Source organism: Molossus molossus, unplaced genomic scaffold, assembly GCF_014108415.1.
Source record: "Molossus molossus isolate mMolMol1 unplaced genomic scaffold, mMolMol1.p scaffold_m16_p_3, whole genome shotgun sequence".
Taxonomy (NCBI): Eukaryota; Metazoa; Chordata; class Mammalia; order Chiroptera; family Molossidae; genus Molossus; species Molossus molossus.
Window position 1 is genome coordinate 101,642,227 of NW_023425366.1, and position 72,089 is coordinate 101,714,315.

Here is a 72,089-nt window from a genome sequence, read left to right on the forward strand (position 1 = left end):
GGTGCCATTTCCTGAGATGAAATGACAGAAGCCCCAGCACTTGCCTTGCTCTACTTCTTCTGTCATTTCTCACAAAGCACTTTGTATCCGACAGCAACCTGCACAGATACCCTGGGCAGAGACGAACCACACGATGTCTGCAGGTGGGTGACCTGTTCCACATCCCTTCAGACCTAGGCAGAGGCTCTTGACCCAAGTCCCTTTCTAGTGGGAATTTAAGGATCCCTCAAGACCACTGGGCCCCCGGGACAGACAAATTTCCTTATATGTACATCTATGCATTTATCCTGTGAGTTCAAAGATTTCTTTGGCTTTTCCAAGAAGCCCAATATCTTTTTTTAAAATGTGACAACCACTGGCCTAAAGGAAAAGCATCTATTTATCAAGAGTTTTGTTTTTGTTGTTGTTTTTTTTTTCATTCTTTGCATAGACTTGGGAAAGACAATCTAATAGCAAAAGAAAAACGGCTGGAGGTGAAGCAGGTTGAGATTGAAATGAGAAGAGTCAACAATCAAGGGATCGGGGCATTAAAAGCAAGAGGCCAGAACACAAACGATTTGCTCTGTTACTAAAGTTAATTTAGTTCAACCCACTTAGCTCTTGCCGGGCTTGTTACCTCTTGGTTTAAATTCTTACTATTTGTCCAACATCAACAAAGCCTTTCATTTCTTGCCTGGGCTACCGTTAATGCCCTAACTGGTCTACCCACATCCATGTTTCTCATTTATTAAATTTCCAAACACAGAGAGAGTTGAAAGACGGTGCCTTGCACAGTCATGCGTGTACCCACCGCTTGGATTTGACACGAACCTCAGACTGCACCCGTTTTCCCACATCTCTTATCCATGTCTCCAGCCTCTGGTGTCCATCGCACCCACTTTCACTTTCTTGGTTCGGGGCCCCGTTGCTCTCCTGCCTCCTTCTATTTTATTCCCCGTGCAGAAGTCGCTAATCTTTTGCAAACAAAATCTGATCATATTCCCCAACCTGTACTTCTCACGTGTCCACAGATGTGGTTTGTAAGGCTTCACTGGGCTCAAGCTAGGACAACTGATACAATGACAGAAATGATTCAGTTCAGTGGTGAGTACACGCTACACAGAAATGTGTCTGTATTGGTTGTATATTGGTGTATTGGTCATGCCATATTAAATTGAAGTGTGTAAAATGGGTTTAAAAAAGTTAAATACACAATACACACCAAAGCCACAGAGAGAGATTCTGTTCAATTAAAACTTTCACTGATTAAAAGTCAATGTTTTGGCATAAACCAGAGTTGCCGTGTTGCCCTACAGCTGCATGTGAAAATTCTTCTACAACATCTAGAATTGCACATGCTTCCGATTTGATGAGGAAAGAAACAACCTCTGCCTTGTCGTCGTTTTTAACGTGCGTGGAGTTTGGCTCATGCATCTTGGCAGAGCAGTGTCGCACGAGGGAGAACGAGAGGGAGAACTCCCACGCCCTTACCCAGTGCAGACCAGAACTCACACCTGCGCCAGAGGTTTCGATGAGGGTCAGGGACTCATGTCTCACGGACAGCACTTCGTGCATCAGTCCCATGCTGATGTCCAGAACGCGATGTGATCCGAGTTTTGTTTGGAGACACATCCATAGATAAGAGCATCTTTCGGGACTTTGTTGGTGTATTATTTTCGTATTTTTATTACTAGGAGGACATAGGGAAAATAGGTCCTTCCAGCAGCTTACTGTATGCACTGCTGCGAATTCAGTCCTGCCTCTCTCCCAAAACTTCTCTGACTGAGTGTGGGTGTGTCCAATCCAATGGGGCCCCCGTCCATACCTCAGGTGTACCCAGGGGAGGGGTAGATTGTGTCCAGTAGCCATGGAGAAGGTAGACGGCAAGTGAATTTGACTTGAATGCCCAGAATTGCTTCTACCAATGGCTGTGTGGGACCAGTCACACTCTGGGGGCACCCGCCCATCCACAGCCCACACAGTTGCTTTGTGTTCCACATATTCCTGCTTCCGCGTGCCCTGGGCAAAATGAAAGCCTTGGGAAGCCTGGGGTAGTTGCCTCCCTAAAGGCATCCACTCTTCGTTTAAAAAAACTTTTTTTTCCAGTTACAGTTGACATTTGATATCATTAGTTTCGGGTGTACTGTATAGTGGTTAGACATTTGTTTATTATGAAGTGATCCTACCGATGTCACCTGGCACCATGGAGTTATTACAGCATTATTGACTATAATCTGTACACTGCACTTTATATCCCCGTGACTATTTTGTAAGTGCCCATTTGTGCTTCTTAATCCCTTCGCGTTTTTCGCCCAGCCCCAAACTCCCTCCCATCTGGCAGCCGTCAGTTTGTTCTACGTACCTATGAGTGTGTTTCTGTTTTGTTTCTGTTTTTTAGATTCCACATATAAGTGGACTCAAAGAATATTTGTTTTTCTCTTTCTGACTTATTTCACTTAACATAATACCTTCTAGGTCCATCCATGTTGCCGCAAATGGTATGGCTTCATTCTTTCTTATGGCCGTGTACTATTCCATTGTATAGATGTACCATATCTTCTTTTCCATTTGTCTACTAATGGACATTGTGTGCACCCCTATGTCCACGGCCGCATTATTTCCACGAGCCAACATATGGAAGCACTCTTCCTTCCTTGTTGCTAGAACTCTTAACTTGACATGCAGGGCATGGTGGCTCCCAGGGTGACTTGTGATTGGTCTAGGGCAAGAAAGGCTATCTTTTGTTTGTTTGGTTTGGGCGCCTATATGATTTCCAAGAGTGGCCTTGAGACCTGGTACTGGCCAGTAAAACATAAGTGGAGCATGAGAAGTGAGGCTCCCAGGACAGGCTATCCTCTCGGTAAAAGGAGACCCTTTGCTTTTGCACCTGCCCCTTCATCTTGCACTGAGCACGCTGAGTGAGCACCTGATGCTTGGAGCTGCAGCATCTTTCTTCAGCTCATAAAAGCACCACCCTGAGAAGGAAAAGTGACCACGCACCCTTGATGGCATGGTGGAGCTGCTGCGTCCACCCTGAAGCTGCCCCTTCTTATTCTGTGGGAACATGAACTGCCTTTGCAGCGGGGTCTGCCGCTGGCGAGGTTCTCCGGTACTCGCAGCCCAAAGCGTGTCTGACCGGTGAGGATCGCTGAGCTTCAGTACACGACACTGCAGGTGCCGTGCCAGCATTTTGCGGTCGTCTTCTGGTGCTCCCCTCTCTCTGCCTCTCCTTGACCTTCCTGCTGCCTCGGAGTTAGGTGATGTCATGTGACTCTACTACCCCATGAGTGTGTGTGAAATGGACATGTGCCACTTCTGAGCTGAGCGTGTCACTGCACGCGTGTTATCCTCCAGTGTTCCCTTCCCCCGCAGTGACAACCAAGGAGGCCCCTTGTTGCAGCATCAGCCTCTCTCCCCCAGAGACTGTGGCGCAGAACCCTTTGTCCATCTATGTGGGAACGTAGTACGAGGTAGAAACCACTGAGACCACTGAGATTTGGGGATCGTTTGTTACCTTGTCATAAGCTAGCTATTCGGAATAACGCATACAGTCGTCTGTCCTTCTAAACAGCCAATCAGATGTGATTTACAATGGATTTTTCCTAAAAGTGCATCAGGCTGTGGCGAACACGCTGATACGTCAGTTATAGGCATAATCCTTTCTTTATTGCCAATAGGCCGAGGTTCTCTTCAGGGTAACGATCTTTCCAGTCCCAGGAGACGTCTAACCCCAGAGGTATCCGACTCCATCGCATGGCTGTCTCGTTCCTTTTTCATAGACACGCACTTGCCCAGATTCCTCTGTAAGTTTTCATCTAATGGAACTTAATGGAAAATCTGCACCCTAGGGGTAGGTATTCGTTCGCTAATGCCGCTACAACAAAGTCCCACAGACTTAATCGCTGAAACAACAGAAATGGGCTGTCTCACAGTTTTGGGGGCTGGAGCCCAAAATTGAGGAGTCAGTGGTTGACTCCCTCAGAGGGCTTCTCTTCCAGGCCTCGCTTCTTGGCTCGGAGATTCTCTCTTCAAATTACCTTTCCTCTGTGCGTGTCTGTCTTTGTGTCCAAATTTCCCCTTGTGTAAGGACACCAGTCATATTGGATTAGGGTCCACCCTAATGACCTCCTTTTAACTTGATTACGTAGGTAATGACCCTATCTCCAAGTAAGGTCACACTGTCAGTTACTGGGGGTTAACATTACAACATTTTTATTTTTGCGGTGACTCAATTCAACTCATAATGGATATGCTGTTGTTTTGTTTTGTTTTATTTATCTCTTGTATTACTCATCCTGTTCTTTAGGCCTGGGATGCTGGTGTGAGATATTACGTATGAAGCTAACGCAGTCATCTTGCCACCGTGAGGGAGACACTAAAAATCACAGTGATGCCCAGAGAGCAACTTACAACACTCTGAAACCACAAACCTTCAAACTCCTTAAGTAAATTGTAATTGTTCCTAATTTAAGCCACTATAAGATGACGGTTCTATTAATTGCGTCTGTGTGTATACTCATATAGAAATAAAGACCCAAAGTCCTAAAACAGACTCAGTTCTGCCTCTAGAAGGCACGGAGGTGGGGAGTGGATTGGGGAGGTCAATGGGGGAGAAAAGGGGACATCTGTAATACTTTCAAAAATAAAAATACATTTAAAATAATAACAACAACAACAATAATAATAGATAAGTAATTAAGTACTACAGGATACAGGTTACAGTTTCAACATTTGGTAAACAAAACTGACACAACTGACCCTTAACTGACTTAACAATGTAGACAAAGAATCAAATGAAACAATGTTTAACCTTCTTAAAAAATTGAACACCCAATAGAAAGTTATTTGTTTATGAAGTATGCAGTTAAATATCAAGTGTTTCCTATTGACCAGCACTGTGCTAGCTCTAGAAATTGTGTTCAAAATCTAGATGCGGTCCCTACTTTCTTCGAGCTCCTCGTCCAGCAAGAGGATTTATCAAAGAAGAACACAAATAACTGCCAAACTGGAAAGTGGAAAATGAACATTGATCCAATGATACAGACACATACGGAGCTGATGGGCACTTGGCTGATTCCATATCTTGGCTGTTGTAAATAACGCTGCAGTGATCATAGGGTGTATGTATTCTTTCCAATTAGTGTTTTGGGTGTCTTTGAATATATTCCCAGAAGTGGATCTTCTGGGTTATAAAGCAGTTCCATTTTTAATTTGGGAGGGTAACTTCATGCTGCTTTCCACAGTGGCTGCACCAGTCTGCATTCCCACCAACAGTGCACGAGGGTACCCTTTTTTTCCACATCCTCACCAACACTTGTTTGTTGATTTATTAAAGACAGTCTTTTTGACAGGTGTGAGGTGATATCTCATTGTGGTTTTCATTTGCATTTCTCTGATGATTAGTTACTTTGAGCATTCTTTCATATGTGTTTTGGCCATCTGTGTGTCCTCTTTGGAGACAGCATGGATGGACCTGGAAAGTATTATACTAAGTGAAATAAGCCAGTCAGAGAAAGACCAGTAGCATATGATTTCACTTATATATAAAATCTGGTCAACAAAATAAACTAACAAAGTGGAGACAGACTCATGGATACAGAGAACAGACTGACAGCTGCCAGAGGGGAGGGGGTTGGGGGCTGGGTGAGAAGGACAAAGGGATTCAACAAAGAAATAAAAAGAAAGACTCGTGGTTACAGACAACAGTATGGTGATCGCCAGAGGGAGAGGTGTGGGGGGAAGTAGAAGAAGGTAAAGGGGGGATAATAGTGATTGAAGGAGACTTGACTTCGGGTGGTGAACACACAATACAATATACAGATGATGTGCTGTAAAATTGTATTCCTGAAACCTGTATAGTTTTATTAACCAATATCACCCCAATAAATTCAATTAAAAAATAAACAAACTCATAAGGAGCTGATGAAGTGCATTCCACATAGTCTGTGGCTTTTCCCTAGAATGCCATCAATGTGATTGTGAAGCATGAGTCTCTCGGGGCGTCTTCTTTTAAAGAAGAAAAGTTATTCTCATTATAATCAACTGTTTATATAATTTATCAGCAAAATATACATATTTGAGAGTTAGAGGGGACAGTGTTAATAATTATTCCCAGGAAAAAGGTATAAAGCAAAGATGCCCCCAGGAAGCCAGGACTTGGGGACACCTGGCTGTGATGGTGATTAAACAGTCTGAAATTAGGCTAGTACACTTCATGAGACACAGAGTCCGGAGTCTGAACTTGAACTCCACAGAATAGCATGCGGTGGGAGATGAGAGAGTAAGATAAACTGGGAAGTAATTTACTTTGGATGTGGCTGAGATTTAGATCTACACATTAAAGATGATTTATTTTTAATTTTCCCATCACTTAAGTATTTAGACAAAAACCTGCATTTCTGGCATCCTAAAGTTTGTTGCAAGAAAAAGAAATGACTGACATGGCCGGTTTGGTGTGCAAGAATGGGGCGCCGTGACCCAGGCTGATTGTGCTGAGCTGGGCTGGGAGGAGGCCTCCATTCAGCTGCGGCTTGTGCAAGAAATGTAAAGGCTGTTCCAGTATATTAAGTGAGGCTGAAACCTTTAATCAATAATTTCTTTTTCACAATAAAACAAAACAGGATGAAAATGATCAGAAATTGATTCTGAATGTTTAATGCCCATCAACAGCTGTCAGAAATACTTTGCAAGCAATATTTTGAAAGTTGCCGGAGAATTGGTCCAAATCGTGAGAGGGTATTTTTTTTTTAAAAAAATGTGTTTCATTCTATTCTGTATGCATCTCTAAAACTGAGACCTGTCAGGGATGCTAATATGTGTATAAAGAAACATGGCTTGCCCTGGCCGGTTTTGCTCAGTGGTTAGAGCATCGGCCTGCAGTCCAGAGAGACCTGGGTTCGGTTCCCGCTAAGGGCACTCACTTACCTCGGTTGCAGTTTGTCCCGGCCCTGGTTGGATCGTGTGGGTGGCAGCCACTCGATGTGTCCCTTTCATGTTGATGTTTCTCTCTCTCTCTCTCTCTTCCTCCTACTCTATCTGAACAAAAAAAAAAAAAAAAAAAGGAAAAATGTCCTGGAGTGAGAATAAAAAAAAAAAAAACAGCTTAGCAGCTCTTTTTGTGCAGATGGGTTGGAGACATTGTGATAAAACAAGAGTTTTTATAAAGAATCTTTGAAAGATACACTGTTTCAAGTTTGCATGCCCTTTATTTACCTGAGCATCCCATTAAACTGAATCCAACAGCAGCCATTTTTGTGATTTACAGCCCAGGGATGCTGCCCCCCAACTCACACCTAAAAGTCTCTACTCCCTTTTCCTCCCGCATCAAAACAGCTGCAGATCCTGGAAAACCACAATATTGTCTACTTTGGAGCTTCTTCCGGGACTGCTTCTTACCATGTGAATAATCAAGGCAAGTTATTTAATTCCTCAATATTTCAGTTCCCACCTGTGAAATGGGCGTGATACTAGCTGCCTTAGTAAGTGACAGAATGGCATGAAGTAGACCAAGCACAGTTCCTGGCACTCAGTAATCCTCAACAAAAATGACATCTTTATCCTGAGTCCCCTGCCTCCCTCTTTGCTCTCAAAAATTCAACTGACATCTGGAAGGGGTTAAATATAAGGCTTCATTTTTTATTTAATAAACATTTTTTTTGGCATATACATAAAGTACACACATCATTCAGTAACATATCGAACATTTAGAAAGAAAATGCACCCATATCACCATCAAGAAATTAATACCTCTAGTCCCCCAGAAACCTCCTTTTTAGGCTTCCTCATCAAAGGTCACCAACATACCGATTTTTATCACTACAGAGTCTGTTCTGCCCGTTTTGTACCTCATAGAGCATCTAGTCTTTTGCATCTGTTCCTTTTATTCAATATTGTATGTGTGAGATTAATCAATTTTATGGATGTGGCAATGGTTCATTTTCACTGGTGTAAGTATTTTATTGTATCCATATATTATGATTGATTTCTCTATTCTTCTTGTGAAGATGTAGGCTGTTTCCAATTTTAACTCTTTTTTTAAAATGCTATTTTAAACCATCTTGTCTTCTGGGGCGCAGAGTATACATTTCTGTTGAATATGTACTTAGAACTGGAGTTTCTGGGTCACATGGTTACTGTATGTTTAGCTTTAATAGTTTCAGTTAAGAGTTTCTAATGGATTTAACAATTTACACTTCTACCAGCAATGTACAGGAGTTCCAGTTCTTCTGCTCTCTACATTACCAATGCTTGGGGTTGTTGATTTGTTTTTATGTTGTTGTTTTTTGTTTTAATATGTTTTAGGCATTCTGGTGGATGTATGGTAGCATCCAATTTTAGTTTCAATTTGCATTTTTTCTGATGACTAATGAGGCTGAGCATTTTTTATATGGTTTATGATTTCTAAATACCTTTTCCCAATAGAAAGAACTAGAGTTGTTTATGTATGTATTTATTTATTTATTTTTAATGGATAATTCTACAGCTGGCATAGGGAAAGTATAAATGTTCCTGGAATACTGTGTGTGTGTGTGTGTGTGTGTGTGTGTGTGTGTGTACCAGAAAGTAATTTATTACCCCCCACCAAAATGATGTAGCATATCAAAAGGATATAGGAGCTAACATATCAAAATAAATCATGGGAATAATATATGATAATAACAATAAGTAAAAAAGAATCCATGATCTATATTGAGACTAAAAATATAAATAAATAGGTGAATGAATGAATAATTGAATGAATAAAGAGAGAGAATGGAAAGTGTTTCTTTATATTAGAATGCTAACAAATAAATGTATAAAGGATGAAAGTTTGAATGTCGCCATTTTGCAACCAGCAATGTAATAACAGATCCAGGCAAAAATCATTTATGGCTTCAATTCGTTGGATGACAGTATGTTAAGGGAGAAGGCATTTACAGAGTCTCAAGTTATCTTCTCAGTACCAAAGGGGGAAAAAGGTACTTTTACCACAGGGAAGTCTGGTGAACACCACCACAGCTTGGTGTAAAAGTTGTACCATCAATAGGCACATTCTGTGCCTCCTGATGTGATGAGAGGGGAAAAACACACATCAACGGTTGAGTATTCCCACCAAAACTTCATGAGGAAATGCTCAGCTGAACTCAAATTGAAGAACACTCTGCAATGCAACACAGCTGTGTCATCAGAATGGTAAATGCCATGAAGACAAGGGAAAGCTGAAACATGTCCCAGGTCAAAGGAAACTACAGAGAATGACAGCTAAATGCAACTCATGATCCTGGACTGATCCTTGCTGGGGCAAAACTTGCTACAAAGGACATTAGCAGAATTACTGAAACTTGAACATGGTCTATATGTCAGATAATAATATTGAATCAGCACTAAATTTTCTGAATTTTATAATAGTTATGTGAAAGAATGGCCTTATTCTTAAGGAATGACTCCTAAATTATTTAGGAGTAAAATATGATATCTTCAACCCACTTTTAATTATTTCAGCAAAATTAATAATTATAACAACAGATAAAAGAGATGTAGTCTATTAATCAGGGTTTCCCAGAGAAACAGAACCAATACAATGTGTATAATATATAAAAATAAAATATAAAACATGTTGTTATAAAAAATTGGCTCACAAAATTATGGAGGCTGGCAAGTCCAAAATCTGCTGCTGCCTGAGCCAACAAGCTGGAAACCCAGGACAGCCGATGGCGCAGGTGAAGTCCAAGGCAGCCTGCTGGAGAGGTCCCTCTTGCTCACGGAAGTTGATCTTTTTGTTCCATTCAGACCTTCAACTAGTTAGATGAGGCCCACCACATTATGGAGAGCAATCTACTTTATTCAGAGTTCACCATTTTGACTGTTAATCTCATCCCAAAACATCCTCCAAATTGACACATAAAATTAACCATGTAGCAAAATCCTAACAATCGGTTAATCTAGCTGAAGGATAAGTTAAAACATATTGTACTCTGCCCTGGCCGGTTTGGCTCAGCAGTTGGAGTGTCGGCCTGCGGTCCAGAGAGACCAGGTTCCCAGGTTCGGTTCCCGCTAAGGGCATGTACCTCGGTTGCAGTTTGCCCTGGTTGGATCTGTGGGTGGCGGCCACTCGATGTGTCCCTTTCACGTCGCTGTTTCTCTCTCTCTCTCTCTCTCTCTCTCTCTCTCTCTCTCTCTCTCTCTCTCCCCCTCCCCCTCCCACTCTATCTGAACAAAAAGTGAGAAAAAAATGTCCTCGGGTGAGGATAAAAAAAAAAAAAAAACATATTGTACTCGTCTAGCAACTTTTCTCTAGGTTTGATTTTTTTTTTTTTTCCAAAAATAAAAAATTGTTAATACTTTCGAATTCTCACTTGTATTTCTTCTTGGGTGATTTAGAAATTATATTGCTAATTTTCCAAACATGAAATGTATTTGTCTTTTTGTGACCGATTTCTAGCCACCGAGACATGGGCAGATCCCTCAAGGAGAGAAACGGCAGGGAATGGGTGGCGGCCTGGTTGTGTCTGCTTCCCTCTGGGTCCTGGCTTCCTCCGTTCTCTCCAGTGCCGTCACACAGCTTTTTGGGCCCTTGTTTGGTTGTTTGTCTGGTTGGTATCTTGTCATCTGTCAGTTATTCTTGGCGGGATGGGCGGTCTGAGGCGGGCTCCGTCACAGGCCAGTGTGCGTGTGGAGCAGGGCCTCCTGCGAGCACCAGCTGCTCCAGTGAGCCGAGCCGCAGACAGCAAGTCCTCGAGAGAAGGAATGTGTCCCCAAGTGTGACCTTGGGTCCTCTTGAAATAAAAAGATTCTTCGTATTTCTCTCTCAGCCCCCAGGGACTAGCATCTCGCAGGCTTTCAATACGTGTTTGCCGAGTTTATGAATAAAGGAAAGATTCATGTCCGTCAGACATGCCACACCAAGGGGGCGTGTGTGTCCTGTGGCCATGAAGTCCTTCCAGTCTGAAAATCACCAGGAGTCAACTGCAGGCTCACATCTGGACAAGAAGCACCTGCCATCAGGAATGATAGATTTTCTGAGGGCGATGGCGCCTGGGATCAGAACATTGTCTAATCAGCCTGAAGGCAACATGAGTTCCTTTAACTCACTGCACTGGAATCAAACAGCTCTTTCCAACAGTGTGGCTACCACGAGTCTACAGTTCAGTTTGGAAGAAAGAAGCCGAGCATTGTTCTTTTATTCTGGAGCAAAGAGTGAAACACTAGAAACAACCTAAATATTTTTCAACAAAGGACCAGCCCGATGATTAAGGGAAAACCAAGCAACAAATCACTATTCACTTACTTTAAATGATAATGAGGAAGAATATTTAATAACGTGAAAAAGCATCCACAATATACCAGTAAGTGAAATAAACCAGCTACAGATTAATATAGAATGGCTGAATTTACGTTTTCTTTAAAAAGACATATGCATAGATAAGGGTTCTGAATAGAAATCAAAATATTTATATGGTTATCTTTAGATCATGAGATTATAGCTAATAAAAGTTTTCTTCTTTGGCTTGTTTACAGTTTTATAAAAAGATTTCTACTTATGAATAGCAACTTTTAAAAGTTATTTCTTAAAAAGCACCATTCTGCGCTTGTTTCCTGGAAGGAAGAAAAACATCTATTTTGCAGCTTTCTGAGGACAAAGTCCTCTGCCTGTTGTTTGGGAATAAGATGGGGAAGCTGGCGTAGCCTAGAGAGGAGGGTTTTATGAGGGCCCCTGCCAGCCCGGCTGATGATGGATGATGCCACCTTTGCTACCCACATTTCACCTTAATGAACAGGAATTACAGGAAGCAAGTAAGAACCAGTGTTGGCGAGGTGGCCGAGCAAAAGGAACCCTCGTTCACTGCTGGTGGGAACGTACGCTGGTACAGTCACTATTTTATGGGGGTTCCTCAAAAAATCAAGAATGGAGTTTACCATATGACCCAGCAACCATTCTGAGTATCTCCCTGAAAACTTTGAAAACATATATTCATGAAGATATGTGCACCCCTGTGTTCACTGCAGCACTATTCATGGTGGCCAAGACGTGGAGACACTGAAGTGCCCGTCACTAGATGAGGGAGAGAGACGACGTGGTACCTACATGCAACGGAACACTACTCAGCCATCAGAAAAGATGAAACACTGTCATTTGCAACAACATGGATGGATCTTGAGAGTATCAGGCTAAGCAAAATAGGTCAGACGGAAAAAGTCAAGAACTATGTGAGATATACAACTGAAATCAACAAATGAACAATTGAACAAAAACTCATAGACGCAGACAACAGTACGATGGTTACCAGAGGAAAGTGGGGGGAGGGGCGGTAAAGGGTCAAATATATGGTGACAAACGATTTGAATTTGGGTGGCAAACACACAAAGCAATATACAGATGATGTATTACAGAATTATTCACCAGAAACCTACATACTTTTACTAACCAATGTCACCCCAATACACTTAATTTAAATTTTTTTTAAAAAAGGAATGAGGGGTGGGACCCCAGACCAAGCAGCCTGCCCCGCTGGCCCAGCCCAGAGGGCAGAACCGGCAGTGCTGTGGGGAGAGCCTGGGAGGACAGCCCTCTTGAGCTGTGGGCTGCTAATGGCCTGCAGCACCCTCAGCAATCACTCGACCCAGCACCGAGCAGGCGGCAGGGCCCAGCTTGTGGACAGCTGCACTTTGCTCCTTGTCACAAGTGCTTAATGAGCTGTCCTGTGGAAATGGCTTTCCCGGCCTCTCTGCAGACATGGTGTGTGATCGTGGTGACCACAGAGACACGTGGCCCTGCATCAGTTATCCCACCCCGCACGAGCTTTCTGCGGAGGGGATCTGCTCTGCAGGGACCCCGGAGCAGCCCTGTGTGATGGCGGGCGGTCTCCACGGATCTGCAGAGAGCCTGGAGTGCCCGTCTCGTGCCGACATTCCCCTCCTGCAGCCCGCCCCCCGGGCCCCGAAGACGTCCTTCAGCAGGTTGAGCAGCCAGCCTTTAGCCAGCTGCGCTGGGCTGAGTTCTGCCTCCTACGAGCTGTGTGACCTTGGGGAAGTCAGATAGCTTCTCTGAGTTTCACCTTTGCCGTCACAAGATGTGGAGGATAATAACGGACGTGGGTAGCTAATACCAACATTCTTAATGTGCTTAATCCTCACTGCAGCCCCATGAAGCTGTTGGCAGATCATTTCATCAACACGTGAGTGATGAAGGGGAAGCACAGATGGTTATGGGATCCCCAGCCCATACCCACTCGTGTGCTCAAAACCAGATGGCCTTATGCCAACACCTGCCCTCTTAACACTACGCCAAACTATCTTTCTTAGTAAAAGTAATGCTTCCCTCTTACCGTTGTTGTGAAGATCCAATGGGTAGTGTTTGAAGAATTATCTGAAAGGGCCTTTGTAAAAAATAATTGCTCAATAAGTGCTTGTTAACATTCTTGTTAGTTCATTCAAAGGTAGTCCCCTATGCGACAGGACAAAAAGATTCATAACCATCCAGAAAACAACTTCTCAAGTTGTCAGATGCTGCTAGGAACCGGTCCCTAGCAGCATCTTTGGGACTGCGCTCTCCCCAGGGCCCCTTGTCATAGCACCGACTTTGTGACTAGCCGTTCTCAACCCTCCATCGGACATCCTGCCAAGCACTATTTTTATTATATTGGTTGTGGTAAGGGGAAAAAAATAAAGCGAATTTAAAATGATTTTTTGTGGTTTACAAATAAGGAAGCAGGACAGCTCAAATGGCCCAAGGCTGTGTCCACTAGCTGGTGCGAGTGTTTGCTAGTGACTCCGGGCGAGCTGTCGGGCGGAGCACGACCTGCCTCCTCCCAGCCTCCGCCAGCCCAGAGCTGCGGTGCGGCAGGCGGCAGCCGTGGAGAATCGCAGTGCGGGTCCCTGGCGGCGCGGCCGGTGGGAAGGAGTGCGCCCTAAGCCTTCCCTACTGGACGGGGGTGGGTCGCTGGTGGAAATGCTCCTTGTTTTAGGTGCTCACTGCCAGTGGTCACAGAAGGATAATCTAAGCAGCAGCAGCAACAGAAATAAGCACAGTATATGTAAGTAGACTTGGGCACTGAGGGAGCTAATGCTTCGTAACTGTGACAAAACCCTACATTTCAACTAGATATGTCCTCGTCCCTCTGGCGGTACACATCCCAGTGGTTAGGAGCTGCTGCCTGTGGCTGTGCCTGTGGGTGGTGCCTAATCGAGGCGAGCACAGTCACAGGCCAGCAAGTTAGAGCTATTTGTGGCTCCGTCCCGAGCACCTTGCCGCAGGCCTCCACAGTGCGTTGCCGTCCTGTTGATTTGTCCTCCATGCAATGCAGTGCAGGCTTGGAGGGGAGGAGACTGTTATTTCTCTTCCATCCCTTCCCTCTCCCATGGCAATGACTCAACAGCAACGACAAATGGAAAGCCCAGTTCCTTTCATAAGAGCGAGGGTGACTCCAGAAGGGCCCACTATTCAGAAAAACTCCATGACCGGATAAGAGACCAGATTGCATCACGCTGGTTGATTACCTGGAGCAGCTGGAAGTACCCCAAAGACAAGAACAGGGAGAGAAACATATCCGAAACCCAACAGAACACATGTAGCATTCGGAACAGAATGATTATAAAACCCACCCCTTGCTGAATACTTACCACGTGGCAGGCTCTATGTAAAGTACTTGACTTATGCCATCGCATTACACTTTGCAATAATTTCTACAAGAGAGTTATCACCCCATTTTACAGGTGAGTAAACTGAGACCCAGAGAGCTGAAGTAACTTGTGGAATCTCACAGAGCTCAAAGTACAGGGTTGGAATGAAAGTTCTCCAAACACAGTGATTAGTGTGTTAGATACAGAGCAAATTCTCGTGAAATGAACATGCCACTTCCAGTGCATGCCTCCTCCATGAAGCCATGCAGCCCCGAGAGGACCGTCACTCTGCACCTTGCTGCCTTGCTCCAGGGCCAGGCCAGGCTCAAAGCAGAAGATGAAGGAAGAGCTGGGAAGCAGGAGAACGCAGGGAGAAGTTAGAACGCTGCCGGCAAAGCGGGCAGTGGCCACGGTCAGACCTTCAGTCTAAGTGATGACACGGCCAAGCAAATGCTGCTGTTAGTACCGTCCACAGGCTGAGGGTGAGCGCCCAGAAGCACAGATGCGGACTCAGGGAGGATCACTCTGTCGTGATGAGTACATTCCAGTGGTCTCTGTTCTCCTCCTGTTTGTCTCAACCTGAATTCGGGGACAGTGCAGAGAAGGGTCGGGTCTAATAAATTAAAATGGCAACGATCAATTGGAAGCTAACCCAAAGCCAATACTTTAAATAGTCACATTAGTTGTATTATGCAGTGGTATTAATCAGAATCCTCTATGTGACAATAACAGGTAACCCAGTGAATGCCCATATCTGTGTGCAGTCCGTTCAAAGAGACACAGTTCAGTAGCCAAAGATATTCAGTAAATTTCAGCCTCTACAGGCTTCTCTTGAGGAAACTTGAAGAATTCATAAGGCATAACTCACTGTAATACTTAAAAAACAAAAACCTTTATTCTCATTTCCAATTCCCTCATACCTTTCAACTGCTCAAGAGCTTCACCCTGAGAAAACAAAACAAAAACAAAAAAGTTTTTCCAAAGCCCAGAGAGGATAATGTTAGTGCCTGCCCCTCACGCCTTGGCTACTGTCTGTTCTGGTCACCTTCTTTTGCCCTGCCCCTCTGACGCTTCCTTGGCACCCTAGGGGACATTCAGTCCCCTGTGCCACCTACATCAGACTTGGATCCAGTGGACCCAGGGAGACCACAGAGAAGGGAGTTGTCTCCAGGACAGATGGAGTCCAAGAAGGTCCCCAAACTCTCCAGTGGAAGAGGATTGCATGGACTCCCAGGATGGTTTCCTTCTTCTCTCACTGTTGTGTGTGTGTGTGCATGCGTGTGTGTGCATTCGTGTGTGCGTGCATGCATGTGCACGTGCGTGCGTGTGTGTGCATGCATGTGTGTGTGTATGAGTGTGTGTGCATGCGTGTGTGTGGAATTCTCTGGGTAATGTTCCAGTGAATAAAATGTGCCATCTTCTTAATGATGAAAACCAACTTAAACTGGCTTGAGCAGAAAGAAACGATTGCATTGACATACTTACCAAAACCACGCACAGGCCAGAGTGACGCTGGCTTAGAGTGGGCCAGTTCCAAAGAGCATCAGAAATCAATCAATCTCTAGCTCTTTCTGTCTCTGTCTCTGTCTCTGTCTCTCTATCTCTGTCGCTCCCCTCTCCCATCTCTCCTTACTACATAAGATACTTGTGGCCCCAGTAACTCTGCACCACATCATTTGTGCTCTGGAGGATAGGGGCTCAAGTGCAAGGTATTTTCCTTCCCCAGGGAAGGCTCTAGAATGTCCTGGTTTGGCTCATCTGCTCACTGCCTGGACTAATGACTGTGACCATGGGGTTAAAATATTATGATTGACCCAGCTTGGGTTACATACGCACCCCTGTCACAAGAGAGAGGGTGCGTGATCAGCACCCCCCACACACTGAAACATAGGCGTGCACTCCAGAAGAAGAAGGGTGTTGTCTGGTTGACCAAACAAAAGCGCTCACCACCAGGATGAATGGTGAAACTATTACTTTTCAATCCTGGGCTCATTTATTAGGCTGTCTAGGAGGGAAAGGTATAAATTCCTAGTAGAGAAACGATCTCAAAATCTCACTTAGATCCTGCTATTTCTTTACTTAAAAGTGTCCTGGACTATAACAAAAATGAATCTGTTTTGCTGGAAATTAAACCATCCTCTATAATCTGAACCAGCCCTCCCACCTTCTTGCCTGAACCATGCAGTCCAAATAAACTGGCTGGTGGTCCATTCCACAAACACCCTTGTGCCTTTCCATCTGAGCTTTCCATTGTGTGGTTTCCTCTTCATTCTCTAACATGCCCATCTCCTACTTGTCACTGTCTTCCTTCCCTAACCAATAGGGTAGGGCAGCAGGCTACCTGAGGCCCGTTTTAGATGACAGGTCACCTCTTGCAGAGATCAGCCCCAACTCTAGCCCTGGCTGCTCCCTGGTCCCCACTCCTCTTTCCATCTTGCTGCTGAACTTTCAATGTGCCTGACAGCCTCGCCGCCCGGAGACAGGAGGATCTGTCTCTCAAAGCTGGTCCTTGCCACACTGGCCAATGACCTGTCTCTCTCCCGAAGTCCCAGAACACCACTTTATGCCACATGCTGATTTGTTGATTAAAAATGAGATGATGCATTTAAAGCACCCGCACAGGACCTCTTTCATTTTCAGGAATCATAAATAATAGTCACCATTATTGTAACTGTAACAGATCTCAAGTCCCCTGCTGAGCTGAACAAATATCTGTTGAACGAACAAGTGGTTGGCTGACTAGATAGGAACAGGAACAGGAACGGTGAATGTGTTGTTCTCGTATTGAAAATCTTAAGAGGGACGTGTATACTTTTCATGTGTAAATTTGGACGTAGTTTTAAAATGGGAATCCTCAAGCCTTTGAGAGGACTGTCGGAGGCCCTACCAAGTCCTCGATTTGCCAATGTCACAATTTGCCAGTTTATCAATGGCATACTGTTTGTACCATAAAAATGGTAACATATTTTTTTAGGTCCATTTTTTTCACAAAGTTACAAAATGTTTCAGGTTTCAAACAACCTAGAAACTCACTCACAGATGCGGAGAATAAACTGATGGTTTCCAGAGGGGAGGGCTATTGGAGGACTGGGTGAAAAAGGCGACGAGATTAAGAAGCACAAATTGGTAGTCATAACGTCGTCCCAGGGATGTAAAGTACAGCATAGGGGACACAGTCAATAACATTGCAACCGCTATGTACAGTGCCAGGTGGGTACCTGAAATACCGGGGGATCACTCTGTAGAGTATGATTGTCTAACTAGTTTGTTGTTGAGTATACGATTGTCTAACTGGTTTGTTGTTCAACTGAATCGAATAAATATATATATATATATAGAATGTAAACTGTAATTGAAGAATAAACTTTTTTTAAATGTTGAAAAAATGTTTCAGGTTTCATGATAGTTACCAGCACAAGGTAAAGGGAGGAGAGAACAAAGTTGGTGATGCCGGTGCTGCTGGTGCTGGTACTGCCAGTGCTGGTGCCGCTGGTGCTGGTGCTGGTGCTGGTGGTGATGCTGGTACCACTGGTACTGCTGGTGCTGATGGGCCTTGGCATCATGAAGCCTCAGGTTCAGGGGAAAGTATTTAACATTACAAATGTCACAGTCCTCAAATGCCAAGGGTCTAGTATAACTGTAACTAGCATGCCTGGCACAGGACCATGGACCTAGGAGACATCCAAAACATATTAAATGATTGTCTTATCCACACTCTGCTATAAAAGGGACAATGCCTTGTTTATATCTTGAGAGTACTATATATATAATTTAAATGGGGTTTCTAACATGGAATTTGTTTAAAAACCTTTCCCTGTACTGGATTAAAGATGTGATCATCTTTTGCTCGCATTCATAACTTCGCCCAAGAACAGATGAAAAGTAATGACGCGTTGTGGAGTGTACACTGAAGAGTTTCAGCTGCCACAGGATAGCATGAGATATTTATTCCAGCGTCCACATGTCCACTCTGCGTGGCTGAGAATGGGTTGTCGGCCTCCTCGGGCGGTGAGCAGCCGTCGGCCCGGAGGGTCGGGCGGCTGGCTTTGACGACAGCCCGCTGGGGAGCGGGCTCAGCCGGGACGGGTTCATGCCAGCTGCCGGAGCTAAGGCTTGACAAACGGCTTCCCTGGTAATAACAGGGAGAGCAGACACAGACTTGAAATTCTGGGCAGTAAATGAGCTTTCACCTATGACTCACTTTTTTCCCCTAAACGTAGAAATGGGGTAGGGGAACGCAACCCAAAATAATGCAGAGCCCCTCAACAGGAAACATATAGACAGTGTTCGGCTCGCATGTCGGCAGCCCCACCTCCGTGTGGTACTCCAGAGCAGGGATCCTGGCCCACGACAGCACCGTCACGCTCACAGATGGCTGTCGTGCCGGCTGTAATGAACGGCAGTCACTGTCCCCATCGACAAGCACTCTGAGTGAGTCAGGGTAACAATATCCCTTATTATAAGGAAGTGAAATGGTGATGGAACCAGATAAGCGAGAATGCCCATCATTAGTCAGAGCCACCTGGGAGACAAATAAGCTCCCCTCCAACCATCTCATTTTCTGCATCCGAGTCATTCTAATTTAGCAACTCAAGCACATAAGCAGCGCATCGGAAAACCGGCCGCGTGTGGTGGGTATGTCATTTGTGGCTGGATTTTTAGTCATTACTAGATAAGAAGAGAAGGCTCATGGGTTACAGGTTAGGCCCCAGCTGACATGCCATCTCGGGCCTGTGTCTTAATCTCTTTGAGCCTCCGTGTCCTTACCTGTGCAATGGAGATAATGACAACGACATGCCAGTGATGTCAAGATTAACATTCGTAACGCTGTGAAAACATTTCTCAGAGTCTGACACAAAGGTGGTGCTTAAATACCAGCTTAGAATCCTACTGAAGTTACTATTTCCAAACCATTTGGCATGAAAACTCATTCTAGGTTATAACTAATAAACTACATGGCACCGAAAGTTCTAGCTGGAAAGCCAAAAATTCTGACAAATGGGTGATTTGGCATCTTACAGGCGGGAAGGAGCAGCCAACCCACCTGCTCAGTTGGTGGAATCCGAGGCAGCCTCGGTCACACTGGCTTCCCCACCGGTGAGACCAAAGCATCAGTCATGCTGAGTCGTGTTCACCAGTGCTCTGGGGAAGTGGCGTCTACTTCTCTGATGGAAATTCAGATGAAGAGTTTTGTTTCGGTGAGCACACTGATCTACAAAGGGTGAGCTTGGAAGTTTTATAAAATAAGCTCCTTAAGCTTTTCTTTATTTTGCTATTTTCTGGAACTCAAAACAAGTCTCATAGGGAAGCCTCATTACCCTTCTTCCTGGGTTTTTAGCTGGCAGGGTTGCTTTTTGCTTCTCCTTTCACACACACACACACACACACACACACACACACACACAGAGGAACTCACCCCTACAAGACCACACAAAACTTCCAAATTTTTAAATAGAGGGTGCTCATCAACACTAATCATCAGGGAAATGCAAATCAATACTACATTGAAATAGATCGAAACTCAACGGGCCGACACCCCCCTCCCCCTGCACATCCTATCCATGATCACTAGAATGCCATTCCCACACGTTAGAAATGTATCTTCAACTCTGGCACATCTCTCTTTGTTCAGTCTGTGGCCACGACTGTTATCTGCTCAGCAAAATCCATAGTTCCTCCTCCCCTCTCTGGCCACAACGCTAGACTACATTTCCCAGGCTCCCTTGAAGTTAAGGACAGTTGTGTGAAGAAGCTCTCGCTGAGGAAATGTGAATGGCAGTGATGGGTGCCACTCCTTGGCCTGAAAACTTCCCGCCCCATGTCCTCCATCTGGTTTTACCTTCAGGCTCCCTGGAATTGAAGCGATCCTCGGATCAGTCTTGGAAGCTATATGTTGAAAATTGTAGAGTGTCTGTTAGTGGGTATCTGCAAATGCTACCATGAAAAAAGGCAACCTCTCCAACCTGTTCATCCACCCAGTACTGTCACATAGGCAGGAAATAATATTCTATTGTGTTGGAACCACGGGCTAGTTCTGAAGTCTACTTGTCATATCGATTAACCTGTGTAACTAATACACCCCCAAATGTCAAGCACTGTTGATTCCACTTACGCAGCATCTTTTCCATCAACTCTTCCTTCTCAGACTCACTATGGCCACTGCCAGGTTCGGTTTCAACCTTCTCCCTCACATGGTCTATTACAGTGGCCTCTGATTGGCCTCTCTGCCTTCAATGCCTAGCCTCTAACATCAAGCCTATTATTAATAATAAAGTTCTTAAAACAAGTCAGATACTATATCATGTACCTCTTGATGATCACAGAATAAATATCATAATGCTTAGCATGACACTCGAGTTTGCACTTGGACTTGTTTTATAATATCTTCACGCATACCCTTACTTTGGGGCCAAAGGAAATGGAATGTCCTTCATTTTTGCCTCTACTTATGCTATTCATTCATTCACTCTAGATTTCCACCATGACGAAATCCTTCTTACCTTTAAATTTCCAAATATTTCTCACGTATGAACTATTACCAGATCCTTCATTTAGAATGAATCATTTCTGCCCTGGCCAGTTTTGCTCAGTGGTTAGAACATTGGCCTGAGGTGCAGAGAGACCTGGGTTCAGTTCCTGCTAAGGGCACGTACCTCGGTTGCAGTTTATCCCCGGCCCTGGTTGGGTCTTGCAGGAGGCAGCCACTCGATGTGTTCCTTTCATGTAGATGTTTCTCTCTTTCTCTCTCTTCTTCTGTCTCCCTCCCACTCTATCTAAACAAAAAATGGAAAAATGTCCTTGGGTAAGGATAAAAAATAAAAGAATGAATCGTTTCTTCCTCCACCATCTATATGAACTAGTATTTAGTAGCTATCTCCTCAAAGTAAATTGTTTATGCATCCATCTTTCTTACCAAAATAAATAGTCTTTAAATGTGGAGCATCGTTATATTAATCTTTATATTCTCTCTGCTGTTAAAACACGCTTAACAATTTTTTCACCCAATTACAATTTGTGGGTTTTCCCCCAACCACCAAGCAATTTTCTGGCACCAACTGGACACCTCAATTCAACTCAGTTCTGACACCCTCTACCTGGAGGTGGCATCGGATCCCACAGGTGAAGGGCTCAGTACTACCGCTGCCCTCCCCACCCCCCATATGTATACACACACAGTTCAGATGTCAATCTCAAGTCCAGGTTGTCACCCTGCTTGACTGACCAGATATAGAGAGGAGGTTCCCAAGACCCCGTCCTTGGGTTCGATTAATCTGCTAAAGTGGCTCATAGAACTCAAACATTTTACTTAGTAAATTACTGGTTTATTATAAAGGATACAACTCAGGAATGGTCAGATGGGACAGACCTATCAGGCTCGGTATGGGGGGAAAGGTATGAACTTCCATGTCTCTGGGCATACCACTCTCCCCACATCCCCATGTTCTCACCAACCCAGACGCTCCCCAGCTCCATCTTTTTGGGGTTTCATGGAGATTTCATTACATAGTCATGGTTGACTCAGTCACTGGCCATTGGCAACTGATGCGACCTCCAGCCCCTCCCCCCTCCCCAAGGTCAGAGGTTGGGAGGGACTGAAAAGTCCAGCCCTGAAATCACGTGGCCATCAGCTCCCATCTTTAGGTGCCTTCCAAAAGTCGCCTGTTAACAACAACAAAATTATGTATGTGCCTTTATGCGCTCATCACTTAGCAAATGCCAAGGTTTTCGGAGCTCTGTGCCAGAAACAGGCAAAGACCAACATTATAAATCACAGTATCATAATTCTTAACCCATAATTGTTGGAGAAGGAAAACACCAAGTCCCAGGAAGGAGAAAGTAGAAGGAGGAACAAGAGGAGGAGGAAGGCAAGAAGAAGAAGAAGAAAAGGAAGGCAAGAAGAAGAAATATGTAGTTACACCGTTTGAAGGACATCCCTTCTTAACCCTAGAGGCCTGACATTTCCTACACTGAAGAAGTGCCAGGCAGAGTGTATAGCCCATCAGGGTGTAAGTCTCAGCTCCTCTACTTAGCAAGTAAGTCAAATCGCCCTTCTAAACCTCAGTCACATCACCTAATAAAATGAAGATGGTATGAAAATCAATGAAAGACACTTCAACCAAGATTGGAGTCAGGAGGGCCTGTAGGGGGAGCTCTCACCCCCTACCACTCATTCTCTGTTGCCCCAAACAAGAAGTGGCTAGCATCTCCAACAGGAAGATGTTTTCTACTGTACTACCCCAACAGGGAGAAGGAATATTTTCTCCTCCCCCAGCAATGACCCCGCCAATGAGAGACGGTCACAACCCAGCCAACGAAAAGCCACTACACTTCGAACTCCCAGTTTCCTCCCAGGTGCTCTTTGATGCTAGCAGCCCTTCCCCACTTCCCCTCTTCTCTAGAAAAGAACATTCCTCTCCTTTGATCTCGGGACTTGCCTATGGTTCGCAATGGATTGCATGTCCTGAACTGTAATCCTCTGCTACCCCTGAATACACACATTTTTTGGCCAGCAAAACGAGTTTTATTTTTTAAGATCAACAATAGTAATAACTACTTCATAGAGTTGTTGTGAGCCTTAAAGAAAACTGTAACTATGTCTATAAAGGGCTTGGTCTAGAGCCCAGGGCATAGCAAACGCTCAATAAGTAGCCAGCACTGATAATAACCCTCCAGTTCCATGTGGAAATAGGGACTAAAATTTAAATGTGCCACCTCTACTATGCAATCTTGCAAGCCTTCCCTGGTGATTATTTTCAAGGAAGTCTGCATTTGCTGGCATACCCATGTTTCCTGCATATCTCCTCCACTCCTGCCATCCATTCCCACTGTCCCAGGAATACCTTAAATATAGGGCATGTGGAAGCTATATTTCCTAAGCAACCAGAATCCTAAATTATGGTTGTCCTTGACTTCACACAGAGGGGCTGAAGGTGTTCTTGGATCCCAGCTCTTACCTACCTCAGCTGTGGGCCTCAGCTCGGTCCTACTTCAGACAGCTTTGTCATCTCAGGATATCCTCAGGAGGTATGCCTGGGTCTCCGGGCTACTCTGAAATCTGTCTTTCTTCCTAGCCTTAACTGTAAGAAAGGGGAGAATTTTCATTTGTGCATCACTTGTTTTTTTCTCTCTCTCTCACCTGTGGTTGCGTGCTTGTTCTAGGAGGGGACTGAGAGCTATCATCCCTTTTCAATAGGTGTTTGCTACTTAGAGATTGGCTTCCAACCTCTCACTTCTGATGAGGTGCATGCTGCCCCGTTCCTGCTGGGGGTAGCAGATGGGTGGTGGGGGATGGCTCAAGGTCATGGCCACCCGAGATCTGGCTCCTCGTTAACCACTCATCTGCACAATGCAAAGCACTTGTCTCCCAATGCTTCATTTTCTCCCTGCAACTGGCAACTATCCATTTTCTCCTTTGAAAGACAGTGCCAAAAGAGAAACAATTAAGTTAAGAGCAAGAGGACAGAATTTATAAAAGTCTTTCCTTGTGTATTTCTTGTTCCTTCTACTTAAGCTATGGTTACCCATGATTTGTGCCTTGATGCCCTCTGGGTATAGGAAAACTCTGTATATAGGAATGAAATAGACACTTTGATGGATGTCTTTTTATTTTTCTGTCATTCACTTAATAACATATCTTATTCCAAACCATAATAGCAAGTAGTTTTTAGATTGCATCTTGCAGGGGAGAAAATATGTTAGAAATGGCCTTGATTTGCATAATCTTTTCTTTGGTACCATTTAGGAGGAAAGATATTCACTGGTTTATCTGGGATCCAGGGAGAAGGATGTCCTTGGATAGAATGTGAGGGTGGGAAGACTAATTTGACTGTGGTTTATTTGATTGAAATGCAAATATGGTCATTTCCTAGGAAATTAGTTGACCCTGCAAATTCCATCCAGGTGCAACATTTTGTACTGACCGCAAAGATCTTTGATGTTTTCCTTATTTATAGTTTTCCACTGTGAAGAACCCTAAATTATTTAGAAGGTACAAAAAATCATAGTGAAATGTCAGTGGTCTGGCCTTCTGGTTTTCGCTTTCCTCCTTTCATTCATGGGGTCGTCATGCATCACTGAGCAGATCAGGTGCAGGGTACCAGGTATATTAAAGTGCACTGGGACACAGTCTCTGCATTCAAATAGCTACACATCACAAGGAAGGTGAATGCAGACAGACTTAATGGTAGACACAGAAATAGGGGGACAGAGCAGGGGTATCAGAATACGAGGCCATAGGAACACAAGGGTCGGGGCATTAACTCTGAGATGTGTCCTGAGGATTTGGGGGCAAACAGGGTAGGCAAAGGACAGTCCAAGCGAGGAAAGACAATGTATAGAGGGACATGTCATACCAGAGGTGGCCATGCCAGGGGAAATGCCCATGTTTATGTGAATTCAAAGCAATGGAAATAGCACTGGAAAAGAAGCAATATTTTAATTAAAAAAAAAAGACAGAAACTTCCATTCTGAAAACAATACAGGTAGTAAGCACTTAGTGAGCACCTATTGTACATCCTACCTTGTACACAAGGCATCCTACTGATACAACTTTGCTGAGTCGTCCAGAGGTGATTTTGAAGGCATGTATGGACCCTGGACAGCAAACCCCAGTTCAGAAGTGAGTCTTGGGCTCCTTTACTAGATACATACGTCCCCAGCACCTACACAAGACACTGTGATGGGGGCTATGTTGAGGCTGCGGAACATAATGGTGAAGAATGCAGTTCTAGTTGAGTAGGTCAAATTCCAACACTCCCGGTTAGGAGTCATGTGACTTTGCACTTAATTTCTCTCCGGCTCAGTTTCCTTGTGTATGATTCAGAGATCATAACAGCAACTCCCTCGTCGGGTTATTATGAGGGGTAACTAAGCTAATTTATTAAGCACCTACAAAATCCCCTGGCATGTAGGAAATCACTGTCTATTTTCTGTCTGTATTAGTTAATGAAATAAAATAGATTTTATTGGAAAGCGTATTAAGAAATGACCTGTGCCTTCAGGAGCTGAGACTAAGAGTTATAACCAGATTCTAAGAGAGAGTAGCTCTTCACAAATCATAGCAATAAAAACTGAGCTCCATCTCCAAATAAAATAAACCTGCTAGAATTACAGCTGCTGTTGAAAACGGTTAATTTGGGAAACCTGGTAAAAGGTGGTCCTCTCCCGACTAATCTTTGTTCACAGCAGAGAGTGGCAATTCTGAGATTTGCTTTCAGTAGGACAGAAATGATTAATAGAGGGAGTTAAATTTCATCTCGAGTCAAACACTATTTTCTGAATAGGGATAAAAGCAATTTTAAATATCCTTGATTTCAAATTCCTCCTCTCTTTCTCTTCTCCCTCCTCACTCTTCAGGTATTTATGACAAACTTTAAAGTTTTTCAGTTTAAGGTAAAAGTGTTTATGTGAAGTAAAAATCTGTTGATATTCAGAGTTGCTAATTGTTAGTTAGGATGTTAAGTAATTTTACAGAAATTAAATTATATATATTTTTTCTTTATTGATTTTAGAGAAAGCAGAAGGGAGTGGGAGAGAGTGATAGAAACATCGATGAGAGAGAACGTCAATTGGCTGCCTCCTGCATGCCCCCCACTGGGGATCGGGCCCACAACCTGGGCATGTGCCCTGATCAGGAATCGAACTGGCAACCTCTTGATGCATGGGTCGACCCTCAACCACCTGAGCTACACGGGCCAGGCAGTAATTTTATAGAAATTAAAAAGCTCCTTTTTTTCTCTGACTTCTTGGGCCAGGTACAAGCAAGGACCAAAAAAATAAAAAAAAAGAAAGAAAGAAAAGTTCACCAATCCCCAATACTGGCTCTAACAAATCTGAAGATTTGCTGATGTCACCTTTAAGGGCCATGTGGAGGCCTTGAATGATTCCACTTAAACAGCAGGAGAAGGGCAGGGTATTAACTTCCCTGAACAAATACGGTTGGTCAGCAATCCTAAAATGAGGTTCCAGGACACTCCAACCTCCTGTTGTCCCTGAAAGAGTTCCATCCAGCCTCAACCAGCACTGTTCCCAACGGTCTGCAGGAGACCTTGCTGGGTGCGCCTGACCTGTGGAGAAAGGGCATTCCAGAGTCTCCCCTTCATCCCACTGGTTTTGGGTGGACAGAGCTGTTTTTTCTTTATGTCCCATCAGCAGTGGGAAGAGGTAGGGATAATAATGTCAAGAATAAAAGACACATTCCAATCACAGCTTCTCTCTCAGATTGGTCCTGATTATGTCTACCTTAAAAAACAAACAAACAAAGAAAAACAAGTTTTCACTTTAGTGGCCAAAGACCCCAATAGGTGGGATGTAAATATATAATCTAACCATCTTCTGTTTTAGCTCATTACATTAAAAATAAACTACATGCACTCTTTAACCCAAATTAATAGATTCCTTGGAGTTATAGCAAATAAACTTTGAACTCAGCCTTCATACAAATTAGAGATTGTTACCTCCCTCTTGCCAAGAGTTGTGTTTAAACATCCCTGCCTCTTTCCTACAAGCCCACAACTGTGCCTTCTCGCACTCCCTTCAGTAATGAGCTCTGCCAAGCCACCCTTTCAGAGGGCAATCCCTTACAAAACACAGAGGGACCCAGCCTACACTAAAGGACACTGTTAAATATGATTTTGATTTAGTGGCTCTGATTTTATCTGTGCAAAGAAAAAAAAAAAAGGCAGTAATGTTTTATCAGCAGCTACATGGGAAGCATAGTGTACACTTCCAATTAGATTCTCTTTATCTAGCGTGTCCTCCCGCCTTAAGTGACCTGCTGCCTCGTGCTTCTTCCCTCCCCAGGCAGGTACACACGGCCCATGTTGAGGGTTCCAGGATGCTTTATTAATAAAATTAATATAATGCTATTGTATGAGCCGGCAGCTTCTTAAGAGTTAAAGACTTCGTAATATTTTATTATTAGAACCAAATTTCAGCTTCTGGAAACTGGCAGTCGGAGACTTTGCATGCTTCCCCAGGGGAAAACCGCATAAGCCCCCATGGGAAGCTTTGGCTGCAAGCACTTGATGTTGAAATAAGTGGTTGTATGAACTGAGCCACACACCTGACTCTTCCCTGGGCAGGAATCAAACTGGCATTTAATGTGGTATATAAGCTGATGGGATTTGGGGATTTGGGAAATCCATTTATTTACTCAGTAAATGTTTAAGTGAGCCCCTTCTGTGCCAGGCACTGGAAGTCCCGGGAGCGGGGAAGGAGCCGTGCACTGGCCTTCAAGGAGCTCACTGTCTAGTAAGGAGAAAAACGGGCAACAAAGGAATTGTAATACCACATGTGGCCAATGCTGTTATTTATCCAATAATCAACCCCTTCCCCTGTTTTTCTTGCTAACAGATGCCAGTTGTGTTTAAGATGATGATGTGTCCAACTCTATATTGATTTTATCAGCTTCCTTTGCAGCTAAAAGTAGGTTAGTGACAGAATTCTGAACAATAAAATATAAGCAGAATTTTACTGGGAGATTCAGGGATAGCTTTTGCTCTCTTGAATAAAGAGAACAAACACGTCCAGTGCTGCCCTAACTTCTGCCTTTTTCATTAAACATAGAGGTGATGCCTTGTGCAGGAGCAGCCATTTTGCAATTATGAGGTAATGAGCATGGGAATGAGAGCTGACATGGCAAAACACGGAAACAGAAAAGGACCAGCTTCTTGATGACAATGATGAAAAGCTGAGTTGATGCCAATTACCCTTAATGCCCAGATGTATTAAACAAGGAAAAATATCCTTTTTTTTGTTTAAGCAATCATTCATCTAGCTTTCTGCTCATTGTATAGCCATACATAATCCCAACGGATATGACATAAGACCTAAAGATGCGTATATGTTACAAAGGAAGGTATAACTGTTATTGGAGTGGGTAAGGCCAAAGAAAGTCATGTTCTTTCTTGAGAGGATATACTTTTTCCATGGAATGGCATTTAGATCACGTTCTGGTGGAAGCACAGGAGTTCTGTGGGAAGGGGTGGGGGTGGGGGGTTTAAGTGGTGAAACGCAGACTAGACTGAGGGCCAGCACATGTGAAGACTGGGTAGAGTGAAAAAGCAAGGCATGCTGGGGGAATCAGAGTGGTTCAACATGAAGGAAGCATGGGTTTGGGGGAAGGGAAGGTGTGGAAGTGATGGTGTGTGAGGATGGGATCATAAGCAGATGCTGCACTACAAAGGGTTTTGGAAATCAGAGTAGGGAACATATGAGGGTTTTAAGCACGTGAGTGAGTGATGAGTTAGAAGGAGAACTGGCTGTGACAAAAACATGCAGGAGAAGAGGGAGGGAAGTAGGGAAAGTGGCTCTAGGAAGTTTGCTTTGGACAAAATTTTATAATTACCCAGAACTATTTAAACCCTGGAGCAGTTTTTACTGTATGTGGGGGAGAAATGATACTTGCGTTTTAAGCCTGGTGCCTAGGCTACCTTATTTAACCTTTGTACAACTTTCCAGGCAGGGCATTCGCGGTCAGGAGCTCAGGCCGCCGTCCAGGTTCGCACGGCTACGGAGAGGAGGTCTAGTTCCTAAGATCACGTCGGCCTGGTGCACCGGACTGCAGGATAGCCCCCCTCCTGTATGAAAAGGGTTCATTTGCCTCCAACTGGATGGGGTGGGGAGCTACTTGAAGACTTTGCAAATCTGGATACTAACACCAGGGACCCAGAGATCACTAATATAGCCACCAGCAAAACGGTGTCCTGGCCCTGAGAAACATCCCGGAGAAGGCGCCAGACTGGTCCTGCTGGTGCGGCAGAGGCGTGCATAGGATCCTCGAAAAATAGGTCTGCAGGCCAATTGCTCTTGATAAGAATTCCTCAGATCCATGGGAACCAAGCCTTTGTCATCCGTGTCCCCAAGATAGATTGCTTAGAGGCCTTTTTTAAATAAGCCCTTTTTGAGTCATTTTCCCCAATTGCCAGGTACTGTTCTAACTACCTTACATGCATTAGCTCATTTAATCAACAACATCTCATGGGAAAGCCTCCAAAGCAGGGTTTTTATGTTTCACATTAAACCATGTAGAAGCTGCCAGTGTGGAGTGGTATCCACCAGGGGGGAAGGGAGGGAGCCTGCCACCACCTGCTCCCTGCTATTTAAAGCCACTGCAACAGGGGCCGAAATATGTATTCCTTCAGGGCTGGGCCTCTGGAGAGAGGAGCACAGCAGCTGAGACAAGCTGAGGGGAAGCTGGGAGGAGAGGAAAACAACCAACATTCATCAGGACACATTATATGCCTGAGACGGAGCTGGGTCCTTTGAAAGCCCATACAAAATTGATTGCACATTAACAACCCCTGAGCTAATGCTATCCGGAGGGCTGTTTAATGGCGTTACCAGGAAGAATCATGGCAGTTTTGTTCCTGCCCAGCAAGGAAATCCATTTTCATTTAGGATATCAACCAGGAAGTTCCACAGCCAGCCGAATGGAATAAAGCACGGACCCCCTGGCTTCATCTGGGCAGAACACAGGTAGGTGATAATTCTGATAACTAACAATACAGGATGATCAGATCAATTCAAAAAGAGGCGGAGCTAATAAACCGAAGGGTCCATTCCTGGAGTGGTTAATAGGAATCAGATCCAGAACATCGGATCCCCAGGATGACCGAGGCACCAGCCGTTTGGGCTGGAGGATGGCCGTGAGTGCCCACCGTGGTGGGTGGGTGTTGACCAGCTGAATGTCTGCCCAGGTGACGAGCAGGCAGCGGCACCAGACTGGGCATCTTTACCTGGCCCTATTTCACTTCACGGTGCTCATTAGTTTATCTGTGCAACTGCAAGCCTTTGTTGAGGATCTCCCCCGTACACCAGGCACGGCTGTAGGTGCCTGGACTACAACTGTGAATGACAGCAGACCGAGATCCAGGCCCTCCTGAGTTTACATTCTAGTAAGGAGAAAGGGACCTCCGCCCAGGAAAGCAATGACTCAGTAAACTGTATTGGAAGGGGATGCGTGTTACACAAAATGAAACAGGGACAGGTGGGCTGGGAATGCTGGGGGCAGGGCCCGGGCCCCAGGGAAAAGGTGCAGATTTGTGGAAGAGCTTCTGTTCCAGGCGTCGGAAACAGCCATTTCACAGGCCCTGTGGTGGAGGCAGCGTTTCGGCTGCATGGGGAAGAGAGGAGCACCCAGCAAAGCCAGTGAGATGGGGTGGGGAAGGAAGCCCCAGAGCACGGAGCCCTGGAATCTACAGTGCTGAGCTCACACCCCAGATTGCTAGATTCTGAGCAAGCTCGTAATCTTTCTGAATCTCGATTTACTCATCTGTCAAATGGAAATACAGTAGCGCCCCCCCCAACCCTTATCCAAGGGGGATATGTCCCAGGACACCCCCCCCATGGATAACTGAAATCATGGGTAGTACCAAACCCTATATGTACTGTCTTTTTCCCTATTCATAAATACCTATGATAGAGTTTAATTTATAAATTAGGCACTGTAAGAGATGAACAATAGTGACTAATAATTTAAAAAAACAATTACAGCCCCGCCAGTGTGGCTCAGTGATTGAGCGTTGACCCTTGCACCTAGAGGTCACTGGTTCGATTCCAGGTCAGGGCACATGCCCAGGATGTGGGCCGAATCCCCAGGGGGGGCAAGCAGGAGGTGGCCCATCGATGTTCTCTCTCATCAATGTTTCTATCTCTCTCTCCCTCTCACTTCCTCTCTCTAAAATCAATAAAGAAAAAATTTTTAAAAAAATCAATTATAACAATATGCTGTAATAAAAGTTATGCTAATACAGTCTCTTTCTTTCTCAACATATCTTATCTGACTGTACTCACCCTTCTTGTGATGAGGTGAGATGGTGCGGCGCCCATGCGATGAGGTGAGGGAGGAGAAGGGTGTGGCGCAATGGTGTCGTGTTAGGCTGTTACTGACATTCTGACAACACATCGGGAGGACCATCTGCTTTGGGTGCTCCTGGATCATCGAGCCAGGACGGTGCTGATGGTAGGATGTCAAGAGCAGATGACTCGATGATTTGGATCCTCAATCGTTGAATCCTTTATTTCTAGAATTTTCCATTTCATATTTTCAGGCCATGGTTGACCACAGGTAACTGACACCACAGCAAGCAAACCCTGGGATAAGGGGAGACCACTGTAATGATTGTAGCTGCCTCGCCGGCCTTGTGAGGACTGAATGGGGCAATACGTGTAAAATGCTCAGGTCGCTTGTGGAGGGCACACAGTGAGTCTTCAGAGATGTCAGCCACATCGCCACTCCTCCCCACAGCAGCTCCTTCCACGCGGGCCCGTACCTCGGGGCAGAGGTATGTCTTATTTCATTTTAGATCTCCACCTGCTCAGATAGGACCCGCACGGAGTAAGTCCTTGCTAGGAAGCTGTGGAGTAGACTTGTGAATGTTCGAGCGGGTAGAACAGTAGATAGAATTGCAACTCCAGGACCTAATAGTGCAAGTTATTGGCTATTGCGTTGAGCAATACAAACACTCTCTGGAGGTGAGATTCACTTTCAGCATCGCCACAAGTCAGAATGTAGAGGCAGGGGACATGCAGCCAGCGATGTGGAGGAACTTCCAGGAACAGACACTGATGCAGAGGGAATCACGTTAACGGAGCCTGCCGGGCCCTCTAGGGCTGTTGGACAAAGGTCTGGTTTGTCCGGGGTCCAGGTCACCATCCATAAAGCAAGAGAAGCAGAAACCTCTCACCTGAACGAGCTGCTTCCTCCCTCTGCACCGTGCCCCCAGGCCAGTGCCGGCGGCCGGATGTCCCCACGGCTTCAGGGCACCGCACAGACGTGGGCAGTGGTGAGCGGAATTCAGCTCACGCCTCTTTCATGGCATTTCTCTATTTCCAGTGACAAAAGCAGGGACATTTTTTCTCTTGAAAGCCTGAATCCGGGCTTTCTGTGTCTCTCTGTCCTCAATCAGACTGGGGAACTGGGCTTGTGTTTTAGATGAAGGAGACAGGAAGAAGAACTGAGGAGATCTATACTCAGCCGGAGGCCCACCTGCACATCCAGGACCGCGAGGTGGTCTCAGCACAGGCACGAGCACCAGGCTGGGGCTGAAGTCACCTCTGCACCTGCCGTTCATTCCCAAGCCCCTCTCGCAGCCAGTTGGAGTCCAACTCCTTGATTTAGTCACACCCCATGTACACTAGGAAGCTTGCATTCTCCTATACTGGATGAATGTTAAGCCAATAGACCTGTAATTTCCCCCACCAGGCACATCCCATTTTTGCATATTGATGCCACATGTAGTTTGCTTTCTAATTTTCCATCCTTCTGGTCCTGTGCTCACCACCTTTTCCCCATAATAATTTATATCACCATCCCCATAATAATGTCTATCAGCACACACGCACACTGCCCTCGCTCTCTGTCGCCTTCACCCGGATGGTCAGCAGCACCCAAGCCCCCTTTGACCTGTCACAGTGATGGGAAGAGGTCTGGGCTCTGGTCTTTCACTGGAGGCCACATGTCTGTAAATGGCTGGGACAGATGATGAAGGACAGAGCTGTGGGTGGAGTTCTGAGGGTGCACATGGAGACTGGAGACACGCGTGCACCCTCGCAGACACCGGAGCTAGCCCTCTGCGTGTGCCTCCCACCAGAAGTTGGTCGGTATGTTGAAGGTATTTGAGGGGCTGCAGCATCTCACGAGGGAGAAAAAGGAATAAAAGTCAGGAGCAGGTTGGGGTGTCCAGCAAAACTCTGCCTGGCTCCCACATGTCCTCTCCTGGCAACTGCTTGTGTTTGGGGAGCTCTCCTTGGAGGCCTGAGCAGTTGTCCTAACCCTACTGTAACAAAGAATCACAGCATGGGTAGCTTACAAACAACAGAAGTTTATGCCCCACTGTTCTGGAGACAGAGAAGCCTCCAGTGAAGGCACCGGTAAGTCTGGTGTCTGGTAAGGGCACACTTCCCGGTTCATAGATGGCTGTCTTCTCACATGGCAAAAGGGGGAGGAAGCTCTCTGGGGAATCTCTTTTATACGGGCTCTAATCTCAATCAGGAGGGCTCCACCCTCATGACCTAGTCACCTTCCAAAGGCTCCACCTCCTATCACCATCCCTTTGGGGGTTAGGTTTCAACATAAGAATTCAGGGGACACAAAATTTCAGTCCAATTCCTGAACCTCTTTACACCCCAAACCTTTCTCTAGCACCAGCATGGGCCCTGGCTGCCTGGTCCTCCCCAGGAACATGTCAGGGTCTGCTGGACCGGACACTGAGCTGAACTGCTTTTGTTCTTTTTGTTTTGTTTTGTTTTGTTTTGTTTTATCCTCACCCAAGGACATTTTTCCATTTTTTGTTCAGGTAGAGTGGGAGGGAGAGAGAGGAACAGAGAGAGAGAGAGAAACATCGATGTGAAAGGAACACATCGAGCGGCTGCCACCCGCACAACCGACCAGGGCCGGGGACAAACTGCAACCGAGGTACGCGCCCTTAGCGGGAACCGAACCCGGGTCTCTCAGGACCGCAGGCCGACGCTCTAACCGCTGAACCAAACCGGCCAGGGCTGAGCTGAACTGCTTTTGCCTTGGCACTTGGATCCTGGTTTCAGGCTCATGCTCCAGCCATGCCCAAGGTCCCTTTCTGACCGTCAGTAGCCTCTCCACCAAAGGCAGCAAGAAGAACAGAAAAGGAGCTCAGGACCATGCAGGGCAGGCATCTTGGCCTGTCTCTCCCAGTAGTCCCCTTGGTGTGGAAATATCTGGACACTTCTGCTGAGTCCATTCATCGACCCTGTGGTTGTTAATGACCAATGGACTCCCTGCCTACTCTTCCATATTGGACGCTGGGTAATACTACCAGAGGCTCTCGGCCCTTTGCACATCCTCCTGTGGATCATGTTTCTCATTCATACAAGTCATTCCTTGAGAGAACTAGGGAGCGTCAGGGAAGCCAGCGAGGGCTTTCAGAATTTCCACGGAGGCCTGTTTCAGTCCCCATCAAGCTCCTCTGATGTGTTCCCTTACTGACACTTGCTGATAGACAACTGCTGTTCACATTTGCAAAGTTTAGTAGGAAACTCAACTTATAGATGTATCCCTCTTGATGAAATACAGATCTTCTTTTAACACCACATGAAATGTAGATGGCTCAGCCTACTTACATCGGATCTCCATTTGAATGCCAAGTGCTAAATACAGTCCAATGATCTAATTTAATACTCACCAGACCCCTACAAGGTAGGTATTCCTTTACTTCCATTTTACAGATTAGGAAATCAGGGTTCATAAATGATCAATGAATTGCCCCGGTCTCACAGGTATGAAGTGGCAGGACGCAGATTCAGACTCCGGTATCTTTAGTCCAAGACTGAGGCGCGTAGTTACTGTGCGAAAAAGACATCCAGGTGGTGCCAGCTGGGGGTGCCGCCGGCCCTCCCCCTCCAGCGACAGCGCGTGGCGAGGCCGGCAGCGTCGGACCTGACTCCGTTTGAGGATAAGGAACTCCACTGTGGTAGGCTCGTGAGAGGGCCTAACAGCTGCTGACCAAATTGATAGGAGGCTCGGCAGGTGAACAAGGGGTCCCCTTTGCTTTTGAGGAGCCTCACAAGAGCCTTTCTGCTCATCAGCAGTCATCCCATTCTCTCTCCCAGAGGCAAGGGTCCGAGGGGAGCTATTCTCCCACCTGCGGTCACATGCGGCACCCAGAACTGATCGGAGACTGTGGTGACCTCAAAGCCAAAGTCACCCAGTTTGGCAGCCTGGGGTCTCTCTAAGAACTTCGGCAACCAGCCAGCAGGGCTCTTGCTCCTGGTCAGAGCACCTTCTTTCATTAGTGCTGACGCGTTCTCTTGGCCGACTTCCCCTTACGGACTGGATGCAAATTCCTTCTCTCTATCATGGGAGTCCTTGATTAGACCAGGTGCAGGGATGGGTCAGGGGGAAGCTGTCTTCCCTTCACACACACATCCTGAGCACACTGCCACCCCGGTTAGATCAAAACAGGTGCCCGTCTGATGGGATTATCGGGGGCGCCCCAGATCTCCTTAGCAACAGGTTTGAAAGGCTCTTAGAACAGACTGGATCTGCAGCTGACTAGCTCCACCCATTACGTGCTGCTTTTCACTGGTTCCACGTGAAAGATCCTTCCCTCCGTGAGCCTTACAGCGGTTCTCAACCTGTGGGTCGCGACCCCTTTGGGGGTCGAACAACCCTTTCACAGGGGTCGCCCAAGACCATCGGAAAACACATATTTGCGATGGTCTTAGGAACCAGACACCGCTCCTCCATCGTCTCCAGGCGGGTCCGCCCACATGCAGATTTGCCCACATGCAACATGAGGAGCTGTATCGAAGGGTCGCGGTGTTAGGAAGGTTGAGAACCGCTGCAAGTTTAGAAGGGCGCCTCAGTGATGATGATGTAACTTACGTGTATCAAAGGACTTCTGTGAAGATGTAAACACAAGGGGCCAAACTGAAGCAGATTTATCTCAGATTATATGAGAAAATAGAGCAACCACTGGGCTGGAAGTTAGATTTTCTGCCTTTTCCAAGGGGGACTCTTCTCCTACATGGGAAATGCAAGTCCCGACCTCTGTCTTCTTACTAACAGGACAGTTTGGAGCCCGCATGAACATTCTGGAAGTCATTGTAAACTATAAAGTAGTGTGCAGGCGGGCATACAGGACACCCAGTTCACCAAGGAAGTTTCTACCATGGGCAACCATACGGCAAATCCTCTCATAAAGCGAATAATCTCCGGCTCACATGGGCTTCTTAAATCCAGAACATGCTTAGATTTCCATTTTAAATCTGTCATGTGAGTTTGCCACATGTCCATACTGAGGTGAACCTTATTCCATGGCCTTTTGATGAAGGGAGGAAGGGAGGAAGGGAGGAAGGGAGGGAGGAAGGAAGGAAGGAAGGGAGGGAGGGAGGGAGGGAGGGAGGGAGGGAGGGGAGAGGGGGGAGGGGAGGGGAGGGGAGAGGAGGGGGAGGGGAGGAGAGGGGAGGAGAGGGGAGGGGAGGGGAGGGGAGGGGAGGGGAGGGGAGGGGAGGGGAGGGGAGGGGAGGGGAGGGGAGGGGAGGGAGATGGCTCTATTCTTCTTGCTCCCCCTCCACATGCTGTTTTTTTAATTCCTCCATGTAACTAGCTTCATGAACTATCACCAGGAAGCCTAAGTCTTTATTGGCACTACAAAGAGTATCTAAATTATTGAAACATCTCTCTTACTACACAGTTTTATTAAGAAGTGTGGCACGTGTTACAGAGTGTTTCTGTTCATTGAGCACTGAGTGAGCGAGATACATACAGACGCAGAGAACGTGCTGGGCCAGCAGTCAGGACTTGGCAGCACACTGGCTTCTGCGCTGGGCACTCAGCTGTCCTGGCCTCTGTCCCCATGAGCGCCCTGGGCTCTGCTGGCCGCAGGGAAGACCCTGCCAGCTTCCCTCACGCTCCGTCTCTCCTCCACGAGCACAAGTCCAACCCTCCGTGTCCGGGCTGCAGACCCCTCATGCCTCACTTTGCAGCAAGTCATAACCACGCAGTAGATGTGCCTGCTCACTCTGGACGGGCAAACTCCTGCCGGTCACGCCAGCAGGAGAGGAAGCCGGAGCCACCAGGTTTCCTGGGTGTCCGCTCCTGCTTTTCCTGCCTTGGTCGGGGCGCTCTTCACTGTCCAGCTTTAAATCCACCAAAGACATCCCTTCCTGCTCAGTCGTCTGAACCCACAGCCTGCGTACGATACCCCTATATTACAGCAGGCTATTATGGGGTCCTGGCCTTAACACCTTAAACGTTAATGGACTGGAGATTTGTGTTCAGCTCTCAAAGAACTTCGGTTTAAAAGTGGCAATAGAAGATAGCTTAGTTCAATGGTGAAAATGATGACTAGTTTGGATGATGACCAATTCAGATAATTGGCCAAAGACCTCTAATCTCACCGGCATCTCTCTGTCACTCAGCAGGGAACTGGCCGATCATTCCATCAATACATTTATTTTGTCAGCTGTTACTGTGAGGCGCCCACATGTCTCAGCTGGGCAACTTAGGCTAAGAAATGGAAACCTGCCAATATCAGGACCACTTCATCCCCATCACGTGCCTCTCTTGTCATATGGATTTTCAATACATTTCTGCCTGGCTTGGCAAATCTCAGCCATGACCTTGTTTTTAGCTGCTGGGTCCCTTTATTAGTATCAATTCCAACCAGCTTGAGTCAGTACACTTCAAAACTGTATTAACTCGGTAAGTTCTACCCACTAGATTTCTATTCTGTTCTGTCCAACATCCTCCTCTATAAACACACACACACACACACACACATACACACACTCATCCAGCATCACTTTGAACTGGCTATCTCTTCTCAGCGGGGAACATGCACATGTACACACATTGATTTATTTCCATATAACTTTTCATGTAGTTTTTCCTTAGAATAACTTTTCTCCTGTCAGAAGGAAAGTACTAAATTCTTGATAATGTTAAATAACTAAACTATTGCCTGTTCAACACTGACTCCAAGCTTCCCAAACTGGGTACCATAAGTTTTTGTTTTGTTTTTCATCCTTACCTGAGGTCATTTTTGCATTTATCTTCAGATAAGAGCAGGAGGGAGAGGGGGAGGTAGAGAAAGAGAGAGAAACATCGATGTGAGAGAGACACATCGACTGGCTGCCACCTACACAACCCCAACCAGGGCCGGGGACAAACTGCAACTGAGGTACGTGCCCTTAGCGGGAACCAAACCCGGGACTCTCTGATCCGTGGGCCGACACTCTAACTGCTGAGCCAAACCAGCCAGGGCGGTACCATAAGTTTATAGGATATCGGTCATCATTTTGAGAGGTGGAGCAGTAAAAGAAAATGGTCCTCAAAGAAAAGCTATATTTTATTTCACTATCATCCCAGAAATGAAATGAGGACACCACACATCTCACAAGAAAGTGATCATGAAACAGCTTAGCCCCCCTCCACCCCCCCCACCCCCGACTGGGGACCCACCACTGGCCTCCACCCTGAAGAGGGCCCTGGTCTGCTGGTCTCCAGACTGGCAGCATTTCTGAGCAGTGCACTAACAGAGGGGTTTGGTTATGACGTCGCAGGCAGGGCACCAAGACATGGAAAGGGAAGGGAGGGGAGCTTTGAAGTGAGGTCTGGCTCTGAAGCCAGCTCTAGCACTGTGATCATGGACAAGCTTCATCATCTGTACAATGGGCACGATAACAGAGGTAAATAGTGCATGCACATAAAGGCCCCCTCAAACGTACCTTGAAACAATCCTTCCACTCCTGACTCCTCTGAAAATAACAGCAACAACAAATGGTGTAGAGAGTCTACCAGTTAACCCCTAATATATATCACCTACTTCTTTAATAATGCAACCATGATTTCCCACCAGCAATATCGTCATCCACTTGAAAGAGTACATTCCACAACTTCCCTTGTAGCTACGTGTAGACTTGATTAAGTTCTGGCCAATAAGATGTAAATAAAAGTGGTGTAAAACTTCTAGGAAATATCTTTTTTAAAAGGAGGCATTCCCTCTTTCCTTCTACTTTCTCCACCTCGTTGCCTGAAACACATATGAGAATGCTGGCGCTCTGGCAGCCATCTTGGGTTATAAGGACAGACTCACAGCCTAGGAACAAAGAGTTTAAGAAGTCTGGGTCTCTGATGTCTTTATGTAATGGCTTTGTTACTCATGGGCTGCTTATTTCTGGACTTCATTTATATGAGAGATAAATATACTTTTATCTCAGGCAAACCATTAAAATATTTGGGGGTTGTCTGTCATAAACAGGCCAACTCTAACTCATGCACCTGATTTCTCCACACTTCACCTCCCTATCAACTCAAGAACCAGCTAGACTGAATAAACTGACTGATTCTTCTTCCCTTCCTTCATTTCAATGATTAAAAGTCCCAAGATGGATTTTCCAATTAGCTGAGCTCAGATCAGGTACCTACCTTGTATTTTCTGGGGATGAAGGGCATTGAATCTGAAGGAATGACCACAGAGACTCCTGGATTGACCATACCTTCAGAGGTAAAAGGTAATATTTCAAAAGGAAATGAGGGTGCTGCTAACAGAGGCCGCCAGGAAACTTCCCATTCCTCCCTGTCCACTGAGCGCTCCGGCTTCTGGGCCTACAGCAGGAGCAGCAACCCGAGTGCTTGGCACTGTGAGTGCCTGGATCTCTGACTGCCCAGTGGGGCCAAACACCCTCAGCGTAGGGTGACTGTAGCAATGAGACTCAGAGGCACATATTTGTGGCACAGAAGAGGGTTTGGGGTTTCTTTGTTGAATAAGTATTGCCAGCATACTCAATGCCTGCCTATTCCAGACAGGGGGGCCCACAGATGCAGAGAAAGCTGGCCTGCCCGAGACTCACAGTCTGGAGGGAAATGCACAAGTAGACAGACAAGTGTGTGATCAATGCCAAGGGCAAGAGACGGGCGAGGGTTTGCAGGAGTGCACAGAGCAGCAGGTGATGCAAACTGCGGGTAACTGCAGACAAGGGGGGAGTGGGGATCATTTCCACAGTGAGTCCACTTTTGATGCAGAATAGGAGTTAGGCGAAGCAGAGGGAGAGAGGCTGGAGGCGGGGGCGGGGGGGAGCAGAGGTGTATGGGGAAACGCAGGTCCCACCGCTCCTCTCGCCAAGTCCGGAGCCTGAGGGCCGCAGTGGGCTGGGAGCAGGCCATCGGGGCCTCATGGGCTGTGCAGCAGAGCCTGGAATGGATCCTGTAACCAAGGGAGAGCCGCTGACGCGTTGTAATCATGAGGAGCGCCGTGATGAAATATGCATTTTCGAATGATTGGAATGGTTCCTCCGTGTGGAAAATGGATGGTGGAGGAAGGGAGCAAGAAGCGAGGCCCAGTGACCAATTAGGAGCCTGTTGAAATTCTATCATCAAAAAAATAATGGTGTCCTGACCCGGGAAGAGCATTGCTTGACCAAAAAAGTACAGCAGTGTCCTTCGTTTTACCAAAAAGGGGCAGCACTGTTCTTCTTCCGGCCAGTTATTTTGTTCCCCCAATGGAAGCCAAAAACGTAATGCTAAGTTGCAGGCATGTCTGCATGCATCCGGGGGCATAGAGGCTAAGTGTGCAGATTGCTGATCCCACTGGAGTGGAGCATCAAAAAATTAGCCGTGAGCTCAGCGTTCTCAGACCATCTCTCTGGGATACCAGAGATTTTCAACAAGCTCACCCTTTGTCAGGAGCTGGAAAGTTGATAAGTCAGAAGGGTGCTGCTGGTTGTACTGGCATTCTGAATGAATGAGGGAGGGAATGAATGGATGGATGAACTTAACAGTTCATTGCATTTCGGGATCAGGGCCACCCTGGATTCTATAGTTAAATATGAGAATATGGGGGGGGGGTGCCCCTTTCCCATCTTGGTCTTTCTTTTTGAAGTACTTCTTAGAGGGAGTGGAAAATGTTGTTGACCCATTCCTGCCTCTCCGTTTGACTCAAAGTAGTGAGCAATCAGCCTGCGTCAGAAATGGTGTCTGGGATGACATGAGCCAGCGGATAGCCTGGAACTTTAAATCATCACTCTTTTACCAACAGCGAAGGCAGCATACTTCAGGGCATGTCCTTTTGGAAGTGCTGTTGGTGCAGCATGAAAGTGAAGCAGATAGATACCACCTGGAATCTGAATTACCAAACACCTGGTTAACCATGGAAACCTTCCCTGAGCTGGCTGCGTCCACGTCGGAGCCCTGTGAGAAGCCGATTTTTTCCGGGTATGGCAGTTATCCTGGGGGGGCTGTATTCAGCAAAGGAAACCACGTTCCGTGAGTCCAGCTGGTCAGTGTTTGTACTGATCCCGAATTGTCCATTGTGGGTTTACGCCTTCCCATTCTGCCTCTGAACGAAGAAGAGGGAAGTTTCTAGGGTAAATTTACACACAGGATTACCAAGCAGATGCTGACCTAAGTCTCAGATTCAAGGAATTGTAAGAATACGCACGAATGCCTCACTGTCCCTTCACAGTGATCAAACACATTCGTAGCACTCTGGGGTCTGGGCTCTCTGGGACGCCCCCAGAAACTTCCACTGGCCTGTTCACCACCCCGGACCAGGACAACCAGCGCTCCATCACACAAAATGATAACACAAACTAACGTTCAGCCAAGAAACATCTATGGACCACCTCACACCCATTAAGATAGCTACTATTAAAAAAAACAAAAACAAAACACACAGAAGGTGAGTGCTGGTAAGGATGTGGGAAAATTGAAACCCATATGCACTGTTGGTGGGAATGCAAAATAGCGCAGCCGCTATGGAAAACAGCATGGTGCCTCCTCCAAACATTAAAAATGAACTGTCGTATGATCCAGCAATCCCACTTCAAGACCCCGAAGAGATATGTGTGCTATTCACAATAGCCAAGAGGTGGAAGCAGCCCAGATATCCATTGATGGATGAATGGACAACCACCGTGGTAGGTGTACGCAGTGGAATATTATTCAGCCTTCAAAGGGAAGGAAATTCTGACTCGTGCTACAGTCGGGATGAAACTTGGTTAACCTTGAAAACAAATACTGTATTGTTCCACTCATATGAGACACCTAATACAGTCCAGCTCACAGAGACAGAAAATAAAATAGTGGGTGCCAGGGGCTGGGGAGGAGAGAGGGGAGTTAGTGTTTAATGGGTACAGAGGTTCAGGTCTGCAAGATGAAGAGCGTTCTGGAGCTGGGTGGTGGTGATGGTTGCACAGCAATGTGAATGTGCTTAATGCCACTGAACTGCCTATTTAAAAAATGACTAAGATGGCACATTTTATCTTATGTCTATTTTTATTTATTTTTTTTGTTCAGATAGAGTGGGAGAGAGGGAGGGGGGAGAGAGAGAGAGAGAGAGAGAGAGAGAGAGAGAGAGAGAGAGAAACATCGATGTGAAAGGGACACATTGAGTGGCTGCCACCCACATGACCAACCAGGGCCGGGGACAAACTGCAACCGAGGTACATGCCCTTAGTGGGAACCAACCCGGGTCTCTCTGGACCGCAGGCCAACACTCTAACCGCTGAGCCAAACTGGCCAGGGCCTTATGTCTATTTTTAAAAACCAACAACAAAACCAGAAAACACAAGCACCTGTGGGTCTGTCGGAGAAGGAGGACCAGAGGCTGGCCACTGCAGAGTGTATGGAGGGACCGGGTTAGAGCCTAAGGCCTCTTGCTCTCTGCTTCCTCTAGCTCTTCCTTCCACTCCCCACCCTCTCCCTCCGACCCTGCAGAGATCGCCCTGGTGTGCTCGAGCTCGGAACACCTCTAAACTCCTCCTCCACGCTAAGGCCATTCATCCGCAGGATTCAGCCCTCCTCTAGTTCACAAGAAACCCCAAAGCACACCCCAGATTTCTCCTTCCCACCAAGTTGCAGACTCATATTTTCACTTGCCCACTGGAAATGTCCTAAGAGAACTCTCCCTCTCCCCAGACACATCCCCCTTCTGTGTTCTGATCTTAGTTAATAGTGTAACTCTGAACCCAGCTCCCTCATCAGAGCCCTGGGACTACTCTTTGAGCCTTCTCCCCACCCCTGCCTCTCCTTTTCCCATCTCCCAGGCACAGCCCTTCACTGCGATCCCCCAAACTCAGACTCTCTTCCCCCATCAGCCCCTGGGCAGCCTCAACTCTCTCATGCTCTAGATTCCTGCACTCCACTTTCTACACTCCTGCTTAAAAGCTTTACCAAAGTTCCCCATTGCTTACAAAAGGACCCCCTGATTTCCCAAGGCAGCATGGGGTACTTTCAAATATCTCAGGAAACAGACGAATTGGTCCAGCTTTGGGTTAGACGACAATTGCTGGTCTAACCACCTGTGACAAGGACGCAGCCCCTTCGTAAAGAAGCAGCTGCAGTTGGCAGAATCCTAAAGATGATGCCCCAAGATTCCTGTCCCTTGGTTATTAAATCAAACATTAATTTAGGGACCGCCGCGGAGGAACTTTACCAGTGCAATTAAAGTCCCAAGTCAGTTAACCTTAAAATGGAGATTATCACCCAGTCAGGTGAACTCTTTAAGGAGGGAGCCTGTTCCAGGTTTTAGCAGAAAGGGGAGTCAGAGAGAGTCGAGCAAGGGACGGGATTCTGCAGGCTGTTGTTAGCTTTACAGACACAGGGCCCACTGCAAGGACCAGATATCAGCCCCTCAGAGTAGAGAATGACCCACTGAACCCTTCCAACAACGTCATGAGCCTGGAAGCAGATTCTTCTCTAGCCCTCTGTGGAAAAGTCCTGCTCTGCCAGCATCTTCATTGCCCTGTGAGACCCTAAGGAGACCCCACCCAGGCCCACCCAAACTTTGAGCCTAGAATACTGTGAGCTAATGAGTGACTGCTTTAAGCATTAAGTCTGTGGAGACTTGCTACACAGCACTAGGAACTGGATGCAGCTGCTCCCTGGGGACCTTGTGGAGGGCTGTGGGGGTGCCTGGGAGGTGGGGACAATTGCATACGTAGCTGTTGAGCCCATCACCCCACCTGCGACAGTCCCATTGCCTCTACTGGTCCTTCATTACTTTCTCTGCCCTTTATTGGATTCACTTTGGAACTTCATGGACTTCTCAAAAACAAGCATTAAAATTGTAATTACTTTTATTTTAATCTAGATATATTTAAGAATGCAAAAGTCTGCCATGTCATCATTTTTCCCACACATCACTGTATATGGTTGAAATAAGCTTAATAAATTAATATTAACTCCTCCCTCTTCCTCCATCCCCCACCTGTCTTTCTCTCTCTCACACACACACATATGCACACAATGAATGAGCAAATTATGCCTCTATCTATTAACTGGAAGGACATAAATAGCCATTTTTTCAATAAGAAAACGAAAAAGTTAACCAGTATCTACACTGTCTGCTAATTCTGATTTAAGAACATGAACTTTGGAATCGCTTAGAACACAATCTGAATCCCAGATGCATTTTGTGGAGATATGACATCTCTTAGTCTGAGTTTCATCACCTGTCAAATGGGCACAATTATATCACCAACCTCATTGCACTCCTATGAGGATTAATTTTAATAACGCCCAGGGAGTCCTTAGAATCTGTCTAGCACAGTCTTCACTCAGCAGATGGGGCCATCACTGTTATAAATGTAATGAATACACGTGGGCCTTGAAAAGTGAGGGCCTTAGAACGAGCTCAGGCTCACTCAAGGCTAGATGCTCACAATAGTTCCGGTTGGTTATGGTTTGTGTTGAGCCTGGTCTAAACAATTCTCTCTCTGGCTCTGACTTGGTCTTTCTGCCATATAAACATCACAAAGCTGCCTCCAGCTAGTTATTTCTGAATCCCCTAGACACTCAGATGATGAGGAACAGAGAAGGGATGCAGATAGGAGCCATTATCAGCATCTCTTCTTTCTTGTATCATTTCCCAGCAGAGCCCAGGGAAGATGCTGGGCCCTAAGCACGTGGCGAATGAACCTGTACCCGTCAGGAGCTGCTCCGTGGGCCGACTGCTGATCCGTAGGGGATGTCAGAGTCCGATTACTGCAGATGTCAGAAATAAAGCAGGGGAGAATAAATGGACACAAAGGAGAGCGGAGTGAGGCAGTAATTGCTCTTCATCTGAGTGCTCAAAAGAAAGAGTTTGAGAGCACAGAAAATTCAGCAGAGTTGCCATGGCAGGAGCCTCTCTACCAGTATCTCCTGGGACCTGGGCAGAGTCTGAGGCACAGTGTGACCCCAAGTATTCTTGGAGCATTTGGGAAGCTTTTCACGGGAAGGGCCAAAGTCCTAGCCGACATTTCAGGGGAACCAAATAATAATGAACTTCTTCAGGTTCTCAAAGGTGGTCCCCATACCAGCAGCCGCAACATCACATGGGACCTCATTAGAAATGCTAAATTCTGGAGCCCCACCCCAGACCTACTCAATCAATAACCCAGCCATCTGAGTCTCAACATGCCTCCAGGTGATTCTGATGCACACTAAATTTGGGGAACCGGGATCTCTAGAGCCTTAGATCTCAACCAGTCAGGGCGCATCTCCAACCTCCAGGAGGCAGGTGGAAAGATGAGGTGTTGCAATGACTGAAGATGAGGCCAGGAATGCTAAGCTCCTGGTGTACAATCAAGAATGATCCCACACCAAATTTCAGCAGGGTCCAGACTGAGAAACACGCGATAAAGATTCTCTCGTGAAGGTACTTCCCTTCTTCCATACATCTGTGATGAACTTTTTGTTATTCTGTAGGAAAAGCACTATCTACCTCTCCAACTAAATCTGTGACCCCACCAGATATCCACGATACAGTCCAGCCACAAAAGACACCTCATCCTTGAGCTTTTGTTTATGTTCCCCTTCCTTCCAGGAACACCCTTTCCCATTCTCATCCATCTACTCATCATTCAGGCTCGAGTTCAAGCATGTGTTCACCTGAACTCCTCACATACACCTGTAACTTTTGACTGCAAGCAATCACTTTGATATTTGACCTCCCGTGGTAGACTCTATGTTTAAGTCCTGGACTCCAAACCCAATTACAAGCTGGAATCCTGGTGCTATTTCTTTCTAGATGTGTGATTTCAGACAACGCATTCAAACCCTCTTTGGCACCACTTCCTCATCTACGAAATGGGGATGATAACACGCCTCCTTCACAAGGTGGCTTGAGGAGTCAGTGAGAGCATGCATGCGAAGTGCTTAGACTAGCGGCTGGCACATGACACGTGCTCAATCAATGGTAGCTATTATTATTATCATTTATTATTACCTTAATGTTTGTATCTCCTCCTAGCTCTGACATATATGTAAAACAAATATACTAAGGAGGGATGCTACGAAAAATTATCTAAAACTTGGAAGTCGGGCAAAGAAAGCAGAGCAAGACCTTTCTGTGTCATACTGAGGCACTGCTCAACAGGCTGCCAAAGAATATCTAGGGGGCCCTGGCCGGTTTGGTTCAGCGGTTAGAGCGTTGGCCTGCGGTCCTGAGAGACCCGGGTTCGGTTCCCGCTAAGGGTGCGTACCTCGGTTGCAGTTTGTCCCCAGCCCTGGTCGATTGTGCAGGTGGCAGCCACTCGATGTGTTCCTTTCACATTGATGTTTCTCTCTCTCTGTTCTTCTCTCTCCCTCCCACTCTACCTGAACAAAAAATGGAAAAATGTCCTCAGGTGAGGATAAAAAAAAAAAAAAAAAAGAATATCTAGGGGAATGTACCCTGGTTGAATTTGCTATTCATGATACAAGGAGGTTATATGTAACTCCTAGATTCCTATGCAGTAGAAAAGATAAGCTTAAAGGCTGTAGAGTTTTAGTTGACTTAGCAGTCTTATTCTAACATTCCCTTGGAATGCCACTAAGTACCCCATTACTCAAAATGCGCTTTGAGCCAGCTTTATCATTTCACTGGGTTCCTTGTTAATGAATGAACAGATCTTTGACAAATGTGCACTCTACACTCATAGGAAAATCCTGTTTTTAACTCTTTGAAAATCATGCTTTCAGAGACATCTATCTTGGGTTATGAGATCAGTATACAATGGAGGAAAGTTTTTATCCCAACGTGAAATGCAGTACTAAAGCTGATCACAGTTGACAGGTACCTATTGTTTTGAAAGCAATGTCCCAAGTGAATAGTATATATTTTATCGCTGAATCTTAACAACTCATGAAGAATCACTTTTCACATGTCTCGAGGAGAAAACTGGAGTCAGAGTTTAATAACTCTTTCCTCTGACACGATCCCTTTCCTCTGACCAGTAAGGTAGGTATAGTCAGGATACTGGTCAGCGCCATCTGGACAGGTCCAGAAGAATTTGTTACTCTAATTGTTGGTGCTGATTACTCCCTTCCCTCTGGCGGGTGGTTGTGAGACCAGTCATGTGAAAGGGTCACCTGTTTGTTTTCCTTTCAGTGGACTGTCTTTCTGAAATGGTGGCTGAAATGCCTGCCACAGGCTCGGGCACTCACAGCTGGCCAGCGGGGTCAGCGAAGAGATTGCTGAGGGAACCTGAGACCAGGCTCTGGGTCCCCCAGCTGGGTGATGCAGCCATTTGGCCCATCCCACTTCCAACTGTCTGCTTCTGTAACAATCAGACACTGAGCATCAAGCATGTGCAACCCCTGGGCACTGGACACAAAGAGATGAGAAATGTTGGTAGTTAGGACACTAAGGCTGACTTCTGCTACTATCCAACTGATGGATATGCTCACAAAGAACACGTTACAAAGCATGTCCAACACCCGCAGATGAGTGCCAGGTAGATTCCAGGTCATGGGGGACTTCCCACTTTCTAGCTCCAGCCTTGGTTATCCACCCATCAGAGGAAGGCACACCAGAACAGGGAGAGGGTGGTAGGCCTGTGAGCCTGCCCCGCCTCGATGTCCAACAGGAGGAAGAACAGAGCGTATAAGCACCTTTGACACCTGCTGCAGGCAGTTCGGGAGTCAAATACTCTGTGCGTGCAGGGGCAATGACATTCTGTTGTATCTGGTGTGAATCCTCACCCGAGGATATTTTCCCATTGATTTTTTTAGAGAGAGTGGAAGAGGGAGAGAGAGAAAAAAAAACATTAATGTGAGAGAGACACATCAATTGATTGACTCCCCTACAACCCTAATGGGGGCCAGGGATTGAACCTGCAACCCAGGTACGTGCCCTTGACTGGATATCGAACCCACGACCCTTCCGTTCATGGACCAATGCTCCAAACCGGCCAGGGCGGGGTAATGGCATTTAAACCTGGAGCCACTGGAGAAAAGTAAACGCTGGGCTTCAGCAACCACACCAGCCACTCCTCTTGCCTTGGGGAGGAGCAACAAATAGGCTGGTGCAGGTTCCACTCCAATCCCAGCCACCCAGTGGGAAGGGGAATAGAAGACCCCTGCCTGACACTAAATGAAACACGCTGAAATAGGGGTCTCTCAGTAAGACCCAGAAAGTTCTCACCCTGAAGGATTCTCACCTGGAGAGGAGATCGACCCCGTACCTAGCTCATGTCAGTGAATAGACAATGTTGGTGTGAAAGGGTAAGTCTACACTCAGTGTCGGTGTGTTAGGGTAAATGTGCTGATAGGTGACCCCATCAGTCCCCAACACCTGGAGACCTGTGCAGGGCATGCTTGAGAAGACCCCTGAGACGAGTCTTAAAGGACCGTGGAAGCTGGCCAGGTAAAGAAGGCGGGAAAAACGCCACAGCGATAAAGGAGCGTTGGAAGCAGAGGGCACAGGATGTCAAACTGCTCGGCCAAGGGGATGTCCACTGGTAGTGTGGTTGCTGGAACCTGAATGTCCAAAAGTCAGGGCATGGCAGATCTCAGGGTGCAAGGGCCAGCAGAGACCAGATGGGGGAGTACCTTGCTCCTCATGAGTTTAGAATTGGAGCGGGGGTCTCCATGGCTTTATTCACATGCCTATTACAGCCACGTTTGTTTTTACAAAGGTAATAATAACCAGCATTTCTCAGGCATTCGCAGCGAGCCAGGCGTTCTTTATGCTCTACCGTCGGCCCTCGTTTATCACGGTCAATCAGTTCCAGACTCTACTACGAGAAATAAATTTCTGCAAAGTAGGAATCTTTATTTATACAGTCGTCCCTCTCACTTTGCGCTTCGACTTGAGTGGCTTCACTCAATCGCGGTTTTTTCAAATACAGTAAAGTACAGTATTTGAAAAACCCCAATCGAGTGAAGCCCGCAAGTCGAAGCGTGAAGTGGCGAGGGACACTGTACATGTTTTATTTTTCGACAACTCCTTCGAATACCATTAACCTGTTTAATTGGTGGGGACACTGAGGCACATCGAAATCAAATAACTTGTCCAGGGTCACAGAGCTCGTAAGTGGCAAATGGAGGATTGGAACACAGCCTGGACATAAAACTGATATGCTTAATATCATACTTAATACCTCCATTTTTTTTACTTCATTTTTATACCTGAGCCTAATTAGGAGAGTTTGTGGACAAGGGCTGGTATATTCTTTTTAATGGTTTGGAATAAGCTAGAGCTTCCTTCTCAACGCAGGTCTTGGGTATGTTACTTTAAGAGTGTTATTAAACTCTCTGATTCCAGTTTGTTCTTTGAAACATGAGAAAAAGTGGTTCCTCGGGGAGTTAAGTGATAAATCATATGAAACGCACCCAGCATATTGCCTTCGACACATTGCGATAGGTGCTTGGCACGTGCCATCAGCTGCTAGTGTAGCATTTCACACTGGGATGAAAACTTTCCCTCATTAGCGGAGTCTCGGCCATCTCCCAGGTGGGAGCGAGTTTTAGGGTGGATAACCCCTGACCCACCGGATAGATTCCCGAAGCAAACCTGACCTAGAACTTTTTGTTGAGTTAGGATGGTGGGAAACATGCTGTCTTCAGTGCATAAAAGAAGGGGAAGAAGGGAGGGAGAAAATGAATAGATACGAATGCTACATTCTAAAGGCAAGTGGGAACGTGATTCCGACCGGGCATTGGAATCACCCAGACGTGCCGTGTTCCTCTGCTCCCGCCACGCTGTGGGGACGACATGGCTGAGTGCGCTCACCTCCGAGGAAGGACGTGGGGCGGCCTTGGCAACTCACTGCAGACTCCTTGATGCGTGTGCTCCCGGAGAGCCTGTTGGGAGGTCAGGTCTGAATGAGGACACCTGGGGGCATCCCTGGCACTGGGAATTAAGTGCTCCAAAGTGAGTGACAGGAGCCACTGGTCTCAGGCAGGAGGTCTTCATCTGGGTCTGCAAACATACATTGGGATGGAGGGAAAGGCAACTACATCTTTTTACATCTTTCATCTTCTCTTACCCCTCACTGAAACAAACATTTCCTTCAGTCAGGGGTACAGGCAACAACCTGCCGTAGAGTTTGCAGGGCCCGAAAGGTTCCCCTAGTAAACTCACAGGTATTTTCATACCACGCCATGCTTGTGCAGATATCACACAACACCAGTCATGGTCATCGTGACTTCCAATCAGACTTCTTATTAGCCCCACGGCTAGAACGTGTTACTGATGTGACAATGAAGAAGCCGATCCATTACTATTATTTGTGTGATATTGTGCTAAAGAGTTTAAACAAAATTGGTTTCCTCTTCTATCCAATTTATTTTATTGTATTTTTTTTTTCCTTTATTGATTTTAGAGAGAGAGGAAGGGAAAGGGAGAGAGAGACAGAAACATAGATGAGAGAGAACATTGATTGGTCATCTCCTACATGCCCCCCACTGGGGATCAAGCCCACAACCTGGGTATGTGCCCCAACCGGGAATCAAACTGGCGACTTGTTGGTGCATGGGTTGATGCTCAGCCATTGAGCCACACCAGCCAGGCTATTTTATTGTATTCTTTAGAAGTGGTATTCTGCCCTGGCCAGTTTTGCTCAGCGGTTAGAGGGTCGACCTGTGGTCCAGAGAGACCCGGGTTCGGTTCCTGTAAGGGCACATACCTCGGTTGCAGTTTGTCCCCGGCCCTAGTTGGGTTGTGTGGGTGGCAGCCACTCGATGTGTCCCTTTCACGTCGATGTTTCTCCCTCTCTCCCTCCCACTCTATCTGAACAAAAAATGGAAAAAGAATTTCCTTGGGTGAGGATAAAAATAAATAAATAAATAAATAAATAAATAAATAAATAAATAAATAAATAAATAGAGATGGTGTTCTGAGAAGGGGTCTGTTAGCTTCCCAGACTGCCAGGGTCCATGGCCTAAGTGGAGTATAATGAGCCTGTCCCCTAAGAGCCCAGAGCAGGACGTGGCATTGCAGAGTGTGCTCCGCCCAAGAGAAAAGCAGTTCCCAAGGTGGAGTGTATGCCCTGCACCCTGGTGTGGAGGATGAGAAATCCTACAAGGGAATGAATAAAAGAAACTGACTTTATGGAACACCTACTGCACATCACAAACTGGATTTTACTTAAAACAATCTTCTATTGTCCTAACAGCAACCTCATGAGGTGAGAACACTTTTCCCCATTTCACAGACGGGGAAGCTGTGGCTCAGAAGAGTGTACAATCGCTGCTAGGAAATAAGGGAACTCGGCACAACTCCACCCCACCTGTTTCATTTTTCTCCGGCCATGGCGATGACACCGAGCACGGCTTCGACAGAACTGCTGGACAGATGGGGCAGTCAACGCGTCCACCAGAAAACAGCCCCTCGGGTGGTTGTGGGGTACACCACTCGGACCCCCCTTCACAAGAACCTGCCGGGATGAGTCCAGTGTCCACACCACCGGTTCATTGCAGCATCGGCTCTGAGCACACAGGCTCCCCAGGCTCCTCCCAGCCAATGACCAAGAACGCTGAGCCATTGCCACAGCAGGGCCACTCCTGCCTGATGAAGCAGGTCTTCTCCGATGGACAGTCTGCTCTAGGCCAAGGCTCCTCCCACTCAACTGCATCCTCTTCCTTCCCCCTGCCCTTTCCCAGATGCCCGGCCGGCACTGGTCTGAGGCTCTGAGCCTCTTCCTGCTCACTCTCCCTTATCCTTCAGCACGTCTCAGTGCTTGCTTCTTACAAGACCCAACTCAGTGATCATCCCTCTGTGGGCACTCAAAGGAGAGTGTGTTTCTTGACAGGTTCATGAGCCAAGGAGGGAAACACCCCCCCCCCCCTTCTAAACTGTCACGTGGGGAGCACATCATGGGAATATAAATAGACAAACATGGGCAAGGCTGTTAAGGATTAAATCAACAGGGTAACTATTAATTAGTGGTTGCATTTGATGAAGAATATGTCTGCGGAGAAGGCAGGAGGAGACATTTCTGGGGTGCTGGTAATGTTCTACCTCTTGAGCTGGGTAAAATGGAACAGATGTGCTCAGCTGGTGACAGTTCTTTGAGATGTTCACTTATGATCTGTGCCGTTTTCTGTCCATGTATTTCTCCTTGTTAAAATGTTTTTAAAAACTGGGTATGTTTACGGTAACCCAACGACTTGAAATGTGAAGGGTAGCTCTCTATGGGACAGGGTGCAATGCAGTCATCAATAGCTGGGTGGGGGGAAGGCAAGTCCTCTGCACAGCCCACCTATGAGTTCCAGGGATCCCAGATTTGCATCTCGGGGTGGTCCTTAACAAATAACCCTCAGGTTATGTATCTCAGGGTGCTGGGTTGCTTCCAGAGGTTCTAGACTAATCTGACATATATGTCCTCTTTAGCTAATCTTCAGTTCAATAAATAAATAACTTACATCTTGACATTTTAGGGATGTCAGAAAGGGGAGAAATAGGGAGTTCCACAATCCCCGGGATTGCCCATAGCAGGATTCTGTGCTTGACTTTGAAAGCGTGAAGTGTAGCTCACAGAGAATGAGTCTGCAGGGCAGAGAAATGTGCATATACATTTGACAAATCAATTCTCTTTCTTGGAGAAGGAGGAGGGAGGCTCCCACAGAGGTCAGGCAGCTCAATTACCAGAGGCAAAACAGTGCAGCGGAGGTCTGGAGGAATCAAGGGCCCTCGCCTGACACTTGCATGGGGACTTGCTGGCATCCCCTGTTTGGCTGGGAACTGCAGCGAGCCTCTGAAATTAATGACATCCTCACCTCCAGGAGCAGGGGCAGCCTCTGTCTTCCATCTCAAAGGTTCAAAAACACCTCCAGGCGAAAATGCACAGAGTGTTCTGCTAAACAGGAAAAGTGCCAGCAGTCAGATCACAGGAGCTCAGACAATAGCTGCCTTTCCCCTGTTCATTCAGCCTCCCCTCTGCCCCCAGGGCTCCTTCCCTCCAGTGCCTGTGATTGGGGTCATTTACCTCTTACGTGCAGGCAGAGGGGGCTGGCATTTTGGTACCCAGGCAAGTCTCAGAAAAGATGGTCTCAGATCAACAGCAGCACCTTAAGAGGCAGTGAATAGTAGGATTAAAAGTGTAATTCTACCACCTGGTAGGATTCTGACCTTAAGCAAGTTTCTTAACCTGTCTGTGTCTCAGAGGAGCCTGAGAATTGAATCAGTTAATACATACGGAGCACTATAAAAAGTGCATAGCAACGGATAAACGTCAGCTATTATTACTGCGTCCCTCATCACCTATTATTATTGCAGCCCTCATCAGCTATTATTATTGCGGCCACCATAATCTATTATTATTGCAGCCACCATCAGCTATTATTATTGTGGCCACCATCAGCTATTACTATTGCGGCCCTCATCAGTGCTGTTTACCAAATAGTTCTTGCTCTGTGTCTCCCAGGAGCGTGGTACATGGTAGGATTGCCCCTGAAAGGTAAGAGCCCTGTGACTTATATTAGTCAAAGAAAAGTAACAGTCATTTCAAGACTGAGCTGGGAGAGTGGGCGTGCAGTTCACCGTCTTCGCTTTCTCCTGACTAGGAAAAGCTGGAGACATGGGGCAGAGCCTCTGTCAGTCTGCCGCCTTGAATGGGAGTGTGGACTGAAACGGGGCCACATGCTGACCTGACAAGCTCAGGGGAGGCCTGCGTGGTGGCCTTGCAGACTCAGAGACCTGAAATAAGCATGAAGGGTGATCTGAAATAAAAAGGTTTTCATTAAAAGTAGTTTATGGCAGGTAGTCATGTCCTAGGCTCTGACAAAAGTCAAAGTTGACCTTGACTGGGTGTCTACTATCTTTTGCATCTAGGCCAACAAACCTTGGTGGTACCTCAGGGTACTGCCAATGCAGGAGAGCAGAGACTGCAGGTCCTCTCACTATTACTGTTATCATGTTAGTTGTGGACTGTTAACTCTCCTGTACCCACCTATATAAAAGATGTTTGTGTCTGTCACTGTACTTTTTATCCAGTCCCAGAGGTCCCCCCCATTCCCGCCTTGCTTTCTCCCGCCTCCTCTAATCTATCACCAGTGGATTTCATGCAACCCACTTGCGTCTTCTCTTTTGATTGTAACGTGTTAGATAAGGTGCAAAATCGCCATTCTCTGGAGCATTAGCTCAACCCGTTGAGATTTCGCTTTCTGGAAATCGTAGACAGTTTGGCTCAAATAACTCATAAAAATTCCTCAGGGGTTTGCATGTTTCTTACGTTGACAGGAGGGGAGAGAGCCAAGCTCCCCGCCAGTGTTTCTTGGGTGCCCCACCTCCGACCTTACCTTTCTCTAAACATGGCACCCAGAGCTGATCACCAAAGTCCAGGTGAAATCTCACAAAGGCAAGTGCAATGGGGCCCTCACCTCCTTTCCCTAATGTCCGGCTGCTGTTAAAGCAGCCTGAAGTCCACTGACTATTTTATCAGCTTCGTGCCTTTCAACAAGCCTCCCTACCTGCCCCGCAACATACAGCCAGCACCCCCATGAGCTCCTGCTCCTGGAATTGTCATTTGGTTGCGCCCACATTCTGGACCTTCTTGGCATTTTTCACTGTTTCAGGCTTTTGCTGAATCCTCTGCTCTGGGCCGCAGAGTCTCCTCTTAAGCTCTTCTGATGAGGCTCCATTTCCGGGCCACCATTTTCCCTTGTTTCCTGACTAATACCTGCTTCCAGCAAATGGAGCACCCCAATCCAAGTCAACTTTGGCCTGTGTGACTATCCCAGGATGACTCATATGGTTTCCCACTGAGCGCAGCCCAACTCAGAGGAAAGGAGTTGGACCCTTGCCACATGGTGGGCTCAGAACGAACCGCAGTCAACAGAAATGCCCAGGTCTTTCTCACCTGAACAGCTTCCAAGATACGAATATCTCTCATGTTACATGTGAGCATTTAATTTGCTGTACCTACACATAGTTTTTAATAACTTATTTTAGAGCCACTGTTCACAAAATTGAATGAATTCTAATCCTCTGTCAATGACACAGTCAACAGTGAGCGAGAGTAGTCCTCTTCTGATTTATTTTATTAATATTTATTTATGTATATGTTTTTAAATATAGGGAAGTTTCATAAACCCAAGAGTGTGCCCCAAAATGAGACAATGAAAACTAACCTACCTCTAGTTGCGTGTTCCTTCTTATGGTATCGGCCTACAACTGTTGCCAAACATCTTGTTAGTTAATCTGTAAACAGCAAAAGCAGACCTCGGGCCTTGAGTTCTGGCTACGAAAAGGACTCAGAGCCAAGACTCAGACTCACTAGGGAAGATCAGTGGGCCAGCCCAGAGAAAGTATGCTGGAAGAGAAGGTTGGGCTGGTGCCTCAAAGAGCTGCCCTGGGCTGTGGGCTAGGACTCCTAGTAACCCCTCAGAGGGGGGTTAACTGCTTTCTTCTTCAAACTGACCTCTGACCTCTGGGGGCCTGTCCAGTTGTCTTCTGTCCTCGCATGGAAGTTAGATGGAGCTTTCCTCCAGCCCCCTCGTTCTCCTCTAAGGGTGGGGGCTCGACCACACGACTGGCCACAAGCCGGGGACAAGAGATCAGGAGAGAATCTGAGCTGCAGGGACGGAGGCAGGCCGGACGCATTCTAGGAGCGGACAGGGTGCCTCGAGGGCCAGGTTCTCATGAGCAGTGCTTCTCTCCAGTACTTGCTCTACCAGTTACTTCCATCACTAGGTGTCCTGGACGTTCTGCCCTGGTGACCTTCCATACCTGACCCATCACCCTTGCTCTGTTCATGTCTGTCTAACTGCCTGCCACAGAGCCATCTGACTCTACCTGCCCGCTCCCTTCCTTTCCGATCGCAAATTGCCAGGTGCCTGCCTGGTCTGACTTCGGGCAACTTTGAAATTCTATCCTCTCCTGACCCTGGTGGTGGCCCACAGATCCCTGTTATTTGGCCACCTGTGCCATGGATGGGCCTGGGGTGGCATCATCTCACCAGGCTGAGATTTACCGGGCACTCATTTAGGACTGACATCTATTCTAGTTTCCATGGCTTCCCTCTGGTCTTTTTTTACCCCCATTTCCGCGAAACATTAATTTGTGTATGTCCCATTTCAGAATGTGGTTAGTCTTTAGAAAAACCCACAGTTCAATTATTTGGAATCTGAAAGTTAAAATGCACGCATCCATTTTCCTGTCCACATGAGAGATTACATCCTGACGTGTCCCCTTTGACGTTCAGGTTGCCTGGCTCTACACCTGCGGTGATCAATTGTCTAATTCTTCTTCACCATCAGTGGAAACATGAGGAAAGACCCTTAGCATCTGTTGGGCTTTCAGCCAACTCATTATAGGAACTCAGCACCTGGGTTGTCTGTAGAGTATCTGTTAAGCTTTTCCCCCGGAAAAGGGTTTCTAGGGGGCTCTATGCTCATCTGTTCATAGGGGAATTAGTACAGGCAAATCTTGTAAATGTCAAAGGAAAGTGTATTCGAGGTGCATCTTTTGGTACATTTTAAGGACTACAAAACTCGTTTATAAAAGGCATTAGGCAATATATGGAGGGTAATATCATAGTAAGCATTTATATATAAAGAAGTAAAGAGAGATCCTCCCCCAAAAAGTGGGAGAAGTAGAGCGAGGGAAGAAGAAGGAGAGAGAGAGAAAGAATGAATAAAGACAGAGGGAGAGGATGAACCTAAACTGGGCAGAGCAAGCTGTCCGCTGAAATCTACATCATGACACTTTCTAGACGTTGCATCGCCGAGCTGTATGGTAGGCTCCGTGAAGAACACCAAAAGGCTATGGCACAACGGGCTTGCGGCTGTCATCAAGCTTACAATCATGTCATGCAGAGGGGCTGTTAAACAAATGCTTGTAAAATAATCAAAGGGCCATCAAAAGAAGTGTAGACGCCTTGGATTGGTGAGCTTACTCATTAGCTTGGCCCCATAAATATTAAGTTATATACATAATAGAGAAATATGGGTCATGGATCATGTTACAGTGCTGAAATGTAACACCAATAAAATATTATAACTGTCAATAAATTTTCATCATAGGTAAGTGTTCTGGACAACAAAGTTATTGTCATATTATATCATTGACCCAGAGTAAGTATGTATTTTGATCTGAAATAAGTCAGTCTAAAATCTTTTACAACACATTACTGTGAATACCAATAATAAAATTTTTTCTCTTTTTTTGTGTGACCATTGAACAAATATAATTAAAAAGTAATTTTTTTCTGGTTTTCTCCAAACTGCCTATTCCTCCTTCCTCCCAACCCCCCCCCCACACACACACACATACACACACACACACACACACACACACACGACCACTACCTCTACCACCAAAAACAAAAGCTAAATCAGCAGGTGAATGTTACTTTAGCTGAATTGTTCCCAACTCAGTCATCCTACCATTAAGTGGCAAGTAATCTCCACATGTCCTCCCCTCTTTCAAATACCCTACATAAACCCACACCCACACTCAGAGGCTCACACCAACAGAAGTAAATCTACATAGACCTTTTTAAATGACTTGAAAGAGTGCAATGCCAAAAAAAAAAATGGTTTTGAAAATTGCATGGACAAACTGACCAATCCTCCAAGGAATTAAGACATAAATTAATGCAAGAATTCTGGATCTGAGGACATTTGCATTGGGCACCCCCTAACTGTAACCTTCTCACCAGATCCATAGAACACATTTTTTTTATTTTTTGATTCAGCAGAACAGATGGTCCTCAGTTCTACATCATTTCTGCTTCTGCAGACAGAGATGATGCCTTTTAGCAACATGCTCCTGTTGACAGGGCACTGCCCCACAGAGTGTGGGGTACGCACGCTGAGCTGGTGGTGTTGAGCAGTTGGCTTTCTGTCATTAGTGTGAAGGCAGAATGGCCTTCAGACAACCAGGGTGCCAGAAATTATGTGTTAAGTACAGATTTTTGTTTCCTGGATATGAAATACTCACTACCCTATATTTAAGGACTCTTGTGTAAGTTCTAGTGTCTAGAAAGATGAGAAAAGAAGGACAAAATCATAAGGCAACATCTAATCATACACTGGTTTTGAGGCATAATTAATTATTTTATAATGTTGTATTTCTTTAAAAGACTTAATAAGTACTGTGTTGTTGTTTTTCATTGAAATCTTCCTTCTTGTTCTCCTTCTAAACAGGAAAAACAATTTCAATGATTATGAATAAGAATGTATAGTCCCTGGTGGGATCAAGGTTTCTAATTCTATTTCATCCCATTCATAAACCCTCCAGGTAAGCTACCAGCTGAATTCTAGCACTGAATTATTCAGTGGAAACTGTATTGAAACATCATGTGAAATAAGGGAGAGCCTGTACTACACATTTAGTATTCTTTTAATCTGATGTTCTATGCCATGCCTTTCTAATCCTTCCCTCTACCCTCAGATCAGTAATCCCTTCAGTGACCCCCCCCCCCAATCCTTTTCTTCTACAACACAAGGAAGTCTTCTTTATCATGCCTCATTTCATAATAGAAGCCTTCCTTTTTAGCTATTTTTAAAATGAATAGTTGCTTTCAAAGAACATTATAAATAGTACCTCATTTATTGAGACCCAGCCTCAATAATTTTATGTGAGAAGAGTGTAAAAATGCCATATCCGATCCCTTATGATTATTTCAGCTGCACAGATAATTTCAACTGTTATCACAGTCACTCTTGTACCCTGAGGGTATGGGTGGCCCATTTCTACAGCTGATGTATTTAAAAGAGTTTGGTTTAAATGGGACCAATTTAAAATGAGTTAGTAAATGAAACGCAGGGACCTGTTTGAGTAGGAAAGAGGACTACAAACAGGGTGAGACTTGATTGAGGATGTAAGACATGTTTGACTTCAACAAAGATAGAAACATTATTTTGCTCTGTGCCTTCCAACAGTGGGCAGTGAACGGATTCGTGTCATACGTGAACAGTTGAGAGAACAGGGAGACGATTTGCCTAGAGGAAGGGTAGAGATAAAAAGCCAGGGTTTTATTTGTAGGAAATAATATGTTAGAAAACAAAGCCAGCTTAGTCTGTGAGGTCCCAGATAGCAAATTTAGGATGAAGAGGAACAGGTTCAAGGAGCAGATTCTTTTACACTATATAAGAAAATACTTTCTAAGCATCAGAGCTAAAATGGCATATGCTATATAGTAATGAGCACCCCATCAGAAAAATTATCCAATCAACGAGATTGCCCTAGAAACTCTGAGAGTCTATGATTTTGTGATCACATCAATAGAACATGCTTATGATAAAATCCATAACACAAAGGAGATCCTGTCGGTTCTCATTACTCTCAGTAGTTCTGTTCTATAGCATCACCATGAACATGGAATCAGCAAATACTACACCACTGCTTCCAGGGAAACAGCGGGGTTAGGTTCCTGTGAGCCTCTGGTCACGTTTTTTGGTCAACCAATCAATACATGACCTTGTTTTATGTGTGTTTCTGTTTAAAGACACTTAAAATATATTGTTGACTCATTAACATTGAACTCATGGCCAACAGCACTATAACTCAAGTCCGAACAAGGCTTATCTAACACATGTTTTTATCTTAAAGCACATCACAGTTTTCTTACACTATACTTGGAAACCATTTTAAACAGTTAAGTCAACAGCGAAAAAGCATAAAAATGCATATAAAGTGGCACTAAGTAGGTGGTGAAAAGGACACTTGCCTACAGCATGAGTGTTGAAACATGAAGGCAGAGCATTGCACTGTTCACCCTCAGCTGGAAACGTGCAAATTGGGCAACTCACAATTTTCACTCATTTGCACATGTCCATGAACGACTGTGAAAATGCTGTGAGTATTGATTTCGGGGTTACCAATAAATGTTAGCGAGTCCGTGAATTCGCAAATACAGAATCCATTAATAATAGTCATCACCAGAACGTGTAGTTAGAGGGGAGCAATAATGGGTACACTGGCCAGGGAAAGGGTTCTAACAGTCCAAAAACTCTGCTTCCAGGCCCATGACGTCTCCTTACCAAACAGAGCACAGTGGAGTTTGCCGTTCTGCTTGACCACATCAGTTAGTCCTTCTGGTCATGGGCTAGGAAGGCAGATGTCGTGGCCCAGCCTACAAGGGTTAAGAGGCTTCATTGTCCAGTAAAAACTGAAACCTGTTGTGAGACCAGGAGAGCTGGTTGCAAGTAGACCACTTTGGGTGGACTTACAACTGCCCCTTTGCCCCTGCCTTATTCCTCTTCACTTCCGAACTCCAGGGGGCGCTGTTATGCAGAATGTAGACAGTAAGCTCTCTCCGTGGGCCCAGATGAGGGAAGTGGGACTTAGAAATGTGAAGTGATGAGTCTCCAAACCATTTAATGGAAGATCTTTCCACTTTCTAGCACTACATCCAGTCATCCTTAGAATGCAGCCCTCTCAGAATTAAGAAGATTATTTACATTCTCGGTATCATCGATTACTGTCCCACACAGACCACAGTGCATCATGGACACGGGCCCATCCCTGTAGCATCAGAATGCACACTTGCCACCTCGCATTTACACACTTCTGTGAAAACATCATCACCATCACAGTCTCATTTATTAAAAGACGAACCTAGATTTTACATTTCTGAAAACAGGCAGAAACATAAAGACATAAATATGAAAAGTACTTTGATATATCCCCAAATTTAAACAACGTGCTGGACGGTGAGATCTTCCTGTGAGAGGAGCAGACCCCTCTCATCGGTGTCTAGCATCGGCAAGGCGTGAGCTTGCTTTGCTATCAAAGAAAGCAGCATTTTTCCTTGCGTGGATTTTAATGTAATGATATGTGCACACTCGTTATTAGTTTTAATGGACTGCAAGAATTGAAGCTTTGGGAGTTGAAAGAAGAGGCGCTGGTAGTATAGCCCCCATGAACTCTGGGGTTGGCTGAGGACTGGCTGGTGTGAAGGTCGATGACACCAAGGAGTGGCCACTGGGGCTCGTGTGGCAACTGGAGTGTTTCCTTCCAGCCACCACCACATACGGAACTACCTCAGAATCTCCAGTGGGGTCCCGGACCACTGTGCACAGAATGCTGGGGGCGCTGTTCATGTCCTTGTCTGGCCAGGAACAGGCTGTCCTGTGCGTGTGGGGGCAGCACTTCCATGGACTATGGTGTGGACAGTTCCTCTTGGGGTCCTGCAGCCAGTGGCCCCAACTTGAAGGTGAACATCAGTGCCGGAGGGGACATGTGGCCACCTGACTCCTATACACTTTTTCAAAGAGAAATTACCTCATTATTATAAAGAATCATAATCACTTTCCTGACCTGGAGTTTATTTCTCCAAACTCATCGTTTGCCATTCCTCACTTACACTGAGGATGTTGGTTTGTTTTGCCATTTCTTCGGGGTGTCGGGTTCCTTTCACAAGCCACAGAGCCTTCCCTGCACCCAGAATACCCTCTGCTCCCGCAGCCCCCGGGTGTCTCTGACTTGTTTAGGAATCAGCCATGGTATTCCGTTAGCTCCTTGAGCTGAAGTCACAGAAACCCGAACTCAGCTGGTTTCAAATACAGTGATACCTCGGTTCTCGAACATAATTCGTTCCAGGAGGACGGTCGAGAACCAAATTGTTCGAGAACCGAAGCAATGAAACCCAATAGGAAATAATGGAAACTGGATTAATTCGTTCCAAGCCCCAGAAAATGCCTATTTACTGGCCTAATTTGTATATAATATGTAGAAAAACATAAGTCTCAACAAGAAATAAAAGTGTACAGTATGTCTAAGGGTTAAATTCAGTGTAAAGCATGACTCTCTCCACAAAGCGTGACTCTCTCTCTGCACTCACACTGATGACGCATGAACGCCAATCGGCTCAACTCGGCTCATCTCGGAAGTTCGAGTTCCAAATATTTGTTCGGATTCCAAGACAAAAGTTTCTCGAATCTCCTGGTCGAATACCGATTTGGTCGAAATCCGAGGCGTTCAAGAACCGAGGTATCACTGTATAACAAAGATATATTACCCCACAAAACAGGAGTCTTCGGATAAAGGGGTGCTCAGGTTGGTGAATTCAGCTGCTCAACAATGTCATCACAGACCCGGTTTTTTGTTCTTCCCGCCCTGCCGTCCCTTGCCTGTCCTGGTGGCGATCGATGGCTGCTACAGATCCAGGCAAAACAGAGGCCACGGCAGCATCCAGAGGAGCTCTCCCTCCCGGTGCGTCTCTCTCAGAGCAAGAGAACCCTTCTCAGAATCCGTCGCCAGGCTTTCTCCATTCTCAGTGACCGGTATGGTGTAACAAGCCCATGCCCCAGGCACCAGCAAGAGAGGGATTACCATGATTGAATTAGTGAAGCACAGAGCACTGGAACAGAATCACGTACAGTAGGAAAGAGCAGGGTTTGGGGCTGGCAACCAACACTGTTTTCTATACTCCACCCCTACACACACGTCACTTTAGGTGGCCATGTGCTGCCCTGCTCCCTATGACTCCCTCTCTCTGAAGTCTGAACCCTCTGTATCATAACGGATGGTTCAGTTATATCAACACATCAATCTTGGAGCTTCTTAAAGCTAACCATGATGCCTTATTCATCATTATGTCGGAGAACCTAGTACATATACTCGGGGCTTAAGAATGAATGAATGAATGTGTGAATCAATGAATGAATGGATGAATGTGTGAATGATAGCTACTGAGTGCATGGGTAAACAATAACCTTCTGATGAGGGCATTGTTTCTCCCATTCTTCACTTGAAGAAATTCCCCTTCAGAAAGAGTAAAAACTTCTCCATGGTTACGTAATACAAAGCAGAGCTGGACTAACTTCAGAGTTTCTGGTTCCAAGTTGAATGTTAGACCCAACAGAAATGAGGATAAAAAGGCCAGAATGTCCAATGGCCTGCCCAGTGTCCCAAAGTAGCGGTGCTGCAAACTTCTAAAAGTAATTGTATTAACATGAACAAGGGTCATTTAAAATTTTGAGTGTAGACACACGGGTCATCTTAAGACTCCTTTTCCACCTGACTCAAATCTTATTCTGCCTTCAGCCTTTTTTATCCCAGAAACATTTATATAACAAATGGAGCCCAATCTTTTGAGAATTCAGTTTGCAATCCTGACAAATTAAAGACCCTGAAGAATCAATTATTTTTACTTATCTCACAGGCTGAAGGGGAGGAAGCCCTATATTTTTGGAACTTTGGCTTTGAACCCTCTTGAAAGCATTACAGAAAAGCCAAGGGAATTAGGCAATAGTATTCTTTCAAAACAGTAGGATTTAAAAGATCTTATTACCTACTTGATAATCTTACCTTAAGGCTGTAGGAAATATTAATTGGAGCAAAGACATCCAAAAGGGAACAGCTACGTTAAGTCATCTCTATTGTTGAAGTCCGCCTTTTATCTCTTTAATTTGTTACATTGCCTCATCCGCTATCCAACTCTTCCAACTCTTGAATCCCTGGTGTATATATTTTTTCTGGGCACAGACAGGGAGGAAAAAAAAAAAGAGCTGGGCCAAGTGAATCAATGGCACTGCACATCCTATTTCCTGCCCTGATCGGTGGTTGATCCCTTCAAGGGAAACGAGGTGGAGAACAGAGCAGGCAGGCTCTAGGCAACCAGAAAAACTCAATCCAAGTGGTATCTCTAGAGAAAGCTTACATGTGGCCTGCTGCCCTCCCCTCCTCCCACCCCAGTATCCAATTCTTACTAGACATAATATACTGTTTCTTTACAGAAAGTGTGAAATGCTTTAAAATAGGTTGGAATGGCTGGAAGCCCCTTGAGAAATGAGAGCAAGATGTGCTAATCGGATCCTGTTGTCCCTCACTGGTGGGCTTGGGGGACCACCTCCACTCCACTCACACATTTTCGTAGTGGGGTTAGAAATACTTCTTTTTTTTGCCCTGGCCAGTTTGGCTCAGCGGTTAGAGCGTTGACCTGCGGTCCTGAGAGACCCGGGTTCGGTTCCCGCTAAGGGCATGTACCTCGGTTGCAGTTTGTCCCCGGCCCTGGTTGGTCGTGCTGGTGGCAGCCACTCGATGTGTCCCTTTCACGTCGATGTTTCTCTCTCTTTCTCTGTTCCTCTCTCTCCCTCCCACTCTACCTGAACAAAAAAATGGGAAAATGTCCTTGGGTGAGGATAAAAAAAAAGAAATAAATACTTCTTTTTTTACTGGAAGTAATAATCTTTAGCAAAAATGCCATAATCCCATAGACAAGGGCAGAGGTAAAGGGAGCTTCAGTCTTTAGAAAGGGAACAAGAAGGAAAATCGGCTCCTACGTTAGGAAGATTGATCTTGGCGTAGTATCTCCTCCCAATTTGTCAGTTTTCTGAATGCATTAGGTTAGTGTATAAGTCCCTTTTTAAAATAAGTGTTACCTTTCTGAGAATAATCTAGGATACTTAAATATTTCTTAAGTCGCAGTCTTTGTGTTAACCAAAAAGGCAGATTCCTGGGTGCATCCTGGGTCAGTAGACTCCCAGATCTACCGACTCCAAGGCTCTGAGGAACTGGGCCAGATTAGAAACATTTGAAGCTCCTTGGGCAACTGTTACACATGCTGAAGTTCAAAGACAATTGGCGCAGTGAATGATTCATGGGCTTTGGAGTCAGAAAGAACAAGGTTGAATGCTGAGCCTACTGCCAGCTTAATAATCAAGGGAAGTCAACCACTATGCGGAACGAGGACACTTTCCATCTTTCCTGATTTAACTAGGTAAACAAAAGATATTTATGAAGATCAGTGGCTCCAAAATGTTCGCTGCACAAAAATTTTATAGATTACAATCAGTCAGTTCTATTTAAGAGCGTCCACTGCCCTTTGAGAGCAATGCTGTGTTCTTTGTAACTGACTTGCACGATTTTTGTTTCTCTCTCTCTCAACTCTCATCATGTCGCCATAGCTTATGAGTTAGGCGCTCCTTTCGATTCTCACCAGCTCTGCCTGTGTGTCTACATGGGGGCCCTACCCAGTAACTGCTGTTGGGGAAAGTTGAATAGGACTCAGACATTCAACCTCTTGGATTATTTTGACACATTTTGAATGATTCAAAACTGAGTAACAGCCAAAGGGTTGACCCAACAAAACCTAGGATCTGGATACTGAGTGCTTTTCTTGGTCCGGATTCCAGAGTCTATTTTCTGAGTCTGGTTGACACGCAGCAGAGTCAAGGCCCCCACAAGGAGTGGTGAATTGGGTTTAAGAATGGATTTGTGTACTTCTTAAGCTTACCCTGATTGCAATAATAAAAAACAACTTGAGAGAGCTTAGGTAGAGTATGATGATAATGATGATAATGATGTAGGTGTATTTCAGAGAATCCAACAAAACCTGAACAATCAAACCACAAGAAAGCCGGGGAGCCAGTCTGCTCCCAGACTTCCAGCCAGATGAATCAGTCTTTGTTCTAGGATCCTGATTCTATTTGACTGCTCTCAGCACTCACTGCCTCAAAAGAGAAACTCTAATGAGCCCTCTTTAGGTACTGTCTCCCTGGTTCAACATGCTGTGTCCCGGAGGGAAGCATCACAGAATGGAAGTGTGGGTGTTCTGGAGGCTCAGCCCCGTGAGTGTGGCAGCCCATTCCCAAAACAGCAATCCTAGCCAGCCCTATGGGAATGGACCACGGTCCAAAAAACATAACCAAGTGGAATAGACTGTAAGCTCCCAGCAGACTGGTGGCCTGCTGAGGGCAGGATCTATGCCTGAGTCATCTCCTCAACCTCTATAAAGGGCTCCATGGCTGGGGAGACTGGTTTTGGACTCAGCCTGCCTCAGTGTGAATGGCCACTCTTTCTATCTGTCATCTGACTTTGGGCATGTCTCTTAGCTCTCAAGCTACTCTCTATTCATCTGTGAAATAAGAATAGCGCTAGTACCTGACTCCCAGGTTGTTGCAAGGATGAGATGTACATACCTACTGGCATCCACTTAACACAGCACCACAGGGTGAGGTTCCCACCATCTTCCAAGCACTACTGGGAAAACTTTTGTCCAGAGCCCAGGCAGGAAGGTACAGACCTCATTAACTAGCAGCAGCAAGACTATATTTCAACTTGAACCTGAGGATAATACATTGTTCCTTTAAAATCTAAAGGAGACGTTGCAGACAGATTCTTCAAAGTCCAAAGTTTTCAAAGAAGTTTCTTAGAAATGAGGTGTTCTCCATGATGGACCAATTCCAGTCCCCCTCAAATTAAGCCTTGCTATCTCAGAATAGCTGTTCTCATGCTCTGCTTCTGCTGAAGGAATTACTCCAACGCTTACTTGGTACAATGGAATGAGGTATTGGTTGGAGTCTTGCCTTCCTCCTCAGGGCTGGAAATAGAAACAAGGTCTGGAATTGACTAAGGGGTAAGGCCTATGCCTACACCCACAAAGTGCTGGAGAGGCCAGACCTAGGTAGGGCTGAGCTTCAAGGAGGCCCATAAGGGTTAGAGGCAAGCTCTGGGACAACAGCAACGTGGGTGGTCTGGAGGCCCCTCTCTGCAGCTAAGCCTCCTGTCATCCGAGAGGACTGCACGCATTGCTGGGCAGTGCTGGACAGCACTCCCAAAGGTACCATGGCTTCCTCAGGCACTTTACAGGGTTCCACCAAGCCCACCCTGGCTCTGGTGGAACTATGTAAACCCTTGCGTTACTGTACATTCCAAAAGGCGAGATACCCACACATCAGCCTTCTCAGTGACCCTCATCAACTGGGGCCATGAAGTTTCATTTCGGCTCTTGATTTAAAAAGTGTGGCTTTTGCCCTGGCCAGTTTGGCTCAGCGGTTAGGGCGTCGGCCTGCGGTCCAGAGAAACCCGGGTTCGGTTCCCGCTAAGGGCATGTACCTCGGTTGCAGTTTGTCCCCGGCCCTGGTCGGTTGTGCGGGTGGCAGCCACTTGATGTGTCCCCTTCACGTCGATGTTTCTCTCTCTCTTTCTGTTCCTCTCTCTCCCTCCCACTCTACCTGAACAAAAAATGAAAAAATGTCCTCGGGTGAAGATAAAAAAAAAAAAAGTGTGGCTTTTCTGGCACCTCCGTCACAGTAATCCCTCCCTGATACACATTAGCATCACCTAGACCCTTTTTGCTCCCTGATGTGGGTCTCATCGGTCCCTTCTCAGTGGGAGCAATTCCTCGAGCAGCCTGTTTGATGACTGAGACCAAGCAAAGCATGTGGCTGGGAAGGAGCAGTGATCATCTCTTCAACCCCATGCGCCTCTGTGCTCACGACTGCAGAGTGAGGGTGGAGTCGGCTTGGGGGGAGCCCACAGTCCCTGCGTCAGCCCACAGGAAGCCAGTGGGGCCTGGGCGCTGGGGAGCGGACTGGGGCGTGGAAGGTCCAGGAACAGAGAAGCCAGGAGAGATGGCTGGGAAGAGGCCGGCAGCAGAAAAGATGGGCAGAGAGTAAAAGGGAGACCCAGGCAAAAGCAAGAGTAACCAGCCAGGGAGGACCTGAGCTCCAGCATTACAAAAATAACTCCAAACCAAGACCGTAAAAATTATATCAATAATCGTTACGTTTTATAGGGATCTAGGCACTGTGCTGAGCACTTGACATACATGAATCTCACCTCATTCCTCAAACAACCTGCCAAGCAATATGAAGAACCCCACCCTACAGAGGAGAAAACAGAGCAAGTAATCCCCAAGGTCACCCAGCAGGTAAGCGAACAGATCACTTACCACTTGAGGTGACTTGGGCAGGTCTGTTTCTAACAGAGAAGAAGGAAACTCTGGCTGGGGTGAGGGCGCCCTGGGCAGGGGCCAGACCCCTCTGCCAGCCTTTCCCTTCCTTCTTCAAGGATGACGGAAGCAGCAAACAGAATTGATTCAAAGCCCAGTTCATTCTAGTTATTCACGGTCCTCACATCCTATAAAGTCACTGCAAACACTGAATTAGCAAATGCTGAGCCATGGCTCGTTGCTCCTAGGGGAATTACAGACGGGTTGCTGTGAACCACTGGTCTCAACATTTTTATCCACCGATCAATACATAACCTTGTTTTATGTGTGTTTCTGTTTGAAGACACCTTATTTAATATATATTGTTGATTCATTAACAGTGAACTCGCAGCCCACGAACAGCACTATAATTCATGTCTGAACAAAGCATATCTATCACATGCGTTTTCTCCATACGGCACCTCACAGCTGTCTTGCATGTGGCAGCACTATGCGTGGGGGCCGCCCTACACGGCAAAATCACCAACCGAAAGCACAAAACGCGGAAAACATAGCACAACATACACCACGGAAAGGACACGTATGAGAACGGTATGAGAACGGTCACAAAGAGTGTCCCCTGGCTGGACCTGAGCTGGGCATGAGTGTGTTGGGCAACTCAAATTTTCCTCTGGACTACCCCTGTCCACACCTGACGATGAGAGCGGCATGGTATTGATTTGATGGATACAAGTACGTTTTTGCAAGTAAACAAATTCACAAGGGTGAGATTTGCGAGTAATGAAGATGGACTGTAGCTTCCTTACTGGCTGTGCAGCCTTGAGCGGGACAAGCATGGAGCCAGAGCCTTCTCTCCAGAACGGGCAGCCGCCAGCCTCCTCCGGGGCTGCGGGGCTGTAGGGTGGTGAGGCCAAAGAGCTGCCCTGGACGCGCTGTGAATTGGGCTCAGAAAGCATTCATTCCCTTCCCTCTCCGGCCAGGGACAAGCATGGGTCACCTCCCATCGGTGAGGCCCCAGCCAGACTTAGTGGGCGCTCAAGGCCACACAGTGGAAAGCATCAATGCGAGATGTTCCCCTCAACCCGCTGCTGAAATAACTGCTTTTGAAAATGGAATTGATCATCCGTGTTCTTTTTCTTCCCTTTTCCGTCTCAATTCCTCTTCTCTTGGTTCAGGGAGATTGGCTACCCGGAGAAGAAAAAGAACCGATTAGTCTAGGCAGGGAAAATACTATCGCGCAGCATGCCTGCCGAGGGGAGTTCATGGAGTCAAGTGCAGGCATTGCATCTCCACACATCACAGCGCTGAAGTCATCTCCATCTTTCAGCTTCCTCCAGGCCATTCATTCACCAAATAGACAAATATCTGCATTTTTCTAGATGAAATGCATGCAGAAGGGGCCGTTTCCGAAGACAGATGACTGTTCTTTTTCCTTCAGCAAAGTTTAAAAAGGTAAAAATTATCATATTATGGGCACGGTGGTCATGGAGAGAAAACGAGGCCACTGCTCAACAGGGGAAATTGTTCTCCTTGCCTGGGAATGTTTTAGCATTAAATTAACTCTCCTATCTCCTGCCTGCTAATAGGAAAGCTTTCACCTCTCTGTTTGGCAGGGGATCTACATTTGCATTTAGATGGAGCTGTTGTAAAGACGGCCCAGCACAGGGGCCTCCATCCGTTATTTACAATAGCAGCTGGGTGATAAAATGATTATCACATAAGTGGTTGTTTCACTGGCTTTGATAGGGCTGGAACTAGAATGGGAACGGCTGTCACCGGAATCGGTCAATGGGAGGGAAGGACAGTTCTTTCACTAGGGAGAGGTCTGCCGCCTTCTTGACAGCACTGGCGGCCCTGACAGCTGGACGCAGGTAGAAAAGGCGGCTGACGCGGCTGTTTCGATGGGCAGGCGCCATGGTACACGGCGTAGACCTTTTCCCACGTCATCTGGGGTAGACAGCACAGACTCCGTTGCTCCCATTTTCCAGATGGAGAAACTGAGACTTGGGGTAGGGCGGAATGATTCTTCCCGGGCCATGCCGAGAAAATAGCAGCATTTGCATGAGATCCTAATCTCAACACCACACTCTGTCTTGGGCCAACAATCTCCTTATCGCCCATCCTCCCAACATCTTCTCGAGCACCTGGAGGGAGTCCCACTGAGTGAGCCTCCAGAAAGCAGAAACCATTTCAGTTACCTCAACTAACTGTGTGGCCTTGACCATCACCCCCACTCACAGTTTTGGGGGGTTTTGGGGTGTTTTTTTTTTTAGCCTCAAACTTTGTATCTGTAAAGATTAAGGATTTGGACAAAAGCATTGGCAAGGAAAGCTTGCCTCTCTTGTCTGGATGCTCAGCCACTCTGACATCACAGGTGCACCTGGCCTGTGGCCTGTCTGAGCAAAATGAGCGGCTCTCACAGCTGTCAAGGAAACCGGTCTGTTCCCGGCTCCAGACAGGCGTTTCTCAGACGTTAGCAGCCATAAGAACCACCTCGAGGTTACAACTCATGACTTGTTACTGACTGGGCCCCAGAGATTCTGACTCGGTGGGTCTGGGGTAGGGCCCAAGAGTGTATTTCCAACAAGCTCTTGGGTGAGGCTGCTGCTGCTGGCCCAGGGATGAGAGAAGACATTTGGGGAACACTGCTAGAGATGAGAAAGCTCATCCCATTGCAGGAAGGGCTCTGGCCCCTGCCCCTTGGTGTCAGAACTAGGGCGTGGTCCATTCCCACTATTTTTGCCTGCCTGTGATAATGGCGTGAGCCCAACTAATTATGTCCCTCAGCATCTGAGGGCCTTACTGGCAATGAGAATAATGGCCACAGTAACGGACCAAACCAATATATGGTCTAGAGGAAGTAGTCTTGAAATGAGTCAGTGGAAAGAGTCTTATGTTGCAGAAACTATAAAACCAAGTCATGCAAGGTCTTTGAAAAGCTGGTCAGCTTATATGCATTGGCAGTATGTCCTATAATTAATGGAAGTGTAACTGCCCTTTATCAGGTGATAGATACAAAGATAGACAGAGTTGGATCCAAATCAGCTAACTGGAGCCGGAGGAGGAACACCCAAGGAGACGCAGGCTGTCCCAATGAAGGACGCCCTGCCTTCACTGCAGGTACCGTGCTGTCTCTCTAGGCCCAGAAAACTGTCGTGCTGATCAGTTCCCACTTCACTGCTTGTAGGCTGGAGTCCACCTGCACATCCGCCTGGGAGGAGAGAGTTATCAGAAAGCAAACTCCATGTCTCTGTGGCTGGGCACCAGGATTTCCCAACAGGTTGGGATAATGAGACGGTCTCCACAGCTTCTTAAAGGAATTAAATTCCCTTCTACCGAGTGTCCCAGTGTTTAAGGCAAGTTGTTGCTCCAAAGACAATGTCCCATCATATTATGGATGACAAATTCTCCTCGATACAAAATAACCAGTTGTTTAATAAACACTGAAAGATGGGTTTTGTAAGCAGACCATGTTCTATTCATGATCCCCGTGAAAACAAAAAACAAGGGGAACGAGGGGGGCAGTGGTGATGTCAGCTCTCTCAAAGGCTACATTTTTCCCAGCTTGGGGCAGACACATATCTGAACAATAAAGTAAGGCAATCACTTTATCATCCACTCTAAAACAAAGAGAAGAGAAGTCCAGAACGTCCGAGGCAGGTTCTCCCCAATCTATATTCTTTGGTCGCAGAATGGTGTGCACCCACCCTCTACACCCCCAGTATTCCCTTTCATCCCCACACCACACACACATGCACAGGGTCCCCATACTTGCTCTCCGCACCCCAGTGCTACCCCTTTGGCCAAGGTCAAGGAGTCAGGTGAACAGGGCCGAGGAAAGGGGGGGAAGGAAGAGGAATGACAACTCATGACTGATGAGGTACGTGACTTCACGCTCCACGGTCCTTGCACTGATCTGTGGTGTGTACTGAGAATTATGCTTTCCAGACTCCCCTCCCCCACAGAGCTCTGGGTCAGTGTGAACCAGTGTGAGATTTGGAAGGTGGACCTGAAGCCACAGTCGTATTCTTTATTTGCTGGGGAGGTGGGTGTGGGGCCCAGGCACTGTCTCCGCTCAGGTGTGCCATGGTTCATCTCTGTAGCACCGGTGGGCATGATGAGGGAACTTACTGGTCTCTCAGCTAGTAAATGGGGAAGCTGGAATCCCAACCTTCAGGGTCTGATTACTTGGGTAGTCATTTTAGAGGAGGGGCCAGGGATCC